The sequence below is a fragment of the Haemaphysalis longicornis genome, unplaced genomic scaffold (assembly GCF_048455015.1).
Source record: "Haemaphysalis longicornis isolate Haplotype H1 unplaced genomic scaffold, Haemaphysalis longicornis Haplotype H1 scaffold_3, whole genome shotgun sequence".
Classification (NCBI taxonomy): Eukaryota; Metazoa; Arthropoda; class Arachnida; order Ixodida; family Ixodidae; genus Haemaphysalis; species Haemaphysalis longicornis.
Genome location: NW_027526335.1, coordinates 46,744,299 through 46,816,387, shown reverse-complemented (window position 1 = coordinate 46,816,387; position 72,089 = coordinate 46,744,299). Strand labels below are relative to the sequence as shown.

General features: G+C 47.6%; 1 protein-coding gene across 1 annotated transcript; it reads right to left on the bottom strand.

The window, feature by feature from the left end:
* Nucleotides 1-19,442: 19,442 nt before the first annotated feature.
* Nucleotides 19,443-69,003, bottom strand: LOC144175207 (beta-galactosidase-like). Its single transcript, XM_077704310.1, has 15 exons — nucleotides 68,869-69,003; nucleotides 67,020-67,189; nucleotides 65,272-65,422; nucleotides 56,862-56,925; nucleotides 55,744-55,838; nucleotides 53,881-54,055; nucleotides 51,665-51,845; nucleotides 47,902-47,945; nucleotides 41,864-41,979; nucleotides 36,082-36,159; nucleotides 34,510-34,596; nucleotides 26,911-27,018; nucleotides 23,633-23,776; nucleotides 21,263-21,490; nucleotides 19,443-19,655 (listed from the first exon to the last, which is right to left on the bottom strand). The coding sequence occupies exons 1-15, from the start codon at nucleotides 68,986-68,988 to the stop codon at nucleotides 19,443-19,445; spliced, it is 1,974 nt and encodes a 657-aa protein (XP_077560436.1). The 5' UTR covers nucleotides 68,989-69,003.
* Between the last annotated feature and the right edge of the window lie 3,086 nt (nucleotides 69,004-72,089).

Sequence of the window (72,089 nt, the reverse complement as noted above, 5' to 3'; positions counted from 1 at the left end):
TATCTACAAGTGCCTCATTGACACTTTAGTGATAAAGGCAGTATTTCTCGAGTTAGATAATTAATTACAATTAATTAATTAAGTCTCATTAACGAAAAAATTACTCTCCGCTTCTTCACAGTACTGCAAACATTATGCACAAGGTTTTCTTCGAGTTACGCAATTTCTCTTTTTTTAAATCTTGGTGCATGATAGCTGGGACACCCTGTATATATTCCCTATAGAAACACCCCACCATAGCTACAGCGTCTTTTGCGTTTACTTCTTCAAGGGCTCCTAGCATGACGTTTTGGCCGGTGTTGTTCCGTACAGCTTGAAGGGCTTCCGTAGCAACGTTTCGTACGGCGTCTGTAACGTCTAAGCACGCGCACATCTCCCGTTGCTCCGTTATGTGGGTGTACGGGAGGGCGGCGACGTGCAAGCGCTCACCACTGACACCAGTTTCGCTGGAGGGAGATTACAGCGGGAACGTCTCGTGACCCGATGCGACCTGACTGCCGTCCTCCGAAGTCGAGTGGTTTGGATTGGTGAGGTACACGGACAGTGATATACCTACGAACCGGGAGGGAAAAGGACGTCCCCATGTTTGTCCCCTAGACTAACACTGTAGTCCTTCCAAGTTTCGTTCAGCTAATGATCTAGGAAGTGTGCTCAACCGCAAATTACAAACAAAGGCGTTTTGTTTCGTTCACTCCTTGCACAGCGCCCAGCTTCGCTGACCATCCTTCCTCACAGAGTAAAAGGGCACCGATTTTGTCTCGTCCTTCTTTATGCCATTGTAGCCGCCCGCGGAAATAAAGCATTTGGTTGTTAGTCCGCGCTTCGTTATGTCGTACTTCGCCGTTTTACAGCAGAGCTGTTAACGTCTACGTTTTTACTTATCGGGTCCGTCAGCAAAATTGCGTGTAATGGAAGTCTTTTTGTCTCTAGTGTGTCGCCTTCTTGAAGGGTTCTCGGAGAGTGATGTTTTGGACGGTGTTTTTATTACCCGTACGCTCCCTCGTTCTGAGAATTTGAGGCAAAATGTTGCCACCTATGCGTTTGTCCTTTTTGGGCAAGGTAGTTTCAACGGAGAACAATGCCCAAAAGTTCCACACAGCCCTGTCGCCTAGCTCGAGGCGCACCTGTGCTCGCATTTCGAAGTTTTTCCCCCCCAGACTTTCCTTCCACGCGTAAACTCCGGCCACTCGTCACCAGACAATATTTGTGCGAGTAATTTATTTCGTGGTGATTTAGCAAAGCCGGAATGTTCAGGCTGTGTTGCAAAACTAAGCGCTGAATTTAGAATAAGAATACGGCTCCTCGCTTGTGGATTTCGTGGATTAGTGAGATGATAAGTATATTTGCAAGCCGGGGGCACCTACACGGTTATATTTACTGGTACACGGCATGGAAATCACACTGCATTAGTCTATCGTTCAAGACCAGCAGTTGATGTCGAAATAAAGATTGTTTTAACTGTACCTTGTGCTAACGTTGCTAGCGTCGTCAAGGTCGTTGGCTGAGCAGGGATTGCTAAAGAAGGGGTCACAAGTTGGCTTTCGTGACGAGACTTTAAAATAAGTTTCAAGTCTCTACAGAACAGCTCACTTCAGATTTATTTCCCGTAGGGATAGCAATTCATATTCAATTCATTAATCAATCTGAAGGTATCGGCTAGTGTAGCTGATGTCAGCTAGAATGTGGCATGACATTTAGTAGTAATCGGTATGGCGAGAAATACTGCTGTCCATAAATGAGGTTTGACAGCAGTGAGTTCACAAAACAAAACGAATTGGGGTTATTAGCAGGAGTCATTTAATTTATAAGACGTACTCAAAGCCATGTATAAAATAATTCAGAAATGAGAACTAGCTTTCAGTGCAGCAAGAGCGTTATGATGACGATGAATAAACTTTAAAACTAAAAAAATGCTTGCAATCGTCAGAACAATACCAGCAAAAAATCTTGGTTATCTCTCTCTTTTCACCATGACTGTGCCGGCAATGGTTGTACACACGGCAGCATGTACTCTTCAGCATCGATTACGAACAAAAGATGCGCGCTGGCCATTGTGGTGTTAGCAATAGAGAAAAGAAAATACAATGTGGTGTTGAGGTATCACCTCGGTTTTCTTTGCAGAACCCATCGGTTCGAATCCTAACTGTTCGGGGCTCTTTTTTTTTTTTTTGCGAAGCTAGCTTTATAAAGTTATTCAATCAATTTAATATATTCATACGGATTATTATTTTTAGCTAGAGTGGGATTGAAAGATTTCGGTCGATATCGGCAGAGGGCACATAAAGCCCAGTCCTGCCCTTCTGGAATTCACTCTTTCAAGGCAATCACTCCATTCACTTACGCGCAGTATTTCGAGAGTTTGGGTTGTGGGAGTACCTTTTAAGTCGCTGCTGACACAGTGCGCAAAGAAGTCGTGCGTATGGCCATTCAGGTAGGATTGTACCACGTCGTGGGTATAGACGCAGCGATAATTTTCCGGTGTTTTAAGCGGGCGCATTAACCCTCCTCACGCCCTATTCCTGGCCAATCCCCCACGTGGGTATGTGCCAAATCACCAGGAACAACAACAGCGGTTCTCATTCAATAGCTGACGGGTGATTTGAACCCCCAGTTGCGTACACAACAGCTAATTAGCACACGAAGTTCCTTTTCACCATGTCACAACCGCTTACAGAATGCACGATCCGATGAGTAAAGTGCACAGTACTGGAACCATGCGTGCGTACCTTTGGTGCCCGGGGTCAACACGAAGACGCTGCTTAAAGCACAGGTCTGCGCCGAATTGCTGGAGCTTGGGAGTCCGGCACTCAGAAAATTCCCAGGAACTTGTAGCGTGGACGGTGCTACGGCGCTGAAACGCTCTGCGTTGCTGAAGCAGTAGCGCCGTGGTCTCGGAATGTGGTTATGCCACGTTCTTCTTTTTCTTCTTCTCCATTTGTAAGGGCACGAACCCACTGAGGGGGATTGGCAAAGGCTTGAGGTTTTTCTAATAATTTAAAAATCGTTCTTTAGAATTGGAATATAATCATAAAAAAACTACACTCCCTAAGGGCGGGGCCAGATTGGACGAATCCGCTAGCATTGTCAAAAAGTATAGCTGTGATGAATTCATGAAGGAGGAAGTAAATTTCTTAGCTTGCTTTGCCAAGGCAGCTAGAACCGAATTAAAGAACTGAAGTTTTTAGTTCGAGTCTAAGGCGTTCGAATGGGACAGTAAGGTTTTTCTTTGCACTGTGAAAGAGCGACATTAAAACAAATAGTGTTCTAATGATTCGGGTTGATAACAAAACAAGCGTGTGTCTGTTAATTCCAATGATACCTGCCCAAATATAGGTTTAATTTTAGCAGACGGCACCTCATGGCTGTGAGGGCCACTTCACACTGGCGGGAAACATAAAACGATGAACTCCATTTGAATTTACGTTGAGCATACTCTGGTCCATCGAGGATACCGTTGGGCCGCCCCCTGAGTAAGGAATATCTACGAAGACGTGCCACAGTTACAGCTGAGAGATGCGGGCAAACATTTAGTATCGGGCCACCTATGGCGAAACCCGCTAATGATTCCGCCCTCTCATTGAGCAGAATACCGTATGTCCAGGCACCCACACAACACGTACAGGTACGATGTGCTGTGGAAAAAAAGTGACGAAATGTTTTTAGACAAATAGAATGTTCAGATTTGACAAAAGAAGTGCAAAGGGATAGGGAGTCGATCAGTTATGAAAATTACATGCCATACAGAGCTAGGAATTGTTTGTATGACCAGAGACATGGCCAGTAGTTCTGCCTCAAGTACGGGAGTGTAATCAGCCAATATAAAAGAAAGACTTCAATTTAGATCAAAAGAACAAATTCCAACCGCTGATTTAGATTCATACTGCGTGCCATCAGTGGCAATAACCACATGATGTGGATAATGAGCAATGCGCTTTTCTAATTCGCCCTGTGAGATGCGCCGAGGAAGCAGCTTGGCATTCTTTGGGAATATGTTGTCGACATGAACCGGCACTAGCTTATCCCCGGCCGATAAGGGTTCAACGGCAGAGAGGTTAACGCCAAAATAGGAAAGAATTGAATTGACAAACACGAGCTGAGGGCGCCTAACCTACTCCATGTCGTCGTCAAGAATTTAAGGGGTTGTAAAAATATGGCCTGTTCTCTACCAATTGAGGAGCCTATCATCCTCAGGTATGTTTTTACTTACGACAGTCGGAAGCGCGTCTCTAATGATGGAAGTTGCGCCTCTAGGTATAGCACAGTGTCAGCAACAAATCCAGGAAACCCAAGAAGTAAGCGCAGGGCACGTTTTTCAAGCAAATAAAAAAACGGACGTAACTTATATGCAGCAGTAACACAATAGAGAGCACAGCCAAATTCCAGTATTGGACGAACGTACAATTTGTACAAAATTAACAACGTTTCTCGACGCATTCAAGATTTGCTGTGAGCAAGCCCTCTGACTCTACGAAGAGCCCGCTCTCCTTTTAAAAGTATAGATTCGATGTGGGAACACCGACTCAAAGAGGGATCATACATAACACCGACGTATTTCAGCGTATTCACTTGTTAATTGATCTGATTTTGGTGCGCAAGAGAAACTGACACGTCTTACTGTAAAAAAAATAACAGGCAACATTTCTTTACGTTTAAAGCTAAGTGAAGGGTTTGGAGCCATCTAGTCAAAGTATCGATACACTTTTGGAGCCGTTGGTAAAGGGACTGGAGGTCGTCATCACATGCATAGAATGCAATCTTATTCGCTCGTGCACGTCCGCGAGAATTGTTGTTGTTGTTGTTGTTGTGGTTGTTGTTCCTGGTGACTTGCCACATACCCACGTAGGGGACTGGCCAGGAATCAGGCGTGAGGAGGGCTAACGCGCCCGCTTAAAGAAGCCACGAAGACACAATACAAGTTTGTTTTATTCGAAAGATTAAGTTTTTCATAGCATCCCCAGCGCTTGCGCGGCAGCAAATGATGCCGTATTCACTGAGAAATTAATCAATTTAGGTTAAAATTTTTATTCTCCCGCCAAATCGTGTGTTTTGGTGACGTTTACAATGTAGTCATAACGGCGCGTATACAAACGAACTTCCACTGCGCCACTCGGCTCTGCAGCCTTGCTCGCCGTCAAACCTCCCAGGTGGCGCTAGCATACTCACCACTTCGCCGTTGTTTTGTTTTTGAGCGTATTTACACCTGGCTTGTTTTTGCTACGGTAGAAAGTAATCGCATCGTGAAACATGGGGTATGTTTGACAAAGAGGGTCACGTAATGCAACGTCGCTTACGCCAATCGGCCAGCGTCGTATAAGACAACTCCAAAGCGTAGGACTGCTGTGCAGCTAAAACAAGCATAGTGCGCCCAGTACCAACAGCATTGCGCATCGGTACTTCTATGTTTACGTGTATTTTCGTAACTTTTGTAGTTTACCGCATCATTCTTACTGCTGTAAAGGTTGCTTCCCCGCAAGAAGACCCTGTGTGCAGAAGTACACCCTTTACAGGCCGCTTGCTCCGTTGTACTGGTGTCATTTCCGTGACGGATATGACGACAGCGAAATCTTTGTGTATCCGGGAATAAAATACGTTCGTGTTAAAAATCTGCTCTATGGAGATTCAAAGATCCTCGTAACCGCCATTACTGTTAACAGCCGAAACCGAGACTCCAGGCATGGCATGCTGGCCTCCAAATACGAGATGTTATTGGCCACGCACCTTGGGAGGCCGAGGCACAATCTCAGTGCACGATGCTCCAACATAATGAGCTTACTGAGTTGGTAAGCTGGAAAGCCAGAAAAGAGGGCGCAGCCAAACTATACAATGGGACGCATGTACCCCCTCTAAATAAAAATTAATGTGTCCCTTCTCATTCCAGAGCCAATATCGCTGAATCTCCGCAACAGGCCAAGTGCGCGTTCCCCTTTGGTCGCGATATGGTTTATACGAGGGCGCCAATCCATTGCATTATCATATATTACACCCAAGTACTTCAAAAATGTCACCTGAGGGATGGTCGCCTCCCGATACGTCAGGCAGAGGGTAACCGGAGCGGATGTCGGAAACACAATGACAGCGCACTTATTGGCATAAATTTTCAAATTTATGTTTGTTAACCACCTTTCGATGGAAAACAAATAGGCCTGTAGCATTTGATAAGGAACATGAATGTACTGAGAATCAGAAAAAGTCTATGTCGTCCACGTAAACATAAGCGCAAACTTCCTGGTTTATCGAAATTTAACTCATTACTACATTAAATAAGATGGGAGAAAGCACCAAGCCGTGGGGACGCCCCTTGTCTTATATAAAGTCGATCATTTAAGACCATTTTTCGTGCAAAAGAACTTGCGTCCAATTAAAATCTGTTGGATACGCGAAAGGCTGTACTTGGATAACCCACATTCTTTAAGTTTGGCTAGCAGCAGGCTATATTCCACGCTGCCATACGCTTTAGCAACATCCAGTGTGACGAGTGCGCATGCCTGTTTATTTGTGCGGGCAAACTGAGTACGGCTCTCGAAGTCAACATGGGTACCAAAGGGAGCAACCCGGACGGAAGCCAATTTGATGCGAGCTCAGAATATTTTTACTAGACAAAAACTGGACTAAACAGCCGTACAAAAATTTCTCTATCAATTTGCCTAGGTTACTAGTTAGTGCCACTGGGCGAATATTGTCCGGAATAACATTGTCCGAATTGTCCGAATAGCTGGGGTTCTAAGGGGGTCAATTTTTGCGATTTCCCAATCTGCAGGAATCCATGATTTTTTCAATGAATTATTTATGATATTCAACAGATCGTCAAGAGATTCCTCAAACAAAAGTTTCATCGCGGGAGTATAAACCCCGTCTGGCGCCGGGGAGGCTAGTGGCAGCCGCGTAACAACATCCCCCATCTCCCCCGTCGTGACAGTGGAGAGGTCTAAAACTGGTACACTTTCTACGACCATGGGTGATAGAGGAGATGAGAACCTGATTTGTAAGTCCTGGGCTACCTTTTCGACCGAATTCATGATTTAATCAGACGTTTCCACGACTGAAACATCGTTGCTGCGGTTATCGAAACTCTTGCGGTTACGCGAGAAAGCAAAGCGCCGAGAAACAATGCGAATTATGCAGTTGCTTCGCCGTAGAGATAGTTCGGCAGAGTAGCGGAATAAGATTTAAAATTTGACCAGTTATCGGGACTCTGATTATGAATAAACTTCTTCCACACCGCCTTCCTACGCCGATAATCTCTAGAACAGTCCTGGTCCCACCAAGGGCTTTTACATACGTCTCTCTTGGATGAAGCTACAGTGAATTCAGGATTCTTTAGTGAGCTTTTCAATGCGGCTGTCACTTTCATAGCCCTATTTGGCTCAGACTCATCCGGGAGATATGATAGCCGAACGCAATTTCTGTTTCATAACTTCATAATTTACTAACGTCCGCAATACCCGTTCCGGTGTACTTGGGGAGACAGCTATGTGGAAAACTACCGGTATGTGGTTGCTCTTCGTTGGGCAATCTACTGCACTTCACGAAGAGACTGAAACTCCCCTTGCAAACGTTAAATCCAAGAGTGATATCGCATTCGGCTCCGGACAAATGTCGCGCTACCCGTGTTGTAACAAAGAAGATTATTGGTGAACGTCCAGTCTAACCTTCGCCAGCCACAGGTGTCTGTTTTAAAGCCCCAACTTACGTGATGTGAACTGAAGTCGCCGGCGATCACGAGGTTTTGCTTACTTGACGAAAGAGCAAGATCGACGGGACCTGTGGTAGTCACTCCGTTCGGGAAATATGCATTAACCGAAAAAAAAAGAAACGCATCCAGGGAGGCACGTATGTATCGCCAGGAGTTTACAGTGCAATAACAAGGACTCAAAACACAATTTGGCTTTGTGGCAAAGTTTGGATGATACCATAATCAATAATCCACCTCCTCTAGCTGGTCGCCTTATCTAACCTAAACACACGAAAACCCGGAAGAGTGAATGGCTTAACCTTAGTCAGGCAAGATTCTTGGAGGAGAATGATTTCAGGACATTGAATGTGAGCCGCAATTGTCGAACGACAATTCCATTGAAGAACCTGGAGGGACATTAAAGGGACTGAATAGCAGCCATGGCTGCCTCCAGAATGTTTCTTTAAGCTTAATTTCTATTTGGCCCTTTTTAGCTTTTTTGGATTTCGATTCTGGGGGGGAGGTGGCTTGTTGCGAAATCGAGAAGTTGCTCGTTTATTTTCAGGTCGCCTTGTCGACGCAGCCGGTAGCTCTAGTTCCATTTCAAACTCAAAAACCAGTGGCACTTGGGCCCAGTGCGAAACATCATACTGTATTTCTGGACCAGTGTGAGACACTAGAGTATCTAGAGAAACAAGCCTCACACTAGAAAGACTAGCCTCACTAGAAAGGCTTGCCTCCTTAGGCTTGATAAAATTGTAAGCTTTCAAGCAGACTAACGTCTGTGTGTCAAGTTAAATGTGTATCTCCTGGTTTCCACATTAATGAAAGCAGTTGGTCGATGAAAAAAAGAGCATTTTATTTTGCACTGAAGGCATGTGATTCTCTCCTGCACCTTCTGTAGCGTCCCAGAGCATCCTCTTTGGATTGCCTAGAAAAAAGAAAGACATAAAATTGAGGCCGTCACCACTCCATGTTACGGAGTTGCGACTGACTACCAAAAATGTACGCTCTGGCATGTAAATTTTCTAGCCAGCATGGTTGTCACTTCAAACCTGATACGCTGGAAGTTAGAACAGGGCCAATTGACAGACCTTGCATGTTCAAATCATCCTAACGCACATCTCGTCTCCTCCAGTCTTCGTTTAGAAAAAAGTCAGCGTCTGTATCGAACGAGTACGTTCATTTCATACACACAAGGCAAAGCTGTCTTCACTCTACTTCGAATGTCCTCTTCGGAAAAGAGACTACCTATGCATGCACCGCTAACTGCCCATGCTTCATGCTTTGGACAGCATACACGATGGTTCCCATCTGATCAAACTGCTGGGAGTTGTGCCCTGGAATGTGCACCTCACTTTAACCATTTTTAGTTTTTAAAGACGATAGTCTTTCTTGGGCTACTTAAACTCAGAAATTTTGGTCTGTCTGTCTGTCTGTCTGTCTGTCTGTGACTCGATTCAGCCACCAGGCGAAAGTGACACAGAAACTGCGCAATAGTCTTGTATACTCACGTCTTGATTGATTGATTGTAGGGTTTGACGCGCCGACGCCATGCAGGCGATGAGGTGCGCCGTAGTGGAGGGCTCCGGATTAATTTTGACCACCTGGGGATCTTTAACGAGCGCCGAAATCTCGCACACACGGGCGTTTTTGCTTTTCGCCTCCATCAGAAAAGCGGCCGCCGCGGCCGGGAATCGAGCCCGCGACCTCGTGCTCAGCAGCGCAACGCCTTAGCCACTGAGCCACCGCGGCGGGTAAATCTAAACGTCTAAGTCGGGTGTTAATGTTAATACTGGTCAACATTGCTGAACAAGAACAAGACATTACGCAAATATAAGGCAGGCAATCAATACATGAGTGATATTTGCAGTGTTCCTTAATAAAAATTTCATGGATGCTTGGTTTTTGCGATAGCAAATGAAATACTAAATGAACTGCAGGAAACCATTGCCTGCTGCTGCCCGCGCTACCTGGCTGCATTTAAGAAACCAAATGCCAAGACTAATGAAAGGTTCCACTAGATGGGTTTCACGTTCCGCTTGGAAGGCGCGTGGAGTAGTGCATCGTGACTCTATAAACGTTGGAGTAGGGTGCCTCGATTCAAGCGGGTCATACGGCAGAGCTGGCATCCAGGCACCTAGCTTGGAGCAGTGTAACGCGGTAAATTTCAATTGACTTGAGCAAACTTTTTGCGTGTTATCTTGGGAGGGACGAAACGGGAGAGGAACAGCATGAGAGCTGAGCGGGGAAGAGAAGTGAGGCATTTACTTGCCAGAAGCATCGTCTTTCGTCGACATTTGCAACGGAAGTAGGATATACGCGGCCATTTTTAAGGGCTTTTTGTTTTACTATCACAGCTCTTATTTCAACTGCAAACATGAGCCTCCAGCAAAAGAGGAAAGGAAAGAAGTGAGTCAGCAACCATTTTTGTTTTCAGTAGGAATAATTGCCTACCAAGTTGTTGTGTTGCGCTCTCATTCTGTATTGAAGGCTGCTTTCAGCCTAATTATTACAAAATTAAGTTCAGGAGGGAGGAGGGATATAGGGTAGGCAGGACACAGCGCAACAAACAGCTATTTATTTCTAATAGGATTCAGCTGACTTCATTCAGGTGCTAATGCAAACAATGAACAATCAAGGAAAGCACAAACAACACAAAATCTAGAAAGTTGAGGGTGAAGGTGGGTGATATGAAAAAGCGGCGGTAAAAAGGCGCTCGTGCATGGTGAAACCTAGTGATCGGATAACAACTTCAGTTCTTTTTGTGTCCACGATATGGAAGCAGTGCTAATGGATTTGTTATCGAAAGAAACTATATGGTGCGCCTCAATGGTTTCTCTAGTCAACTGATCACTGCGTCAAGCCACAATGGTGGTCTTACTGTCTGTAAAACCACCATTGTGCAGCTTACAGGCACAGTTCTGGAAACAAATGGAAAAACCCTGCAATGTGCAACGTGAAAAAAAAAAATATTTTTTTGTTGCAACGTGGAAAAAATGATTAATGTCAATTTGACACCTTTTGCAATGGATACCTGCAGACGTTCAAGACTTTTTTTTTTACACAGAAAAGGCAGTTCATGGACATTAGGGCATTTATTGAAGGTACTGTGCGTGTTAGCCACCTTTCAATAAGATCTCCGCAGTCGTTGGGCCCTGAGATCAGTCGACTGATGAAATCATCGAGACCCATCCAACAGTTTCTTTCAATGACAAATACACTAGCAGTGCTTTAGTTCATTAATAATTTACTGCAATTGTTATCTGATCACTACATTTCACCGAGCACGGGTCCCTTTTCCCAGCACGTTTTGTGTCATCAACTTTTGCCCTCAACTTTCTGGACGATATTTTTTGTGCTTTCACTTTCATTGGCTGCTTTCACTCTTGTATAACATCGACCAACGCTCAGTTAAAATAAACAGTTGTTAGTAGCGCAGGGTCCTGTTTACTCTGCGTGTCCCTCGTACCCCTGTGCTTAAATTTTGCTATGATTGATTACATTCTTTGAGAGACTACACTCTAAGAAATCGGGGGAGCAGTTGAAGAGTCCAACCGTCATTGTACTCTTGCAAGCGTTGGTGGACTCCCCTCGAAAGCTGCGTGGAGTTGGATGCAATGCTCGCTCCCCATGAGGAGGAGAGCAAAACTGACCGCGTACTCTTCTCGTGCGCGGCGGAGTGCAGCCCCAGTTCTGCTCCCGCACCAGTGAAGAGTAAACCTGCGCATCGTCTCCCATCTCCAGTACGAAGAGTAGAATTGCAATTTAATTCTTGTCCAGTGCGGGAGTAAGCATGGAGATGCACTCCTGCCATCTGCGCACACCAACTCATCAGCGATGTTTTATTTGCATACGAATATATTATATAAAGCGGTTGTGTAAAAAGCGCCCGATTACTTCTGCCGCGCATTCTACACGTGCAAGAATATGAATTCGTATAACGATTGCTCGCAGCGTTCAGTGGCGGCAGGCGGCAAACCGAAGGAACTAATCTACGGACCGCTGCAGACGGTCGCTTTGAAAGAGTTTGATAGACGTACGCTTGTCCCGCGCCTAGTCGAGCTAAAAAAAAAAAACGGATTGTAAATCTGAGATCGATTGAGAAAAATGGTGTTGCAAGAAGTGAAGTCCGCGCTCTTCTGTTAGCTCAATCTGCAAGCGCAACACAAACCCGACCCAACAACCGTGGCTAGGGTCGCCGAGATAGGCATGTACATACGATAGCTTTTATTAGGTTAAATAAAGGAAATACGTATACATAACTGGTATTAACAGCAATATGGGGGCCTATCTGCAAGATCGGAGTGTGAGGAACAGGCGATACCACTGCGAGGGCATCTCAAATACACCCTCTACGGTGAAAACTATCTCGTCGGCTGACGAGCGACGATAAAAGCGTACACACCGATCGGTTGCTGGAACTCAAGCGCCTTTGTTAAGCAAAGAGAAATTATGACCCCCCCCCCCTCCCCGCGGCGGCGCAGGCGTGGATCACGATACGTAACGCGTCATACATCCGGGGGATCAGGAAACGCGAACCGCCCGAGCAAGCGTGAGAAAGGCACCTTCAGCGAGCCACGAAGTGCGCGTGTTCTGCAAAAACCTCCACAGGCGGTGAACCCGCCAAGGCCGGACGGGCGACTTACAGGCCGCGCAAGACCGTGATGTCAATGTGCTACGAACGAAGTGGGCTTTCAAGCAGACGCTTCGTGCAACATGGGAAGTTGGACCTGCCCTTATCGTCATACTTGCTTCGACACGCGTGTTGGCTAACTGCTGGCCGCTTGTGCGTCCGCGCGACATCATGCATACGCGAGCAAGTCGTATATTCGTTCATTCGTGCGTGCGTGCGTGGTACTAGTTTTTCTTTCGGACGAACATCACAGCGGCGACAGTGCTGAGGCCGATTCCGGAACTATGCGCACTGTGTAGCGATGCGCGCGCTATGGCCGGATTGTATCCGCGGCCGTCGCAGTCGTCGCGCCTTGAGCTTGGGATCTTCCGCAGCTATTACGACCTTGGATTTATCTACCGGACGAAGAACCGCTGGCGGGAAGTAGAGGTAAGCCATTAGTTAACCTCGTATTCTTGTCTTGTGTATTTAACGAAGCAGAGTTACTCTCGGTACTTCGGTCCGCGGAAGCGGTTAGTCCTAACGTTTTCGTGACTAATTTTGACCGTTGCTTAGTTTTGAAGGGCGGATTTTGTACCCGTGTGCAAACAGCGTCGATTCTTGCACCGTTTCAATCCCTTTAATTAGTGAAGTGTTGGTATCCTCTCCCTGTTCTGTGGTATCCTTGCGGAATGTTTTCGCAGGTAGGAAGCATGGTCGCGCGAGTAGTCGCAGCGCTACGCTGTACTCTTAGCTCGGCGGCTAGGGTTAGAGTGGCGGCCGTGCAGTAGCTGTGGCTACCTGCGCGGCTCCAAAGAATTGCGTACAATAGGCTGAGTGATAGGAGCGCGTCTAGCGCGTGGTAGTCACTAAATTACAATAATTTTAGTGACCACCGCGCGTACAGCAGCAGACTAAATGCTGTTCAGACAAGTTTTTTTACGTTTTGCTTGAGGGCAGGATGGACGGAAATGGGACTTCTGGGGGCGTACTCACCGCACTGTTAAGGGGTAATTACATGCGTCTAAGGGGATGAGCGACGCGAGAAACCTCACTCAGTGTGTACGGCAAACAGGTATTGTGTGCGACACAGACAAGCGAAAATTTTTTACACAGGCCGCTGACGGCGGCGACAGCGGCAGGCGACGGGCCGTCGCCGTCGCGGGTTTATTCCCGGACAGAAGGAGCCCACAAGCGAGCGGCAGCAACGACGACGAAGGGCATTGGCAGCAATGCATTACTTTTTTTCGTTTGTCGCTGTCGCCCACACTGTTTGTTGTACCCATTACATTACTTTTTTCGCGTCGGTTGTCGCCGTCGCTCGAGCGTTCTGATCGTTCAATAACGAGCCTATTGGTTCTCATCAAATGTTGCGATCTGCAGCGGGCATGCAACGAAGCGTACTCGAGAATGAAGAAAACAGTAGCTATATGACCCATTAGCAACTTTTCCACGCTAGTCTTGTGAACGTATAATTGGCCCTACGTTGCAGTCGGCTGAGGACAAAATCCAATGCAAATTATTCAGGGATTATAACCTTACAAAAAGAGTTATGTTTCCTTAAATTTTGTGCAATGTTTTTATACCGGGAACGATAGCGGGGTAAACAGTTGAAGCTACGGACACGTAAGCACTAATGGGTTTGGGGCGCAGTGCGTAGGCAGACAGCTGTAGGGCGCGCTGTCTGACATGACATTGGCCAAGTGGTACAATGAGCGTGGTGGCATCCAAGGTCACCACATCGGCATCTAGACTGGTTACTGCGCCAAGCAGTATGGAATTCCAATACGGGTTCAGTGCGTGCTCTCGGCGCAAAAACTAATCTATCACCCAATAAACTTCATTTAACGTTGTCAAACTCGTTAATATTTTTTTCATTGTAGAACTTATCTTTGCTGTCCCCCTCGTTCTGTCTATGTAGGAACCACGGGAAGACGCTACTTGCCCGAAGATGTTTTTTTTTTGAGAGAGAGGGAGAGATCCCCGAGGCGTCAGCAGCAGTGGCCGTCGCATTCAAGACACTTCTCCTCACACCCTTGGACATCGTGGATGAGCTCCCATTGCTGCTGCGTGTTTTGGCCGTTCATTGTGTAATACGCTTCAAAGGCGAAGCGCACCTTCTTTCTTCTGTAGACGTTACTTCGGCTTAAGCACGGTGCCCTGGTCGATACTGTTCTGAAGGCCGCCACCAACATTATGAAGCAGTCAGCTCGAACGTGTTTGTTTTTAATACCAAGTTATGCCTTTTTAAATCTTACTAGCGCATCCTCATTTGAGAACCACCCGCCTAAAAAACCCAGTGGGTATTTTTCCTGCGGTTTCCTATTGTACCACCAAAATATATCTGTTGCAAAGTTGCCGTGTCAATGGCTTTGTATCTTTGTGTTGATTGCCCCTTGTAATGCGTTAATAGTGATCCACGCTGAATTGTTTTAGTCCCAGATTTTTCTTTCGCAAAATTTATTTGTGAAAATTTTTTATGTGTGCTAAATAAGAGCTGGCTTTTCCAGTCCATGTGAAGCACTCATTGATGTACTAAGGCCATTTTGTTTTATGTTAATACTGTTAACTATTCTCCCACTGCTGTATTTCTACTGACGCTTTTCGTGCTAATGCCAGTACCTTTTTATTTGTGGATGTTAATGTCATTTTTATCGTCATAATTGAATGTTTGTATTTCAGTGTTTTCAATTGCTTTGCTGCATTTTTATTTGTGAATTTTTCTTGGATGTATCCTAAAGAGGCGCTACGTCTCCTGTGTGCATGTGGAGTAGGAACCGTTTTGATGCCGTGATATTTTCATTCCCAATCAATTGCATTTTGTGTTAACTTGCAGAATGAACCAATTGTTGTGGTATTTTGAAAAATAAACTCTGAGCTTGTTTTTCTTCTTTTTCATGTTTCAAAATAGCTTGTCCTGTTTTGTTTGCTTGTAACTGCCTATAGTACCATCATGGGGAGGGGGGGGGGGGGTCTAGTAGCAGGCGGAGCGAAAGCACGCTGCCTCGCGGGGAATAGCAGAATGCTCTTGAGGCGTAACGAGATGCTTTCCAAGAGAGAGTAGTAGTACCCGTCTGCAGTATCCGGGAACGCCGCCAATAGAGCTTATTCACGCCTAAAGGGAGTGACGGAACGCTGCCTTGGAGATGGCATTGCAATTCCCACACAGGGTTCAAGTACTCCGCTTCGAAAGCAGCAAGTAAATCCCACGAGGAGTGTTTCGCCTCTCGTTTGGCCGCCACGCGCTACTCCTCGGAAGAGTCGCCCAATGCTTCCAAAGGGAGTGAAATATGGGACAAAAGTTTTTACTCCTAGACAGAGTGCCCAGCACTCCTCGAGTTCTTAGAGTGTACGCCTATGATTAATGCAGTTGCAGCCAGTGGTGTGAGCACAATTTCATTATGGGAAGGGAGAAGGAAAGACCTAAGAAAATAGGACAGGTTGGAAAAAGGTTTTAGAATCCACACAAAGAAAAAGCAACTTTAAACAACGAATGAATTGAAATTAAAAAAAAAAAGGTTGCTGTGGGCATACTGCACATCATGGCGTTCCAATTGGCTTGTTGATTCGTTTTCATTCCGTGGCATTGAGAATTGGCTGGCCATCACGGTGAAGGCAGACAGTAAAGGCGTAAGGTGAGTGTTAAGGCTCAACAACACGGATGCAAAATCATGCGTCGCGTGAATGCTGGCGTCGTACTGCGGCAATGCGCTGGCATGCAGGAAAGGGGAAGTAACCCCATGAGACCAGCGAAGTCACGTGTCAGCCGCTGCGTCGACGCGCGTTTCTGGACACAATTGTATGAACTCTGCCATCCTTTTAAAGTTTTTTCTGATCCTTTATGAGCAGTTATTTTCGATTGTTTAACTCCATTTATACGGGAACTTAGTCATTAAAGAACACTTGCCCGTCTTTATCTACTGCTAGGAATATTTGCAGGCCAATTATGAAATGCTGAGAAATGTATTTCAAGCCATCGCTATCAAATCTGAACAATAATGACAGCGTGATAAACAAAAATGCACGCAGAACAACTGCTTCCCTTGCTACTCGATTTACTACCTTGATGTTATGTGCCTTTTGCTTCATTAATTCAAAACGTAAACTGAAACAAAATTCAGCACTGCCTTGAGGTTAGAGGCGAAAGTCACTCGCAGATTACATTCCCAAGGATTACAAGGAACAGGCACATACCGTGGTAAAAGAAAAGCTTATGAGGCCCTTACCGAGAATACGAAAACAAACTAGAGGGAAGTTTTGCCAACATTAGAACCATTGATCTTCAAAACAGAAGCCACACATTTACCCCTTCGCCATTCCCGCGAGTAGTAGTAGCAGTAATAGAAAACTTCATTAGAAAGTCAGATTATTTAGCTCGCCGAGGGTGGTGCCCTTAGTCCAGGGACCCATTTTCTGCTGCGACCCGTCGGGCCCGGTAGATTCGTCCGCGCTGGTCGTCAAGGCTGAGCTTGAAAGAGCGGCTTCCCATCCGGAGGGGGAGGGGCTGGGTATAGGCAGTTGGGTCGGGGGTTTGGGGCATTCCCATGTGGAGTGATATAGGTAAGGGTGCCCTCCGCAGGATGGCCATAGCCTGTACGGCGGGCCAGAACTCGGTATACTAACCTGGGTCTCCAATGAATGTTCTCGGGTGTGTCTAGTTCTGGCAGTATATAAGAAATTACGGCTCTGAAAAAGCTAGTTTTTTGAGCACCGATCTCGCTAGTACTACAAGCATGCTCGTACTACAAGCGATGTACCCAAAGGTCCCTTATTTAACTTAAGAAAAGCTATTTGAGATCCCCGATATATACGCAACCCAAGCTAGGCACAAATCGAACGGAATGAGCTGCTAGAATACTCGCATTGATAACGCCACGCCCCGGTCTCATAGAGAAGCCATATTGTGCACTATAGCCCAGGCATTTTCATTTAACTCGTAAAAAGCTGTGGCAGGTCCCTGACCTCCTCGATAAAAGCCAAGTCAGCCACGAATGGCATGCGCACTTTCGAACGGAAATAGTTTGCAAGTTCGTCTCAAGACAGCCGACTGCCACAAGAGAAAGGAAATGCATTGTTTTCTGTTTAACAGAATCACCCGAAACCCCAGCATAGCAAGAAAACCTGGACGCTGCTTCCCGCTTTCAGATGCTTCCTGATGCAGCGTCGACATCGGCGTTGCACGCGCGTCATCTGATGTCTCCGTGCATTTGGGGCGACGCATGCCGACAGACGTCAACACGGGGCGACGTCGACACGTCAAAACATGGATTAGTTGCACTTCCTTTGAATTAGTTGCGCGAACGTTGTCTTTGGACTTTCGCAGTTTGGCCGTCAGTATTTGGACGACGACGATGGTCCAACAACGATGATGGGCGCTTAGCTTTCTTGTGAGGAATCCATTGGCAGTCGTCTGAGTTTGAACTCTGACTCTGAGGTGGTTTGCACTTTGATCGTTGACGCTTTGACTTTGCTTGCAGCGGATTTGACTTTGTCACTACGCCATTTGTTTTTCGCACGCGAGAAAGATTCATGTTTCAACCATCATCGTCGTTAGACGGAGGGGATTTCAATTTGTTCTCACCGCATTGTTTTCTTCTCTTTGTTACTAGGACTAAGAGGTTGCTACTCTGTTACTAGGACTGAGAGAAGCCGTTGGTTCAAACCTGCTTCCGAAATTCGTCGTGGGCAAGCGTGTAATTTGGCACCCCTACCTCGCCTCAAAACATTAAATTCCCCCTTTTTAAATCCAGCACGGTCTCGAACAAGGTGCACGTACGCGAAAAACAATGCGAGCGCGCGCAAATATGAAAACGCCGAGCATGCGCGTCGTCCGGTAAAAAAATGTGTGACGTGCTGCCGAGCAATGACTGCGCGTATCTTGGGTCAACAGGGGCCATGTCACATCTCTCTGTAGGTGGTTACCTGGTGAGCTCGTAGCACCCACAGCGGCACAAGGCGCGACAGAAAAAAAATAGCAGTGGCTTAGCTCGGTTATGCCAGGATATACGTAGCGTGCGCTAAGGTTCAGCTGGTTATTCTTAGCTTTCCTGGTTGTCTAGGATTAGCTTGATGATCATGCTTACTGCTGCTTCAATGACACACACACGGTATACGCCTTATGTGACACATGTATATTTATCAAGCGGCTTCGGCGCAGCGCCACCGATCGCCCCAGAGCTAAGCTGGTTCCACAGGCGCACTCCGGTGCTGCTGCGACGCACGAGCCATCGGTTCCACACCCGGCCACCCCTCGCATGATCACCAAGTGGAACGGGCCTCCACGTGCGGAACGGAGGTCGGCGAAGACGCTGGGCGCGTGGGGTGTGTGAGAGACTCCGGGCAGCGAGCAACATTTTGTGCGCCGTTTGAAGTCACTGCTCCACGCGCATGCGCAGCATGGTTCTCCAGTAGCCACGCGAAACTGCACAACCTCGGCCAGTGTAGCTCACGCTACAAAAACGAAGGCACAAGGCCTTGTAGAAGAGTTTGGTGCTTTCCCTGTTCGTACATACCCATCCTTGAGGACGCGTACACAAGGAGACAGTGGGACAACGCACACGCTGGTACTAGCAACAGCTTCATGAATGAAATAGAAAAGTGACGATATCGAAATGTGTCATAAGCATACCTCTATACTTTGTTTCGTACGACGCATGCCTGATGTTCGTTTTACTTCGCATCTTCACGCATTGAACTGTTTATAGTCCCAGCGTGCGTATTGTCCCGCTCCCTCCTTGCGCACGCTTTCACGAGGCTGGGTCTCGTGGTTTTATTGAAGGCCTCGTAATGAAAATGTTTTAGTGAAGGATACTTTGGCTAACTTACGCTTCCAAAACACGCAGCCCTTTCAGACGATGTTCCACCAACTATTCCGGCGCCAAGCTGTATTTGTGGGCGCTCCACGGATAGTTCTCCAGCGATTGCGCGCATGAAATCGCTGCCTTCAGAAGCCTATTTATTTAGGGCTCCTTTAAGGATAGCACGGAGCGCCCTTTAGCCCGGTCCAATGCGTGATTCCTCACAACCTCACTTCCCCGCTATGGCCGCCGCAAGGTATCCTTTTGATGCACGTTCTAATGGGCTGTTACCAAAACGTGTCGAAGGGTGGAGCCATTGGACTATCTGTAAAGAAAGCAGGGAACGGCCCAGCGGCCTTTATTGGTCGCTTTTGTGCGTGGATGCGTTGATGAACGGTTCAGCGACAAACTCGACTTTCGCCGGGCCGTGCTGACGCTTGTCCTCCAACTCCAGCACCACGAGCAGGTTTTCGTCCTTCCTGAAGAGGGGCGCAGGCACGTACAGAGTCCTCTGGGGCACCATGCGAGTCCAGTAGCGACCGAGGTTGAAGCCGTTCAGAAAGACCACACCCTGTGGCAGAGCAGCAGACAGGAGTATCTCAGCGCTATCTCTTCATAAGCTTCTTCACATTCATAAAAAAAGTCGCAGTGATGGTTTAAAAAATATTGCGGGACACTTTAATCTGGTTATATACCTCGAAGGCGAAGGCCTGGGCTAGTATTGTGAAGGGTACGCCCACCCGTGAACACAGCAGTCACGTTGTTTCGCGGTCCCTAATCTATTTTAGCCCATCCAAATTCACCGTAATGCATCTCAATTCATTTTAATCTATTTTAATGCAAATAATTCAACATAATTCACCGCAATGCACCGTATAACGCTTTACTAATCATTATTACCAATCACTAACCTACCATAAATTCATCTTAAATTCACTCTAATTTCACATTACTAACCATTAGTCACAATCACTAATCAATCAATAATTAACTGTGAAAATCATTAACCGTTTCTTAAACACGGCTGCCGTCCTTCCATGCAGTTCCGGCGGCTTAGGTGACGTGACCTTTAGCTCCCTTACTGCCTGTGTCACTGATACCATGCGTTCCTTTTCGCGTTTGATGAGACATGTAAAGCTTTAACATACACCCATTGAGTCTAGCACTACATAAGAACGAAGTGCTGTGCGATGCGTGGGCGTATGTCGCCGACTTCCGTTAGGACTGTCAGATGATGGCTGTATAATCAGCGTTCTCTGCATCTGACTCGCTCCCCTTTCGGGAAAAGGGCGTTGCGGAAGATGGGGTTCCGGCCACGCAATAAGGTTGCGTGAATAGTCGGATGGTGCGTTTGTAAAATTAGCGAAGGCGACACGGATCATGTCAGTTGCATGCCAGTTGTCAGTATAACCACAAAGATATGCGGGCTTGTGCGAGAACGTGCGAGCTTCCGCTGAGTATAAAGCTGATATGTTTATTTTAGCACGGATCTATTAGCATTTCACTCAATACTATGGCGCAAGAAAATGCCCAGGCAAAAAAAAAATGCCCAGGCAAAAAAAAAAAAGAAGGGACGGATACGCAAGAGCCGACGATTCTCATCAAGAAAAGCCTCCGTATGCGCATGAAACAATTATCCCTACTCGCCACTTGGCAGGCGTACCTGCTGCCGCTTTTCAAGTCGACAATGAAATTTCAATGGTTGGTTGGATGGTTGTTGTTGGATTTTGACCGCGGTCATTACGAGATGAACGTGAAGCGTTTCGTCGCCACAATTAGAACGGTCCCTATTAACGACGTCATAAGCGATGGGACCTACCCGGAGTTATCTACATCACCGCACACAAAGCAGGAGAAGGGGCAGTAGCGAAGACATGCTTGGCTAACTTCCGCAAACGGGCTGTTAACGTCGGCTTTAGCAGCCTATGAACACTGGAGCGGCAGCATTCTGACCCTATCGCTCGCCCTAGAGTACGGTCAACCTTACTTTGCTGATGCATATCAGGAATGGGCTGCGCAGGGAGGTGCAAAAAACAAGAAGGTGCAGTTTAGTTCTGCGCTAGTTTCACAGTCCAGGCGAATCAGTGTTAAGGACCCCATGGCGATATGCGCTCGAGGCCACCCGACTGGTCATGAAGAAGTGAGGCCAGGGTACAACGCATCACATTGGCGTCATACCTTTGTCCACGCGTCGAGCCTCAGAAAGCTGTCGTAGACCGGCTGGTCTTGTGGCAACTTGAAATTCGCCGCGTACACCGCCAGCCCACCGGCGTATTGGGCGGCCCCCGCACGCAGTTTCTCGATGCCCACGGCGTCTCTGATCCAGGAGGTGCCGGACAGGGTGATTGGCGTCATCTTCCAGCCCGTCAGACGTCGGCCGTCCAGAGTCACATTCGACACGATGCCCTGCCAATTCACGGGAAGATGCATTTACAGCACACGACAAAGTACTTCGCCGAAGGAATTTAGTCTACCATTGGCACGCGCCTACGTGTAGTACAAGGGCTGGTTATCCATTCAGGTTTTATGTGTGAGGCACATCATGTTCCGAATTCCGGAAAGTTTGTTGGCGTCGCCGTTTGGAGGTCAGTTTCACAGCTCAGTGGGTCTGTTCCACCGCAATTATGACACAACAAAGAGTGTCAACTACCCTTAGAGAAACCCTCTGCATGCTAGTATTATACTCGTCTACAACTTAAGAATGACATGGAAGTTCCCGTAGCGCCTCATCACCGCAGCCGGCTGTTCCTCCTACCGGAACAAAAAGTGCGTTTCTGCGAGTATTTTTAAAGTGATAGGAGCCGCTTTGATGGTTTTTAGGGCTTTATCGGCTTATAAAGAACTGCAGCGACGACAAACTAACCACGTCAGAAAGAGCAGGCAATGGTACGCATTAAACTCAATCTCCATTCGAATCGCGCGCGAGCGTTCTCCTCCGGGTCCATCCTTCGGCGGAGTGATACACCACATGAGCTATTGCCGTTCTTAACCTGCAACGAAGCGTAGCCATGGTTGCCCCGTTTATATATACAGGTGTTGCTCGGCGCAAGAGAAACCTTGGGCACTTTTAGGTAAACATGAGTACATAAATTAACCTAGCAGCGCTCTTTTAATTTGATGTACGCATTCAGTTCATTGTAACAAAAGGAGGCTTAAATGGAGTGCCCGAAAGAAACGAGCTTAACAAAAAAAATGCTGAACACGCCAGCTCAGCCCCCTGACGAGCGGCCCCGCCGACGTGGTGAATGTAGTCACGTGGTCTACGGCTCCACCACAGAAGCGATGCGCATGGCGGATTCGGTGGAGGGGTGGCGCGCAATGCTCCCCACTCTATCCCGTCCATAACCTCACTAGGAGGGAGCGCTGGGTAGCTCTGACCCGGGAGTTCAAGCCTAACTGGTGGACAGAGCTGCTACTGTCGCCGCCAGACTTGCGCCGGCGGCAACCCCGCTCTATGGTATGCTATGAGGTTTTAGGGGGGAGATGGATGAAAACGGCCTGAAACTGTCGGGAGTGGGACGCCGACTCCTTATCCGTTAAGGATTGGTTTGCAGGGCGGGAAAACAAAATTTACAAACCCCATACAGACATCTTACCGCTAGAGAAACGATACCTTTGCGCACTGCTTGCCACGAATGGGACTCCGTTTTCTAAATTGGTAATTACCAATTCGGTTTTGTTTCAGGAGGTATTACAAAAGGCGGAAGGAGCAACTGGTTCTGACAAATAGCGATTATAAAAGTTCCCTCAGCTTTCTCGCAATTCTCAAAATGACTAAACTAACTAGTTTTAATCGGCATAAATGGGAATCACTAAGCTCACATGCCGAATTGTTTCGGTGTCGGCGCTTGTGTCGCGCGGTGGTGTAGCCCCAAGCTAGCACATCAGGACGGCTAGGTTGCGCTGTCTCACCCTTCGAAGACGCTCCTCTCCGTTTTCTTTCTGCCGACGCACGGCCGGGCTACAGCGGCGGAGTCCGCCGCTTTAGCCCGGCTGTTGCCAACGCTGCTGCGTTCGGGACACCGCTCACGCGGATTCCACGGCTGCCAGAATCTCTGGTTTCACTGTTTGTAGAGCCACGTGTGTGAATTTAAGTGACGTCGCATGGGCAATTGTTATGAGTGTCGTTTAAAGCTTTGCTTTCCAATCACCTTCACAGCGTGGATTGGAGCCACTTTTTTTTTTCTTCGCATCTCTCGAGCAATGCTGGAAGAAATCTCTTACTTTTCTTAGCATATCATTCTCAATAGCAACGATTATTTGAGGAAGAAGGGTTGATATGTACGCCATCATGAGTTCCATAGGACCACAGAAGTTATCGCTGCTTTTACCGTTTTTCCAGGTTCAAACACGAGTTGCGAAAAGAGCTTTAGGAATAAAACACCTTTTACCGTTTAATTTTCTAACATGCATGAGGATCGGTATATGCTGCCATCTTTTCAGTCACACTATTTTTATGCTTATATTTTTCTTCTCGCGCAGAATTACAGAAATTTGTAGCTGCGAGCAGCTCTTTGGCCGCCTTTCGGACACGTAGTTCGCGCTGACCTTCGGGTCAAGCATGGCGTCCAGGAAGTTGATCCGCCCTTGGTTCTCCACAAGAATGGACAAAGACTTGGGGCTCTGCTCTTCCATCAGATTGACTTCGAACTTGTTGTCCGTGCGAGAAAGGATGCCGACGAAAAAGTGGAACTGCAGGAGAGAAAAACGCACCAACCACAATAACCGGGTGCGTTATAGACAAGAAGATGTGACGTCACATAGGAAGCAACTTTACCAGCAAATCGTGAGTGAGCGGAGGTTATGACATTTCGCGTTGAAACGTCATCACCGGTGCCGTCATCGACACAGACATCAATGCAGGAAACTGTAGGTTCGGAGCTGATGTACCTTTTGCCGCAATACGGTACCGAGCTCCAAAGAAACAAATGCGCCGGCAAAGGAAATAAAAAAAAAAAGATGAGCCGAATCATTCATATGGTAGAGAAATACCCGGTGTTTTCGTTGGATTGGGTTGCCACATTAGAGAGTTTTAGCTGACCGTTTTTGACGCTCCGCTATGCTCCCGACGGCCCGCTAAGCATAACCGCAGCGTTAGCGGGAGAAAGGTTTTTAGCTAAGCGATAACCGTATGTCCCTCGACGGGGAATGATTCGCGTCACTGGTCGTGGCCTGTGCGTGTGCAAACCAAAACGTCATAAATATACGAATTGGAATTTGGTCGCTCAAGTAATGTAAAGTTCCGTGTTTAGTGCCTTATTTCACCATTTTAATACAATGTAGTCGCTCATACGGTATAATGGTTCTAAATTATTTTAAAGAAGGCGATAAACCTTGTAATAGCCAAGACAAGGCTGTCTTTCGCGGCGCTGCATAGAAGCAGCCCCGGGCTTCGGTCGACGTTTTTCGCTTCCGTACTCAAGCTCGTTGAGGAGTGTCGCACCTTTGCCTATTCGGAATAGCTTTCGCGATTTCGTCGCTCGCGTTTCAACTAAAGAAACGGAGTTCGCGGGAGCGCACTCGCATAGCGGGGCAGCCATGTTGATATTCCGCACGGCACCGTAAGCTGCCGCGACGTTCCGCTAAGAGGCCCCGGTTAGCGGAGCGGTGCCCTTGCGCGCCACGCATGCGCAATGGCGCTCCCGCTATAGCTATCGGAGCTGAGAGGACCGTCAGAAATGGTCAGCTAAAACACTTTATTGACGAAGCGAAACACAACTGACCAGGGCGCAGTCCCAAGGAATGCACAAAAACTGCTGCGTCTTGCTACAGTGTACGTCTTGCCGAATAGTAGTGCCCACGTGATTGGTAGTGGGAGCGGCTATGCAGCGTTCGACGTCACACGATCTCCTCTTCTCCGGAATTTCCGCTGCTGCTGCGCCCCGTCCTTTCCCGCCCCCCCGCGGCTCTAAAGGCCCAACCACATGCACGCGTAAAACCGACGTACTCGCGCTACGACGTAAGCCGGCGTAAGCGCGTAAATAGCCAGGCAGGCATCGACGGGAACTTTCGGGCGTACGCTGTTGACGTAGACGTCTGGCGGTGATGTTATCTGGCGGCCAGGTCGCATAACAAGAAGGCTAATTGATAAATAAGCTAACTTAATTATGTGATAAAAAGAAGAGATTTGAAAATACGGAGAGCAAACAACGGCAGAAAACGCGCGAAGCAACGAGCAACTATGGAAGCAAGGGAATTTACCACTCTATGGAATTTACGCCAAAAGTAGCAAAGGAGTTTGTACCTTCGAAGTATGCATACTAATCCTTAACGTTTTTCAATGTCCCAAGAACTGTTTTAATTGTTCCTGTATTAAATATACGCACTTTTGTGACAGTAGGCATTATATGTTTTATTTCAGTTAAAATTTAGTTGATCTGGTCGCCACAAAGCCGAGTCCGGGACTCGGGGGTAGTCCAGCAACATTGCGGGGCGCATTGGCGTACGCTGGGTTTATGCGCGTGTTGCGGCGCCTGTGTGGTTATTCGCCCTCTCCGGCGTCGTCGGTAGGCGTAAAGGCAGCGGCGGATGTCGCCGCAGGCGTACGTCGTTGCGCGAGTACGTCGATTTTATGCGTTCATGTGGTTGGGCCTTAATGCAGCGCCCAGAGCCGACGCCACACCCTCTGTCGCACATCGGCTGCCGCCGCGCCCTCTGTTGCTTCCTAATTATCTGTACACGAACATTTCCTGGCTCGGGCTCGGCCGCTGGATGAGAGCGCGTCAGTGCACCTTTTATCCAGCGGCCGTGAACCTGGCGACGCAGGCCGAACGGCTAGAGATAAGCAGCTTTGCCGTAAAACTAAGGTGGATATCAGGGTTCCGTGCAGAACACCTGAGCTAACGGAAACGATGATGCAGTCATGGATGCGGGTGTATTAAGCTCGCCATACTCTCGCTAAAATGCAATTAAAAAGTTTACGCCTCCTTGATGTATTTTTGCAGGGGACGCGCAAGCTCTGCTAATGAAGAAACTAAAGACGTGGATACGAGGTGCAAACGACACTGATTGGTGATAATTTAAGCGTCTGCCTCTACAAGCCATCCAGTTGGCTGCGCTAAAATTAGGGGTGAATTACTCGTAATACTAACCTAATTTCAAAACACTTGGAAGTACGTCAAAGGATCCCTGTAGTTCGTTTTTTAACTTCTCTGGGTCACTTTTGAGATGACGCGACAAATTGCTTTCACTAGTCTCGGGTAGTGTCATTGCGGAGATTACAAGGCATCCTTCAAGATACCCGACTCGACATACCATTGAGAAATATACAGTAATACCTCGCTAACTCGAAGTAGTAAAAACCGGGAAATATTTCGAGATAAGCAAAGTTGCTCTATTTGCCATGGAATATCGAGTTATTTGCAAAAAAGGCGCTACTACTCGCTAGCTTTTGAACAGAAGCTTCCAGTCAATTGCTCTTCATAAAGGTTTGAAAGAGAAAAAAAAAAACAGAAGAGAAGATCACCGGTAGGGTTGCTTGAAAGTTGATATGCCTCTAGGCTCAGACTTGTGGTAGGCGCGGCTGAGCGAGCAAAAAATTAAGGGACTTTGGCGCGGCAGCATCGCGCGAATATTGTGAAGCGGTCCGCGGCGGCGAAATTTTCGTTCCACTCTCCGTCTAGATTTCGAGATATCCGCAGTTTGGCCCAAAAACACTTCGAAATAAAGGGCAACAAATACATGGGACATATAGGAAATGGTTCGGTGCTGCGGAAAATTTCGACTTGGCCAATTTTTCGAGATATGCGAGTTCGAGTTAACAAGGTATTATAGTACAAAGAACATGACACCAGACAAGCAGCAATGGTGCTCATGTTGAAACTCACGTCATTCAGGTAGACGTAGCCACGATCTCGAATGCCTTTTACTATCAGCTGTGCAGGCTCGCCTGGTTCTAAAGTGATTCTTGTCTCGTAGAGCACGAAGCCGTAGGCCTGCAAGAAATGAGAATGAAGCAGGCCCTCAGAATACTGACCTGCAATAAACTGAAGTAGTGTCGAGCTCAGCCGATGAAAGTTAATTTCGCTGCATCAATAAGGTAATCAAAATGGATGGGCCCATCAGGGGTGCGACAGGAGGTGAATTTTTGAGCGCAACAATGGTCCCAATTGACGTTCCACTGCGGATGTTGCGGACCCTGAACATGGGCTACGGTTCTCTATTCTTGGATGATTGGCCGTCTTTTGGAAGCCACGACTCAAAACAATGTATTTTTAGGTCAATTTTATTTCAGGAATTTACATCCATCTGGACAATAGGGCTACACATACTTGTGGCTGCAATGGAAGGGAGTTTTATTTTTGGTGCGACGGGTGGTGGTGATTTGGACTGCTATAAATGAACATCAGTGTTTTGAAGAAGAAGAGTTTCCGTCCAGATGCGTTGACGGAGCGGATAGGTTATTCTCACGTCGTCGGTTGAGGCTTTTTCGGTGGGTGTTACTGCACGTGCTGTTACGCCCAATAAAAATAAACAGCAAGGTAGGGAGGGAGGGAACAAGCAAGCAAGCAATCCCACAATTCATTCTGCTAACAGCGCTAAGACGACGGGGACAAAGAAAGAACAACCACAGACGCTGACTATCAACTAAAATTTATTCAAATGAAAACATTTATATACACCTACATCTGGCCACGTGCAATGACAGCGTGCAACGATAAAAGCAGCTCCAATATTTTAACACGAAAGTGTTTTATTCCGGGGTGGGTAAACCTCACCGACGTCGTATCTGTCACGGAAATGACATCACCAGAAAAATTTTAATTGACGCGGCGGCGCCAGGATTCGAGCCAACGTACACTACGGCCGCGATGGGAGGTGAGAAACGCTCTGCCAATTGGGCCATGAAGTCAAGCCCGGATACCTGTACAATGGTGGCTAGTACGAACGCGCCTGTGTCTTTCCCTCCTTCTCCATTCAGCTAGTGCTGCCGTCTAGGAGAGGTGAAGCGAACTAGGGCGTCATGATGCTAATGAGCGCCGATAGTTGGCGCCCCGATAGGGCAGTGTGTAGCAGCGTAAGCTGCTCTGTTAATCCGTCCGCCGCTTATGCTGCGGGGATGATGGCCCCGGGCACGGTGGAGGAATAACTTATTCCTCCCCCCTGGATTCCTCCACCGTGTCCCCGTGTAAGAAAACTGTTGCATTAAGGCAGGAAGGAAACCACGTCGACTGGCGACTGTCGCTCTCCTGACTGCTTTGGTGCGACTAGAGACACGCCAGCGATAAGCGGAACGCGTTCACGCATTCACAATCCAATTACGCTACGAACTCTGCCTGTCCCGTTCCCCACGCTGAACATGTCGCAACGCAAGCGTCTGCCATACACGGAGCACGAACGAAGTGGTCGCACGTTTGCCGAAGCGATCAGCCATCAGGACGTCGCTCGCCAAGCACACCCACAAGACTGCTGCCGACTCGCAAGTCATGCTCCTTTTGCTGTAGCGGAGCGTGACTTCACCAAACGATTTGCTGACAACCCGTTCGGTTTTGTTGGCACGGTTCGCGAGCGCCTGAGGTTTCAATCGAATTTACGCAATGCTCCGGCGCGTGTAATTCAGTGTCTAATGTTGATGCGTCTAATGGTGCCATACCGACGAATTATAAATAGCGATGTGCAAGTTCATATCAATGCGCAATAAACATTCAACCACTCATGTGAAGGCACATTTGACTTCCGTGTTTTAGCGATTCCTATGAAAGAGGGATCAGCCACATTTTTTTTTCGTTCTCCCTTTCCCCCTCACAACCCTGACACCAGCAAACCAACTTCCTTATCTGACAGGGATAAGGATGGCATAAATGGTCTGACATAAAGGATCTGTACTATTCGTTGCCCCAGGATAAGTTAATGAAGTACGAGGAAGAAACGGTTACTCGAGATAATGAAGTTGCCTTTAGGAATCGATGTGGGATGCCTGTGGAATCGTTTCTAGCACTACTCGTTTTTTTTACTTAAGCAGCACCTTTGTTTGCTTTAATGATGAGGTGTTTGTTCAAGAATACGGGGTTTCTGTAGGGTCGAAAATCGCCCCTGTGTTAAGTTCCATTTTCCTGGCTAAATTCGGCCAAAAGCTTGAAGTGGAATTAAAAGAAATGGTGGAAAGAATCTCCAGCTTCGTGGATGATTATTTGGTTATTGGCAGTTACGGAAAGGTAGGCGCCTTTAAAGATGTTGTCTTGTCATGCTTCAAGGAACACAGGGATGGTTCAAACTTCCCTTGCGAAGTACCCGCAGAAAACAAGCTGCAGTTTTTAGTTTCGACTATCTTTTGCCTCTGACCACACATGCCACACATATGCACCCCAGTCCGAGAAACCTCTTTTAAATTTTAGATCGCATTCAAAGCTTGTAAAAAATAGCATTGCTCTCTGCTGCTTTAAGTCTGCACTTTCAAGCTCCTGCTGTCACATGATGCGTCAGAGCCTTGAAGAACAGGTTGCTACTCCAAGCAAGTTTTCCGCCCATATCAGTTCTCGCTGCGTGCGAGAAAGCTTTTTAAAGATTTTAAATCACCTCTGCAATATGAGAAGGTTAGGCACACGAGGATGAAAATAATTGTAATACCGTGCGTTCATCGGTTGTCACATCGTATGAAGAAGATAGACAGAAAGTATAATGTAAACGTTTTTTCTGCAAAACGTAAACTGAGCCGAGTGTGTCCCAATGTTGAACGCATGTACGAAAAAAAAAAACGAAATAAAAGCTCTGGAAGTAAATTTTATACTATGAACCATACTCCCCGATTTCTATAATGAAATAAAAATGTGGTTGATTCCTCTGTCATAGGAATCGGTAAAACACGAAAGGGAAATGTGCAGCGAAATCAGCTGCAGCGAAATGTGCAGCTGAGCATGATTTGCGGGTCGGCGATTGTCTTGTGGGTGTGCATGGCGAGCGACATCCTGATGGCGAGACGTTTCGGCGAAGCTGTACTGGCGTCATTTCTGTGACGGACATGACGTCAGTGAAATCTTGGTGTTTCGCGGCATAAAACACTTTCGTGTTCAAATATAAAACCCGAAAACAAACAACCCTAACCATAGTACTCTTTAGTACAAATGGTTGCTTCCCCGCAAAAAGACCCTGTGTGCAGGGGTGCACCCTTTACAGGCCACTTGCTTCGTTGTACTGGCGTCATTTCCGTGACGAATATACGTCAGCGACATTTTGGTGTCATGATCATCATCATCATCATCATCATCACCACCACCACCATCATCATAATCATCATCAGCCTATCTACGCCCACTGCAGGGCAAAGGCCTCTCCCATTATTCTCCAATTACCTCGGTCCTGTGCCAACTGTGACCAATTTATCCCCGCAAACTTCTTGATCTCATCTGCCCATCTAACTTTCTGCCGCCCCCTGCAGCGCTTGCCTTCTCTAGGGATCCAATCTGTTACCCTTAATGACCAGCGGTTATCTTGCCTTCGCATTACATGCCCTGCCCACGTCCATTTCTTCTTCTTAATTTCTACTAATGTCTTTAACACCAGTTTGCTCCCTGACCCACTCCGCTCTCTTCTTGTCCCTTAATGTTACACCTATCATTTTACGCTCCATTGCCCGCTGAGTCGTTCTCAATTTAACTTGAACCCTCTTAGTGAGCCTCCAAGTTTCTGCCCCGTAGGTGAGTACCGGTAGGATGCAGCTGTCATACACTTTCTTCTTCAGCGACAATGGTAGGGTGCTATTCATTATCTGAGAATGTCTGCCGTATGCACTCCACCCCATTCTGATCCTTCTAATTATCTCTGTCTCATGGTTGGGATCTAGGGTCACAACTTGGCCTAAGTAGATATATTCGCTTACCACTTGCACTGCCTCGCCACCTATCTCAAACCGCTGTGCTGTCCCGAGGTTATTGATCATTATTTAGTTTTCTGCATATTAATTTCCAGGCCCACGGTTCTACTCTGTTCGTCCAGTGCGGAAAGCATGCTTTGCAATTCGTCCCCCGAGTTACTTAGCAAGGCAATGTCATCAGCAAATCTGTGGTTACTGAGGTATTCTCCATTAACCCTTACTCCCACCTGTTCCCAATCCAACGTTCTGAATACTTCTTGTAAACATGCTGTGAATAACATTGGAGAGATTGTGTCGCCTTGTGTGACACCCTTCCTTATAGGTATTTTACTGCTCTCCTTATGGAGGATTATGGTAGCTGTGGACCTATTGTAGATATCCTCTAGTATTCTTACATAATGCTCATCTACCCACTGGTTCCGTAATGCCTGAATGACTGCTAGGGTTTCGACTGAGTCAAATGCTTTCTCGTAATCTATGAAGGATATATATAGGGGTTCAGTATACTCAACGCACTTCTCTATCACCTGATTGATCGTGTGAATATGGTCCATTGTTGAATAACCTTTACGGAACCCTGCTTGTTCTTTAGGTTGACTGAAATCTAAGGTTGCAGAAATTCTGTTAGCGATTACCTTGGTAAGTACCTTGTAGACGACTGACAGTAAGCTGATCGGCCTGTAATTTTTCAAGTGCTTCATGTCGCCTTTGTTATGGATTAGGATGATGTTCGCGTTCTTCCAAGATTCCGATACCATTGCGGTCATTAGGCATTGTGTATACAGGTTTGCCAGTTTTTCAGGTACAATTTCTCCGCCATCCTTCAAGAGGTCTGCTGTTATCTGATCCTCACCAGGTGCTTTGCCCCCTTTCATTTCTTTCAAAGCCTTCCTTACTTCTTCGGTCGTTACTGGTGGGATGTCTATCTCCTCTGAGCTACTGCCTCGTTCGGCATTATCCTGAATGTCCCGGCTACTGTACAGATCCCTGTAGAGCTCCTCGGCCACTGTGACTATTTTATCCCTATTTGTGGTGACATTGCCTTGCTTATCTTTAAGTGCATACATCTGATTTTTCCCCACGCCAAGACGCCTCTTCACAGCTTTCAGGCTACCTCCGTTCTTTACAGCGTATTCGATCCTCTCCATATTATACTTCCGTATGTCAACTGTCTTACGCTTATTGATTAACTTCGAAAGCTCCGCTAGTTCTATTCTGTCAGCTGCGGTAGAGGTTGTCATGGTTTGCCGTTTCCTAATTAGATCTTTCGTCTCCTGTGAAGGTTTGCCAGTATCCTGTCTAGCCATAGTGCCCCGACTTCTACTGCACACTCCGTGATAATACGTGTAAGGTTGTCGCCGGCTTCCTGTGTCGTAAGCTCCGCTTCTTCATTAAGATCTGAATGTCGGTTCTGCAGCGCTATCCTGAATTCTTCTACTTTACGTCTTACTGTTAGCTCATTTATCGGCTTCTTTCGTACTAGCTTGTTGCGGTCCCTCCTCAAATCTAGCCTAATTCGAGATCTTACCATACGGTGGTCACTGCACCTTGACCTTCCGAGTACTTCCACATCCTGCACGACGCCAGGGTTATCGCATAATATGAAGTCTATTTCATTTTTATGCTCCCCATTCGGGCTCCTCCAGGTCCACTTCCGACTCTCCCGTTTACAGAGGAAGGTATTCATTATGCGTAGGTTATTCCGTTCTGCAAACTCAACTAGTAGGTCCCCCCCCCCCCCCCCCCCCCGCTATTTCTACAGCCCAGACCATAGTTCCCAACTGCCTTGTCTCCAGCCTGATTCTTGCCTGCTTTAGCATTGAGGTAGTCCCCCATAACTACGGTATACTTTGTTTTTACTTTCATCATCATCATCACCAGCCTATCTACGCCCAGTGCAGGGCAAAGGCCTCTCCCATTATTCTCCAATTACCTCGGTCCTGTGCCAACTGTGACCAATTTATCCCCGCAAACTTCTTGATCTCATCTGCCCATCTAACTTTCTGCCGCCCCCTGCAGCGCTTGCCTTCTCTAGGGATCCACTCTGTTACCCTTAATGACCAGCGGTTATCTTGCCTTCGCATTACATGCCCTGCCCACGTCCATTTCTTCTTCTTAATTTCTACTAATGTCTTTAACACCAGTTTGCTCCCTGACCCACTCCGCTCTCTTCTTGTCCCTTAATGTTACACCTATCATTTTACGCTGCATTGCCCGCTGAGTCGTTCTCAATTTAACTTGAACCCTCTTAGTGAGCCTCCAAGTTTCTGCCCCGTAGGTGAGTACCGGTAAGATGCAGCTGTAATGCACTTTCTTCTTCAGCGACAATGGTAGGCTGCTATTCATTATCTCAGAATGTCTGCCATATGCACCCCACCCCATTCTGATTCTCCTAATTATCTCTGCCTCATGGTTGGGATCTGGGGTCACAACTTGGCCTAAGTAGATATATTAGTTTACCACTTCCACTGTCTCGCCACCTATCTCAAGCCGCTGTGCTGTCCCGAGGTTATTGATCATTACTTTGGTTTTCTGCACATTAGTTTTCAGGCCCACGGTTCTACTCTGTTTAGCCATTGCCGATTCCACATCTTCATAGAGGCGTTCCACTGCTTGGTCGTCGTGGCTGGATGTGGGTGCGTAGCCCTGCACCACCTTGAGCTTGTACCTCTTATTGAGCCTAATGACAAGACCTGCTGCCTTTCGTTAATGCTATAGTATTATTCTGTGTTGCCAGCTATGCTTTTATTGACTAGAAGTCCCACTCCCAGTTCTATTCTGTCCTCTAGGCCATGGTAACATGAGAGGTGTCCATTTTTCAGCACCGTAAAGGATTCGCCTGCTCTCCTAGCCTCGCTAAGCCCTATTGCATCCCATTTAATGCCCTCTAATTCCTCGAACAACACCTCGACACTCGCTTCGCTAGATAAGGTTCGCGCGTTAAGCGTTGCCAGGTTCAGATTCCATTGGCGGCCTGTCCGGATCCAGGGAATCTTAGCACCCTCTACTGCGTCACAGGTCTGACCGCCGCCGTGGTCAGTTGCTTCGCAGCCGCTGGGGACTGAGGTCCGTGGGTTAATTGGCGTATTCATGGGAGGTTGTGGCCGTTACTACACCAGGGTGGCCAATCCTGCTCTGGTGAGGGAGTGTATTACCGGCAATGGTCGCCGGGGTCAGGCCGCACCCCAAGCCCCTTCGTGCAATTCCATCAATACGTGGATTTTTTTTTTAATCCGGTGGGAATTGTCCGGCACCGGGATTCGAACCACGGTCCTTCTGCACGCGAGGCGGATGCTCTACCTCTACGCCATCGCTGCAATTTGGTGTATCGCGGCATAAAACACTTTCGTGTTCAATTATAAAACCTGAAAACGAACAACCCTAAGTATAGTACTCTTTAGTAGTACAGGTTGCTTTCCCGCAAGAAGACCCTGTGTGCAAGGGTGCACCGTTTACAGGCCGCTTGCGTCTTTGTACTAACGTCACTTCCGTGACGGATATGACGTCAGCGAAATCTTCGTGTATCCGGGAATAAAACATTTTCGTGTTAAAAGGGGAAGAAGAAAGATGATGGATTATGGGCTGCACAGCACAGACAGCACTAGAAGCCTCTTACCTGGCCCAATTGTTCGAAGGTGAGCGGATAGGGAGACTCGACGGTGCGATTGGATGACAGCTTGCGCAGCTCCTTGAGGCCGAATACCTGCAACGAACGACCAGAGATACTTATGGAACAGTCGCTTGCCCTATTGAGAAGCAGGAGCACTTCCTAGGGAGCCGTAACTGGATGCTTTAAACTCGGAGCAGTCTCTAGGGACCGAGCAGCCCATAAAAATTCTGCCGAAATTCAGAGAATTATCTACTAATGCGTAGGATTCTTATGCCGCCTGTCTTCAGTGTGAGTTTTTTACAGCCAATTTTTTTGTTTTTTTCTAGATCCTGTCCGACCATTCCTCTCTAATTACCCTATTATAACGATTACAGGTGAAACTTTCGCGAAATCCGCATTATTGCGGAAATGCAGTGCTTACGACGGTTCGCCATTTTTCGTAGTTAGTTTATATTGTTATTTTTTAGCTTTTAAAAAGTTATGTCCATTCGCGCTATTATAACGATTACAGGTGGAACTTCCGCGGAATCTGCATTATTGTCGAAATGTCATGCGTAAACGTTTTGCCATTTTCTGTAGTTTTTTGTATTTTTCTTATTTTTTAGTTTTTCGAAATTTTCTCGGACCAATTTTCTCTGTTTACGTTATTAGAAGGATTATAGGTGAAACTTTCGCGAAATCTGCATTATTGTGGAAATGCATGGCATCCCACGGTTCGCCATTTTCCGTAATTATTTTATATTTTTCCTATTTTTATCACTTTTTCAAAACTTTTTTGCGACCAGTTATCTCTATTTACGCCATTATAGCGATTACAGCTACAACTTCCGTGATATCTCCATTTTTGTGGAAATGCAGGGCGTTACACGGTCCTGGCTACTCGACAAAGATTGCTGCGCATAAAAAGTCACCGATTGATTGATTGATTGATTGTAGGGTTTAACGCGCCGACGCAACGCAGGCGATGAGGCGCGCCGTGGTGGAGGGCTCCGGATTAATTTTGACCACCTGGGGATCTTTAACGTGCGCCGAAATCTCGTACACACAGGCATTTTTGCTTTTCGCCTCCATCAGTAAAGCGACCGCCGCGGCCGGGAATCGAACCCGCGACCTCGTGCTTAGCAGCACAACGCCTTAGCCACTGAGCCACCGCGGCGGGTCAAAAAGTCACCGATACCTCCATGCTAGGGAGCATTATATGTAGTACGCCGTTTCGAGAAAATGCAAGTTGTCGCTCCCTTTGTTCCCTGTTTTGTGTCAAGCCTCAGCGAATTGTGCAACCTCGTGCATGAATTGCAGGATTGGTAAGTGGCACTTTTAACAGCCACCAGGAGCGAAACGATTCGCGCACAGTCTCTCAACCAAAAAAGATTTTCCCCAGTCTTCAGCTAAAGGTACGAATCGGTCATTAGACACAATCGTAAATGCCCTCAGCATGCAAAGGTGTTAAATGTCCCCAGGAGGCTGAAATTAATCCGTAGGCCCCCACCACGACAGGCTTCATAGCTCAGGTGCGGCTTCGGCACGTAAAACTCGAGAAATTTGAATTGGGGAAATGTCGAGAAAACTTTTGCTTACGCGTTTCAAGGTTACATTTCCAAGGGCCATCTTCCTTTTCGGCGGGAAGATCACCCGCTTCGCTCTATCTGGAAAAAACTGAGACAGGTGACGACGAGTCAAGGTAAGTAAAAACTGTGGTTGACACCTCTGTCATCGGAATCGGTAAAACACTAAAGTGGAACGTGCAGCGAAATCTGCAGCTGAGCATAATTTGCGGGTCGGCAGCTGTCTTGTGGGTGCGCTTGGCGAGCGACGTCCTGCTGGCGGGTCGTTTCGGCAAAGGTGTACTGGCGTCATTTCCGTGAGGGATATGATGTCATTGAAATCTTGGTGTATCCCGGCATAAAACACTTTCGTGTCAAAATAATAAACCCGAAAACGAACAACCCTAAGTATAACGTACTGTTTAGTACTAAAGGTTGCTTCCCCGCAAGAAGGCCCTGGGTGCAGGGCCCTTTACAGGCCACTTGCTTAGTTGTAGTGGCGTCATTTCCGTAAAGGATCTCATGTCACTGAAATCTTCGTGTATCCCGGAATAAAACGCAAGTCGCTAAAAGTCGTTCGCCAAAACGCGGTCGCAGCCGGCGCCACGGCCGGTGGCGCCGACATGAAACACGAAGTTGTTTAGACAACCCGCGAGAGGTGGTCAGATTTTTTGTCGTCTTTCACTGGCATTCCTACATGCAGAGAGCTGTGGTGTTATAGAGACTAAAACATGGTTGCAACAGCCAGCGGATGCAAAGCCTGAAATGGGGAGGGGGGCAAAGTAAGCTGGTAGAAATGAATCTAAAATTGATCGCCATGGTCGACGTCGACACGGATGCCATCAAAAGTCACGTGACCTCAGCGGCGGGACCTGCACTGTGTGGAAGCGAGGCGAGCCGTTGCAGGGTTGTCTGTCGGCTGTTTCCAAGGTTAGTCTCGATTTCCGTCTCCGGGCGTTTAGCAACATTCATCATCATCATCATCACCAGCCTATCTACGCCCACTGCAGGGCAAAGGCCTCTCCCATTATTCTCCAATTACCTCGGTCCTGTGCCAACTGTGACCAATTTATCCCCGCAAACTTCTTGATCTCATCTGCCCATCTAACTTTCTGCCGCCCCCGGCAACGCTTGCCTTCTCCAGGGATCCACTCTGTTACCCTTAATGACCAGCGGTTATCTTGCTCTCGCATTTCATGCCCTGCCCACGCTATATCGCTTAAACTTCAAGCCGCGAATCACCGTTTTATGGCTTGGTTCTTTTGATATTTCTGAAGGTCAAGCTTATTCTTTTATGGTCACTTTCCGAGCTGTGCGCTCGTGTTTTGCATATTTACAATACTCTAAGCCTTTCATACAGTCCTTTCAATAGGGGGCCGTAGTCTATTTTAGACTGCTTTTCCCCTCCTTCCCAAGTAATTTGTCCCTCCTATTTATTATGTTTGTTTACCACAATAATACTATGATCTTCACAAATAACGAAAGTGAGTGTAACATCGCGACCACAGTCTCCGTCAAGGTACTAAATGCGGGCATTCACGTATCCCGCAAGGATCACCTCTACTGATTATCTTAACTCATAGTCTTAACCGATTATCCTAACCGCACGAGCAAATCGATTATCCTAACCACACGAGCAGTGTGTGGGGGCACACAACACTTCACTCCCTGATTTAACGCGTTGTTCTTTCCGTTTGCTATTGTAAAACACGGCCTTACGTATATTTTTAATTAAAAGAACGTTGCTTCGGTTGGTAGACATCTTGCCTTAAACATGCCCGAAGTTTCCTTAGCTCTTCAAAAAGTCAGCACGTGTGACTTATGCCAGTGCTTCTAGTAGTTTAAAACGTTCTTACATATAGCTACCGCTTGTCGAAGAGTTGTTTGGATGGCTATGTTCATTTCAAGTATAGACAGTAGACGGACGGACAGGCCTACAGGCCAAAATTATCGCGTTTGGGTCGCCTAACAGAGGCTGTCGTCTTCAGAAAACACTGAGAGGACTCCATCGAGGCTAAAATCTTTGTTGAAAAGCGGCGAGGTAAATAGAACAGAAAGAAAAAAAACTGATTGCTACGGACGGCATGACAATTCACCGTAAGAGAACATAGGCGCAAATTTTTATACCTAATTTCCTCCTTGATGATCTGCGCTTCTTATCACACCTAATCTATGTGCCGCCATAGAAGTGGCAAGCAAGGCGAACAGGCCTAGCTAGCGGTTAGGACACCGCCACGATACTTCGGTGACAAAGCGTGCGTTGGTGGTCATCCTAGTAACGCTAACGCGCGCATGCGCATCCGGGTGACGCAACACGATAGCGGTAACAAGCGTATACTACAACTAACCTGAATGCTCGATCACTTCCTGTCCATCTTCCTGTACAGATATTCCCTGTGCAGATAACACTCCCTGTGCAGATATTTGATCTCCGCTTTCAGAATCCCCTCGCATGGCAATTCCTTGCACAAATTTTCTCCACACTCACATCCACTTTTGTGCACGTGGAACTTTTTTCGCGATGAGATTGACATTGAAGAGTGGTGACAAGCCGCTGCTGCCGCAACCTGCGCCGGTTCGAGCCACTTCGTGGACCGTGCGGGCAGGCACTGCCGACGTGTGTGCGGAGCGTTTCCGCGTGCAGAAAACGCTTCACGATTTCCTGCTTTATCAATTTCCTGCGACCGACGCGCGAAATACAGAAATTTGACTGGGGGATCGTCGCAGCGCACAATGTTGATCGGGAAAGTGAGCCGCAGCCGTCTCTTACACCGCGTTCGGTAGCATACGTCCGGCTTACACCACAGATTGTATATCTACAGTAGATACGGTCATAAAGTCCCCAAGTGGTCAAATGACGGTTCGAAAACTGAGAATAAACTTTAACGCCGAGGATCAACACGAAGATACATTTATAAAGCACGCATTGAATGAAGTATCACTCGCTGCAAACCAACCTCGCAGCAAGGTAGGAACGAGGATCCTATGAGTGACGTCATAACGATCGCGGCACCAGCCTCTCCACTGGTGGCCCTCACAGCACTCCTTGTAATGTTGTGATTGCAAAAGCAGTAGTGTACTGTTGCCCAACGCGCCCTCGCATTATTTTCATTATTATTTCCCTTTCGCGCCTTTTTCTCCTCTCGCTTACTATGGCTAAGCACATAATCGCATAATTGCATCGCTAAGCAATCGTTTGCCACTGCCCTAATTGCCACTTCTGTAATCAGCATTCTCAAATTACTCTTGTATGCGTCAGTACACGTCTCGAACGCACGTTCAAAAGTCGAAGGCCACAACGCATTCACTAGGTAAAACCTTCCGAATGGAAAATGCTGTATATATATATATATATATATATATATATATATATATATATATATATATATACACACACACACACACACACACACACACACACACACACACACACACACACACACACACACACACACACACACACACACACACACACACACATGTATATATATATATATATATATATATATATATATATATATATATATATATATATATATATATATATATATAGCAGGTAAGAAGTTCCGGACTACCGTAGTAATATGTAAAAACTTGGGTGCACACACTGGGAAAACACTGAACAAGGGTTTTATTGTTCCCAACAGTTGCGAAAGAGCTAACGGTAATAGTCTAACCATTCCCCTATGCCTTCTTTGGCGTTGTGGACTGCCGGCATTTCTTTCTGTATTTCCTAACGAGCCCCTCATTTCCAAACCCTATATATATATAATATAAAGAAATAATGGTTGGGAGTCAAGAAAACCTCGGAAAGCAAAGGGGATAATGTGGTAGGTCATAGAAACTGATAAAGAATTCGGAAAGACAGAAAGAAAGGGGAGAAAAAATGCCCGCCGGGTGGGATCCGAACCCACGACCTCCAGAATACCGGTCTGGTGCGATGACCACTACGCTACCTGCGGGGCTATTTTCCCCTCTACTTTCTGGGGTACTTATGTTACGGTATTTTTGTTCGCTGTGCTTGGGGGTGGTAGCCAGCGCCACTCGGACTACTCGGGGTGAAGGGGACCTTTCGAAATTCTTTAATGTTTCTATGACCTACCGCATTCTCCCCTGTGCTTTCCGAGGTTTTCTTGACTGCCAACCCTTATTCCTGTCTTAATTCAATATATATATATATATATATATATTATGTGTGTGTGTGTAATTTCTTGCGAAATGAATTTAGACGGGAGTCGCGAGTCATGTTCACGCATTAAGAAGTGTAGCGTGCTGCCACTTGACCACTGAATGTCCCTGTGACGTGTTCCACGGTGAAGCGGCCAGTAAATCGTCCCAGGCTCCTAGTGTCCACCGGTTCTTTGGTGAAGCTGCGGGCATGTCTACCCGGTTGACCGTCCCATATTTGCCTATAAGCCACCATCAAGCTTTGTTCAAGGATGCCTGGGACTAAGTCAAGGCTTATAGCAAAAAATACTTAGTAGGCATATCACACAGACCTTTTTTATCTACCGAGTCCATTGATTTCTCACGGCGAGTAGCTTTACAGTGGGCATGACAGCAAAATATATGTTTGGTCTATTTAGAAGACGGCTTCGTCCCGATAACAATGATACCAATTTTATCGCAAACTTTAAGCGAATAACGGAGATACTGCGGAAAATAGACGAAGCAGTTGTGTACTCTCCAGCTCATTTTCAGCGGCGGCTCTGAAGTCGCAGAGCTTTTTTTGTGCGATGTGCGGCCGCCGACCAAAGTAAGCCTAAAACCACTAAAATAAGCTACGCTTAAGAGTAACGATACTGGCGCGCGGCGGCAGCCATGTTGGTGCCACACGCCAGAGTGACCGGCTTTATGCGCACTGTTGCGGACGACATAGACGGGCGGAATTGCGCCGGGCGCCGCTTGGTAACCAAGACACCTGTGTTTACTTTTCGAGGATTTCGAGCCTGCACGCCGGTGGGACAAGGTCACTCTGGGTTACGCTAGCGTATAGCTTATTTAATGGATCTAGTTTACGCCACAGTTGCTCTTTCGCAGCGGGAAGCGAAGCAGGGGCTTTCCACCGTCCGGCCGGTTGAAATAGCCCGGTACAGAGCAGCACGGCATCGCTACTCTGCCTGGGGCTTAAAAAAGCACTCTCAACGGGTCATACAGCCACACTGCGCTCCGAAAATTGCGATTTATCGAATAACGCGCGCACGCAGCCACGCAGAGGCACCAAAATCTCAGCGCCCATGGGTCTTTCGGGGTAAACAAAGGTCACGTGATGCGGCTCGACCAATGGCCGCTGTCGGCGGCATACAATAATGAGAGAAAAGAGTGCCGATACTCTGAAACCTGGTTTAGTGGTTCCACCTCAGCCAAGAAACATGACCGGGCAATTGAAACGGGGTCTACAGTAAGGTTTGATCGTATTGCTTCAGTTCTACCGAGTGTAGTAAAGTGCTGGCCAATATTACGTAATTGTAGCGCGAAATTTAAAATATCTTTTAATATTTGAAATGGGGCTAGGTGAGTTACTAGAGGCTAGTTCTTTCGAATTGAACAAAGTTGGGCGTTGTCTTCATGCCCCATTTAAGCAAAAGATTAATTATGGTTTGCATCGACTAAGAAATCCTCAGGAGAGTCTCTTAGCTTTCTTTTAATGTGAAATATGAAATGTGTCGAACTATTTGCCCTGCGGTTAGCATCAATCACGCGTGTTGTTCACAATGTTGACATGAATTAGTTGCCCCTTCACATCTAAGGGGTTCGCTTCTGCTCATTTTGCATTCAACGCTCTGGTACCGGCCCATTGCCGGTATTGGACTAACCTCGCCGATGACGTCACGAATGACCTTAAGCTTCTCGGTAGCGTCGCCCGCCTCGTTTATTGGAGCGTCGTAATCGTAGCTGGTGATCTGCGGGTGGAAATCCTTGACCCAGTTGGCTGGAAGCGTACGAGGATCCACAATTAGAGCGCATCGCGGAAAATGAAAATTACTAGAGCAGCCAGTACACTATACACCAGTCATCTTAGAGCGAAATCTCTACTACACTAAATTTTTCAAGGTCATTCATTTGAAGGTCGCAATGACCTTAAGCCGCTAGCGCGCAATCTGCGCCTTTCTTGTCGTTTCACTTGCTAGCAGCTTCGCTGCTCGGCTACCACGTGACTAGGCGCGGGCGAAAGGGCTGGTTCGCAGGCTCCTTACCGCCCATCGGGGGCTCTCCACTCCGGAGCCCTCCACTACGGCGCGCCTCATCGCCTTCGTTCCGTCAGCGCGTTAAACCCCGCAATCAATCAATCAATCAATCAATCAATCAATCAATCAATCAATCAATCAATCAATCAATCAATCAATCAATCAATCAATCAATCAATCAATCAATTAATCAATCAATCAATCAATCAATCAATCAATCAATCAATCAATCAATCAATCAATCAATCAATCAATCAATCAATCAATCAATCGTCGCACCAGATACGCCTTCCTTTTCTGCTTTGTTTTTGTGGCTCTTTTTAAGTTGCTATAGAAAGCGGCCATGGCTCCAACTGAAGGAGAACCCGGCAACAGCCGCTACATGGCATTAGTGACGTAATTCGAGCCGTCGAAGAATGTAAAGACCGAGAAAGAGAAAAATCTTTTGAGTGAGTTTACAAGTTACCTGATGGGCATAGAGCCGTAATTCTTGGCTAAGGTACTTTGAAACCCCCTAATCTAAGCACTAGGTGTATTGGGTGACTACGTTCTGCAAGCATTTAAGATCTAAAAAAAATTGAAGAAAGTGTTGCAGGGTCCCTTTAACGTCCCCGCTTTCACAGATTCCCCTCCCCTCTTCCTTTCTCACGACTACCCGACACAGACAGACGGTCTTGTCCTCTCATGGGTACAATGCCGTCTTTTCTAGTTTGCTCTCAGTGCAAATGAGAAACAAAAAAAGTAAAAAAAAATCATTACAAAATTTCAGAGACGCAGCGGGGCGAGACGTCTATGCGACCTCGCACAGCGTTTACATGCGAACAATATTGCACGATCGTCATGGTACGATCGTCATGGCTCTTCAGATACGTTTTACTTTGAAGACGAGTGAAATAAAATCGGTTGTATCTGCACGGCTATACGGGTGCCGTTAATGTTAAAGTGATGGTCCGCCCAGGAGCCATGAAATCCACACGCGTATGCAAGCCGCAGATGCTCAGGCACATTTTACTACGTGGCTTAAATAGGATTGATTTAGGGTTGATTTTTTAAACTGCTCAACTGAATATTGCAAATAACTGAAGCTTCCTCACCTCATAAAATGTCAGCAGCCTTCATGTATGCTTTAAAAATTTGCCGTGTACAGGTTGGCGTTGTGCGTTATCGAAGTGCTATGACGGGTGACTCACACCTGTGCTACGCGGCCGTTTCAAAGGCCTTCCGAAGACCGTTGAACCAATTCAACCGAAACCTCAACATCAGCATCGCCACGACGTTGAGGTCGGCTTAATAAAGCCCACCTCAGAAACCTCAGCTCAACCTCACCGCATCATTAAACTCGCCCAAAACGAAGCCGGGCCTTCAAATAAAGGACACAAGTGCGATTTCGTGACGTCAAGTTAATGCTAAGCTATTTAAAGCAAAGCTTTCTAGAAAAAGGTTCATGGTTTGGGCCTGTTGGTGATGCATAATGGGAACTGAAAGCGCAAATTATCCACAGACAAAGAAAGGAGACAACAGGACGAGCGTTAACTACCAAGAAAATATATTTGAAAAAAAAACCCAATTTATACATGTCACGCTTTCCATTTGCATGCCACCACACATGCGCAGAGACACTTAGAATCGTCTGAGGACATCTTCAACATCTCCGTATGTTGAAGATGTCCTATCCTTAGAGCCGAAGTTTGCTGTGGAACCGAGGCGCTCGGCCCCTGAGTTACCGTAATTACCCGATTCTAACGCGCACCTTTTTTCCGGAAAAATAGGCCGAAAAATCGCATGCGCGTTAGAATCGGATACGAAACCGAAACTGCCGAAACAGCGGAAATTTCGTCCCACCCATCGCCATCGCCATCTCAAGATGGCGCGAAAGCCTTTAGCAACAATTTTTCGAACGCAGGAAGCATAGGCGCCTAGGCTTTTCTATCGGCGTTCACACAAATCGTCAAATCGTTCCACTTGCGCGCTTGATAACAGCAATGGCAGCAGCGGCTCTCACGCGTTCAAAACGAGCGGTCGGCTGAAGCGTGCGCCTCTGGAGAAGCTCGCGGGGTGGGCGTGCGAGGCGTGGGCCACGATCCCATCGACCATGGTTGAAGGTTCGTTCAGATGTGTGGTATCGCGAACACTCTTGATGACACTGAGGACGAGATAATCTGGTCAGCGGAAAGCGACAAGGAGTGAGATGAGTGAGGTTACTTCGGGAAATAAATCGCCCATTTCTCTCGCATTCGTTTGTCTGGGTCACAAAGTTCCGTGCGCGTTACAATCGGAGGTGCAAGTTTTTTCGTTTTTTTATATGAAAATCGGGTGCGCGTTAGAATCGGGTAAGTACGGTACTTTCTTTGGTGCATCACGTGTCGCGGCATGCTGCTGACAATGAGCGTGACCGATACATCTCTGAAAGCGTTGACGAGTTGTCTCGCTGCAGGCCGGCTTCCGCCAAGTTACCCGTAAAACGTGCTGCTACATTTTTTAAAGACCACCGCATCTCGGTTGTTCCCGCCGACAAAGAAGGGGGGGTTTGCTGTTTTATCTCACGACCTGTTTTGCACAAAGGCGGATGCGGCAGTTTCCTCTGTTTTTTGGGGTTCACGATAATGTTGTCATTTCTAGAGTGAAAAGTGAAGCCAAGAAACTGTGTAAAAAGCTAAATCTAGGCATAGTTGTCAACGGCATCGCAAATTCAAAGACAGATTTTCTTGATGTGTTTTTCAGTGCCAAGACGCACAAATCTGATAGACCACTCCTAGTTATAGTTTCCGAAACGGGCACGTGGCAGAAATCAAGTTTACAAGAGAAGTTGAGCATTTTAACCTTTGACGATGTCTTTCTTGTAAGGAACTCGGAAGAAATTTTAGACTTCCTGCATTCTTGTTCCAAACATGCGCTCTATGCCTTTTCTCTAGTCTAGACATTAAACACCTTTATTACTCTTTGCCACATGACAAATTGCTTAATTTTATGGAAGGCTACATTGACGACTTCAGTAGTGTCTCTTTTCAAAATGCCGCAGGGGTGTCTGTTAGTGGTTTTTTAGAACTTTTATTGTTTTATCTACGTTCCACTTTTATTCAGTATGATGGTAAGCCGTGCCTGCAACGCCAAGGAATATGCATTGGCTCATGCATTGCCCCGATTCTTAGTGACTTGTTTTTATCCAAACTAGATAACATTGTGGCCGGCCGCCTTGACAGCATGATTGTTGTTCGTGTGTTTCGCTTTGTGGACGATTCTTCTTGGATTGCAATTCTGATGCCCTTGAATGCCACGCCCATGATGTGTTATCTATTGTTAAAGAAAATTTTAGGCTCCTCGAGTGTACTTTTGAACTCCCGATTAACAACTCAATACAGTTTCTCGACATAAACTTGACATTTCAACCAGATAACACTTGTTGGGCATACCAACCAAGGAGCAGCAAACCACTCCTCCCTTTTCATTCCGCGCGCTCTAAATTGGTGAAGACGGGAATCATAAACATGTGTTTTAAGAATGCTATCAATAAATCGTGCGACCATTCAATGGCTACCTCAACAATCGCAAAGATTGTCCAACTCGGGGTACCCGGTTGATTTGCAAATCTCTGTTGCTGAGTCCTTACTAAAAAAGTTGCGAGCCCAAACGCAGGGAGAGCAGCCGGCCTCACTCGAAAACCGCCCAAAGTACGCGGTTATACCTTACCTCCACAATATTTCCCACAACTTGAAGAAAATTGCAGGACGTGCCAATATTAGAGTGGTGTTTTCTGCCCCAGAAAAACTGGGCAAGTTATGCATAATGAGCAATCTCTGTGACCAACGCTCTCGCCGTTGCGGTATAAAACATAAATGTAAGCGCACAACATGCACAGAAAACGTGGTATATGAAATTCCCCTTTCTTGCGGCAAACGTTGCATTGGGCAGACTGGTCGCTGTATTGATGACCGGCTTCGCCAGAACTCTGGCAATGTCAAAAATGGGAGTGGTGGATGGTTAGAGCATCACTGTTCCACGTGTGACCACAAACCGCACTGCGAACCGCTCTTCGACAAATGCATCATAATCGGCAAGAATAAAGATAGATTAACCAGAGAAATTATGGAAGCTGAAAAAATAGGTAGGTTGCAGTCTCAATGCGTGAGCACACCATCTGTATCCCTTTCTCAAAAAGAACTGTTATCTCAGACGATTATAAGTGTCTCTGCGCATGTGTGGCGGTATGCAAGTGGAAAGCGTCACATGTATAAATTGTGGGTTTTTTCCAAATATATTTTGTTGGTAGTTAGCGCTCGTCCGGTTGTTTCCTTACTTTGTGTCTAATTTGCGCTTTCAGTTCCCATTATGCTTTCTAGCTCTACCAGTCAACGGTTCTTTCGTGGCGTGAGGTACAACAAACTCAAAGCGTCGGAGGCGGCGGCGGGGGGAGGGAAAGGGGGCGGAGGGTTTCACTCACGGAGCACACTAGAGATGGCGCCGCGAGTTTCCCAGCATTCCTCGCGCGGGAGGGCCTGCTCGCCGGCGGCGGCGTCGGCGGTACGGCTCTGTCGGCTGCTTCAGCGGCGGTTGTTTTGGCCCGTTTCGGTGCAGCTTCACGTCCACTGCGCGGTGCCTTCGCACGGTTTGATCAACTTGTTCGACAGGACCTCGTCGGTAAACCAGACCGGACGGAATTAAGTGGTCGTACGGCAAACATACGTTAAGAATTGGTTTGCAGGGCAGGAAAAGAAAATGTACACACCCCAAACAGACACCTCACCGCTAGAGAAACGATAACTTTTGCGCACTGCTTGCCACGAATGGGACTCCGTTTTCTAAATTGGTGATGACCAACTCGGCTGTGTGTTAAGAGGTATTACAAAAGGCGAAAGTAGCAACAAGTTCCCTCACCTTTCTCGCCATTCTCAAACTTAATATAGGCTGACTAGTTTAAATCGGTATAAATGGGAATCACTAAGCTCACATGCCGCATTGCTTCGGCGTCTGCGCTTGTGTCGCGTGGTGGTGTAGCCCCAATCCAGCACATCAGGATGGCTAGGTTCCGCTTCTCACCCTTCGAAAGACGCTCCTCTCCGTTTTCTCTCTCAAGACTCACGGCCGGGCTACAGCGGCGGCGCCCGCCGCTCTAGCCCGGCCGTGGACGACGCTGCTGCTGCGTTCGGGACGCCGCCCCCGCTAATTCCAGGTAACGGATGGCAGCATCTCAGGTTTCCTTCGTTGTAGAGCTACGTGTCTAAATTCAAGTGACCTCGCATGGGCAATTGTTGTGGGTGTCGCTTGAAGCTTTGCTTTTCAACCACCTTAACAGCGTGGATTGGAGCCAATTTTTTCCGAAGACCTAATGCACGTCATGCATACACAACCGGCGCCGTGCCTACTCCGCACTAGGTAATATAACTTACGCTGGAAATTAGCGCTAAAAACGCATAACCGGGCTGCTTTTGGCAGTTTGTTCGGTGCCTGTTACTCAGCATTCGTGAGATTGGCTGTATACAGTCTTGCTCATCGAGGCAAAATATTCCATAAACAGAAACCGACGAATACGTCGTTTAAATGCTAATTACATTTACGCACTGGCTCAGTTTGTTTGGTTGGCTTGCAATAATTAAGGGTCCGTCAATGCGCTGGAACGGAGCTAATTAAGTGCGACGCTTGTTGTATGCGACGTAAAGGCTCTTACTTACCGCCTGACTTGAATCCAAAATTGGTGCCACCGTGAAACATGTACCTGCAAAGGAATGAGTATGTTACGCTTCGAGCAAAAAAAAAAAAAAAGGCCACGTATCTGCTCCTTTCGTTACAAATGTCGACACAAGACGATAGTGGACTGGTGCCCCTGGCAAGTAAATGCATCCCTTCTCTTTTCCGCTCACCTCTCACGCTGTTCCTTTCCCGTCTCGTTCCTTCCAAGATACCACGCTAGAGGTTTGCTCAAAAAATATAAATTTACCGCGCTCCACTGCTCCAACACGGGTGCCTCGATGCCAGCGCTGCCGGGCGGCGGAGGCGCGCGTGAATCGAGGCGCCCTACTACAACGTTTATAGAACTACGTTGCCCTGCTCCACGAGCGTTCCAAGCGGAACGGGGAACCTATCTAGTGCAACCTTTCGTTGGTGTTGCCGTTTGATTTTTTTGAATTCCGCCATGCAGAGCGGGCAACAACAGGCGGCGGTTTTCTGCAGTTCTAGTATTTTATTTGCTATCCAAGCATCCGTAATTTTTTAAATAAAGGAACACTGCAAATCTCACTTCTGTATTAATCTGTTGTCTTATAGTTGCGTAATGTCTTGTTCTTGTTCAGCAATGTTGACAAGTATGAACATTAACACCGGACGTAAACGTTTAGATTTGGCTGTGAGTATATAAGACTATCGCGCAGCATCTGTTTTACTTTGGCCGGCTGGCTGAATCGACTGACAGACAGGTATACAGACAGACAGACCAAAATTTTCCCGTTCAAGTAGCCGAAGAACGACTATCGTCTTTAATAAATGCGGTCACATTGAAAATGAGAACCGTGTGCATTCGCCACGATCACGCTTGATTAAGAAAGCACTTAAGGCTTTTGGAATTCGCTCTGTTTTTGTCTGAAGCATATCTCCCCCGTTTCACCCCACGTTTCATGCTCATCCTCAATGGGTATTTTCTGTTCCTTAACATAGCACTCCAAGCAGGGCAGATTTGGGGGTGCGCCCCAGTGTTGGCGGTGCGGAGTTTTTTTTTCTTCAGTTATGATGACGATGCGGATGACATTACACCTAACGATAATAATAATAATAATATTTGTCATTCTAGTAACACAGTAGACTCCTGTTAAGACGAACCCGAAGGGGCCTTAAAAATTTGTTCGTACTATCAGAAGCGGAGGTTTTTTGGTCTTAAGTTTTGATCTTTCGGAGGCCTTAAGCGTAGGTTTTTTTGCTTTTTGTACGTTACAAGAGAGCAAAAATGTGGTTCGTCCTAACCATAGTGTTCGTCTTAAGCGAGTTCGTTTTAATTGGAGTCCACTGCATGAAGAATTCAAGTAACAGCAACAATAACCAATCAAGGTTATTTAAATAGCCAATCACCTCTATGGCCATTTCTTTTTTTTTTTTTACAACATACTACGGTTTTGAAAAGACCAAGCACGAGAGGCACAAAAATTCAGTCGCGAACACACGTAATCGTGATGGATGATAATGACAACAGGCGTACAGAAAATACGATAAATAAATCATACAGAGATGTAATAAGAACGCAGAATGGGTCTAAGTCCCCATTACACATTCGCAATATACGATAAAAAATAAAGGCATAACAAAAAATAAGAAACTAAAGTACAGACAATATGGCATGTTCAAAATGGCAAAAGGACAGATGTTAAGAACGGTTTAGGTAGTGAATTCCACTCCAATACTGAAACTGGAAAAAAAACTCAAAAAATAATTCTTGAACATGTTCGTGTCCGAAAAATGGTAATTTGTTTCGTCATTTTAGGTCGCCTAGGAGGGGGTCCCCTTCAAAGGCGCCATTGACTCCACGAAGAGGAAGCATCGCTAGACCTTGCGAAGTATCTCTGGAACCTTTTCGAAAGTTTCCCTTAAGTACAATAAAAAAACTTGCAATAACTTTGCAAGACCCCACGGGAAGCGACAATGGCAAGAATTAATTTGCACCGTGATGGTTTCCGCTTATAAACAAGCCTCCGGGAAAACTGAACGAGGTGCTGCCGATCTCAGCCCACCGAGAAGTGCCATTAGCAGGAAGTAAAAAAAAAATGGCCGGCCGTCAGCGTGCTTCGCTGGAAAGGACGTCACATAGCGGTAGTTCTCGGCGTCGCCGTCAGTGTCGTCAGGTTACGCTTTCCCAATTGGCCTCTCCCGTATGTGTTCCTCTCCGCATTCCCAACGAATCCTCCTCCACATACTTCTCCCGGTCAGCCTCTTCCCCCTCCCGCCCCATTTCCTTCTCTACCATTACTTCATACTCTTCCCCTTTTCGTTGCACCCACCCCTCCTTTATACCCCCTCTACCATTCCATCATCATCGGCCCCATCATATCTACAATAGCATATCGGCGTTTACTGCAGGACGAAAGCTTCTCCCTGGGAACAACCCCTCCTATCGCGAGTTTTCCCCAGTACAATCGACTCTCGATAATTCGAAGTCGCTTAATCGGAACTTTCGGTTCATTAGAAGTGATGTGATGGTCCCAGCAACGCTTGCAAGACATATATCGCCGTTCGCACCGCTTTAAATTGGCGTAGCATCCCCTCGAGGTAACCACCAGGAGCTGTAAAATGTGAAGAAAAAAAAACTGCGGTTTATTTATTTATTTAAAAATACCTTACAGGCTCTATTACGGAGCATAGAGTAAGGGGGGTACACAGGAAAGAATGCTAGTGGGTGACACTTCTTCCACAATACAAGTCAATACATTGGAACTAATAACAGTGGTTGCGCAAATGACAAGGAGGGGTTTCAAGCAACAACAAGAATTTCGCAGTCGCAAAAAAAAAAAAAAAAACAAAGAACAAAAACAGAATTGAAGGGGGTTATACAATGCTATTGAGATAGATGTATCATTAATTGCTCGCGAAAAATTTCATGATTAGTTAAATTGACAATGACGTCAGGTAGGTCATTCCAGAGTTGATTCCTCTGTCATAGGAATCGGTAAAGCACGAAAGTGAAATGTGCAGCGAAATCTGCAGCTGAGCATGATTTGCGGGTCGGTGGCTGTCTTGTGGGCGGGCTTGGTGAGCGACGTCCTGCTGGCTTGTCACTTCGACAGAGGTGCACTGGCGTCATTTCCGTGATGGAAATCTTGGGGTATCGTGGCATAAAACACTTTTGTGTTACAATATATACAAACAACTCTAAGTATAAAGTATACTCTTTAGTACTAAAGCTTGCTTCTCCTCAAGAAGACCCTGTGTGCAAGGGTGCACTCTTTACAGGCGGCTTGCTTCGTTGTGTTGGCGTCACTTCCGTGTCCGTGTCGGATATGACGTCAATGAAATATTGGTGTTTCGGGAATAAAGCCCTTTCGTGTTAAAAAATCAGGCGTATACGTTTCGCGCCATTCCCCTGATTCTATCGATTACTAAGAGATAGCTCGCCCGAAAGGCAACGATTCAGGAGGACAAATTTGGGTGACCCTGCGTCGGGAAGATGAAGCGTATATGCTATGTAAAAGGACATCCGCGTCAAATATACAACGCCAACAACTACACTCCATGCCACAGTTTAGCGTGGTATGGCGTCTTCGGGGACCAAAGTCCTCTTACGCCAGGCTGTGTACATTGCTACAGCTTCCCACAAACTGGCTGCAGGAATTGATTTCAATCCGACTAGGAGAAAAATAAACTGAGTACCATGCATTCTCAGTGCACTCGGTTTGGCGCTAGAAACTGTGTGTAGGCAGAAACAGCGTGGTGTGTAAAAGAGATTCTTCTTCTTACAGGTTGAAAGAAGCCCCCATCTTGAGTATTGTTCGGATGCTGTTGGCGAGAGTCTTGGCGTTCACCGTGTGGTGCGGCTTGTTCCAGCTGTCAAACCATCCGGTGTACAATTCAGTGTTCAAAAGCGGACCCGACGTTCCATTGTCAAGATTTTTACCAAACCCATGTTTGGGGTCTACACCTGCGAGAGAGAGAGAGGGAGAGAGAGAGAGAGAGAGCTTTAATGAACACTGAAAAGGTTATCCACACAAACGGCGGGGCTTGCTACTTAGACAGAGTGAACATAATGAGGCGAAAAACGAAAAGAAATGGGGAAGAAGTACGTAGGAACAATGATAAGAGGGAGAAGAAAATTATATCAGTTTGGAACGTAGCAAAAAGTTTCAGCATTAGGGGAAATAATTTGAGGATATCAAGGTTAAAGAACGTCGATTTATCCCGAGTCAGGCAAAAAAGTCAAAAGAGTCTTTGTCCCTTGCGCCGCGTCATCGTGATTTTGCCACGGACCAAAAAGGTTATGCAGTTCGAAAGAGCTCCTGCGTAGCAGTCGCACAATAGTGCTTTTCGCTATTTCACGTTGAGCTGCATGCTGCGGGCAGTAAAAGAAGACATGCCGTATGTCTTCTCTCACAGAGCATACAGAGCACAATGGCGAGTCCGCTCAGCCTGTCTTAATCAGAAAACTGAGAGTGAAGGCAACGTTCCGGCGTAGTCGGTGAAGGACACCCTCTGTTTTCCTTTGGTAGGCCCGCAGAAACTGGAAATTGCACTGAGATTCAATCGCATGCAGAGGCGAGGGTATCCTGAGTGGGTCCTACGAGTCTGACAGCCGCAGGGTTCGCGCACAAACATGGGACAGAGTTCGTCTTTAGCGATCATTGCACCGACGTGCGAACGCCGACTATTCAAGGCACCCTGCAGCACTTTTCAACTTTTTTTGAAATCTTAAATGCTTGCAGAAAGTGGTCACCCAACAGACCCAGTACCTAGATTAGGGAGTCACAGAGTACCTCAGCCATAAATTACTGCTCTATGCTCATCAGATAACTTGGAAACTCGCTCAAAAGATTTTTCTCTCTTTCCCGATCTTGACGTACTTCTATGGCCCGAATTACGTCACTGAGGCCATGTAGCGGCTGTTGGCCGGTTTTCCTTAAGTTGCAGCAATGACCACTTTTCGATAGCAATTTAAAAAAAAAAGCCACAAGAACAAAGCAAATGGAAGGCGTATCTGGTGCGACGAACAAATCACGCAGCGCCGCGCCGTGCTGGTGATAACTGTAGCTTTTCGTTTATCGAAAGTGTTGCAGGGTCCCTTTAAAGCGGAGCTAGCGTTCTTAGTCTCACTGATGTAGGTGTCGTAAGCAAAAGGCAGTGTAGGAAAGCCAACTCACCCAATCGGGGCCACATAATGATGATGATAATGATAGTGAAACCAGATAAGAACTCTTCCTGTGGTCGGAGTCGAACCTGGTCCCTCGCGTATGAAGGCGGCGACGTCTATCCTATGGCGACATTCCGACACGGTCGAAGCAGCTTGTATTTTTAAAGCGAACGCATGCACAGTTCACCATGCACTACACCTTTAGCCCATTGTCCCTTCAAACGAAGTTCAAATACCCTCCGTCTAACGTAACGATGACGATAGGACAAGGGGGGAGGGTGCTCAGATTTCTTGTGAGGGATTAGTTTGCTTTCGTCTCAGTTTTGACTTTGACTAGCCGGCAGTTTGCACTTTGATCGTTGACGCTCTGACCCGGCACTTCACCATTTTATTTTCGCACACCTGAAAGCTTCCCGTTTCAATCATCGTCGTAGTTAGGCGGAGTGGTTTCAACTTTCATTCGCTTAACATCTTTTTTTTTTTCGCGCAGACTGGTGCTAACTCACCCAAGCTCTGTTAAGGGGAAAGCGTTAAAGCGAGAGCCCACAGGTCGATAAGTGACTGCGTGCAGTTTGCGTGAACACGTACGTTATCATAATGGCCGACGCAGTGCCATCGCCGATACCAGTATGCTGCGAAGAATTCTCGAATACAAGTTAAAAGAACTGTTTTGAGATGTACAGGTAAGCTATCGCTGCCGGCAGGCGCGCATGCGTGTTCTTATCCTTTCGTTTGCCGACTGTGCAGCTATACACGACGCTCCTATGCGGTTCGGCCGCAGCTCCCGTGCTCCATTTACTTCTGACGGCACCTGTACATTAAACGTACACACCTGTGCCGAAGCCGACAGTGGCGAGCGTTCCGGGGACGTGGCCGCACTTAGCGGCGCGGTCAGGATCCATGGTGAAGAGCACCACGTCCTGCCCCAGTTCCTCCCATGCCAGGTCCCGCAGGCTCCGCATGTACTTCGAGTCGCACGCGCCGAATTGAGAGTACTCGTTCTCCACCTGGAGCACGCCGGAGCAGTGCCGCGGTGACGGCGCCAAACAACGCTTAGTGCAAGTACCCCCTTCGGCTTTACCAGTGTCACTAGATAAGGTTACAGAGTATCGGCACTCTTTTCTCCTGGTGTTCCATGCCGTCGCCCTGATAGTTGGTCAGTTCGCATCACGTGACGTTTGTTTACACTGCGATGGTTCATGGGCACTGCCATTTTTTTCCTTTACGCGTTTTCTGTCGGTCAACTGTGGTACTCTCAGCTTGTCCTCCATGCTCTGCGGCTGCGCGCGACTGGCGTCGTTCCGAACGCGAATAAAAGAGAACGCACTTCGCAGCAGTTGAGCTGCAGAAGTGTGTGCCCGAAGATGCCGTGTTTCTGCGTCTTCGGCAGTGTTGTTTACAACCGACCTCGTCAAAGTTAGGGGTGAGGCCGCATACGCGGTGACTAGCTGGCAACATTGATAAACACCAAAATGGCCGCCGTTGTTCACTTGCGTGCCTCAGTGACGGTACTCCGTATCCTATCCAGTGACACAAGTGCAAATTCGGGACCGAATACTGACATTTACTTCCTTCGTTTGTTAGATTTGCCGGAAATTTGGTTTTTGAGGGCCACTTAAAATAACTGAAGAGGAGCACTGAAAGCAGAAATGCGTGACAATAATGAGGAAGCCGATAAAATATTTCAAGCGTTGCAGCACGGCAGCTCACAGACTGCGAGTACCTCTCGCAAAGCTGAGACAAAGGCTGATTCAGTAACAATAGGCAACACCGTCGACCGATAGTGCCGGTGAGCCACCCAAAGCTCTTACGTTGACATCGAATAAGTGCCGACTTTCACCGTCATTTCGACGGACTGTTGCCGTTGCGAAGTGTGACGAGCAAACATCTTTCTTGCATCGAGCCCAGCTACGCCGTACTGCAGCTGCACACCCGCTGAAGCTCAGACGGCGTCGCCATCCTGGAGCACCTCAAGGCGGCGGGCTATCGCAACACCTGTTCAAATGGCGGCTCCTTTGGACTCTGAAAACCAAATTGGCTCCTGCGACACCAGCGGAGAGATGGCGTCGCCAGGCAGGAGCACATAGGGTGCCTTGGTGCACGCGTCCGTCGTACAGGGTGGAGACACGTATACGCTGGCGCCGCCATTTTGGGTCACTCGCTCGCCGCCGCAGCAAGTCAGTGCATCGAAACCGCGCTGAAATTATCGCCGCAACGCGGTTTACTGGTGAAGTTTGAGTCATCTGTTTCGCGATGGTGGGTCTTGTAGGAGACGAAAAGAACAACGCGTTTAGCAATTTGACCCAATAGCGGCCGCATGGGACCGTTAAAAGGGTGTCTCCACCCTGTACGGCGGCGATGGCATTGAGGCATCCTAGGAGCGCATAGAATTCCTCTATATAGATGAACTCTAGAAGTACCCGCTAAACGCGCCGTTCGTAGCGAGGAGTCGTCGTTTTCTAAACAGGGCCGAAGAAGAACGCGACGTGGATTGCACAAGGGAATCGTACCACGTAACTGTGAGAAGCGCGACGGGAACTGTGTCCCGGTCGCGACTGTGTCCTGGACTCCAGCGAGCAGTTTCGCAGTGCCGGGTCCAAATTAAGTCTCCCGTAGGAGGTCACATGAGGAGCAGGAACTTTTTTCGGTCCCTTTCTTATACAGAATTTTGGAAAACGGAATGTGCCGCACTTACTTGAACCATAATGATCGGCCCACCGTTGCTGATTAGGAGTGGTTTCACTTTCTGGTACACTTTGGTGAGGAACCTCTTGGCGAACGGCAGGTAGTCTGGGCAGCAGACAAACACAAAAGATCATACCAGCGGCCTCCATCTGAGGAGGTACGTGTACTTTAAATGACACGTAATTATAATTAGTCATTTTATTACGTGTCTTTATAATCATAACGTGAACAAAGGACGATTCTTACATAAGTAGGAACTTCGGAAATTTAATGTTTATGTGCGAGTTAGCCGCGCTAAGTGCAGACGCAGGATGAGCACGTAAGGCCACCCATATAACAACTTAAGTTTAACGATCGCTGTGCATAAAATGGCGCAAGAAGTGATTGTTGTGCCAGCGAAATCGGCCTTTTTTATTTTGTCTATGCATTGCTGTGCTACGCCTTCATCAAGAAAAAAAATAGTGACCCATCTACAGCTCTTTTGCTCTAGAGGCCGAACGTTCAGGAATCTAGTAAAACCCTCGCAGAAAAGTGCAATTTCTTATAAAGCAGGGAGCTGGCTTCGGTATGAATACTGTAAACGTTTTTTTGTAGAACTGTAAATAGTTTTTGTGCAGTTATCTTTCAAAAGTTACTGCCTCTACATTTGAAACTGTTATTCTCCATGTCTCGTGGTATAGCTGTAAGTAGTCTTTCTGGGATTCTTTTTGAAACATTACTGCCCATACATTTAAAGCTGATAGCTTCCATGTCACTGGAACCAGGTAGGTCAACGGGCTAAACATGAAACTGTGCCCAAAGTAAGATTTCGTCTCGAAATATTAGCTGTGCGCGAATGCTTTGCATTACACTAGGTAACTCCAGATAAATCACTTCTGAAAAAATTGCAATGAGTCGGTAAGCTGCAGAAGTAAACATTGTGCTCTAGTCTATTAAGCAAGTTTCACGTAGCACAATCGTGATTAGCGGTCGTGCCGCTACTGCGGCGCTCAAAGAGAAATGCGTTATTTTTATTTGTCTTGATTAATGTGCAACTGTGTATTTTGAGAGTTTCAGCGCGAAAGCACGAGCACATGCCTATTGATTATAAGTGCGTCCGGATATGGAGCGTTTGGTGGAAGTACTCACTTTCATCCGAAGACCGCAGCCGAATGGACGATCCGTTCCGCAACAGCCAATACGGAAGCCCTCCCTGCAAGAACAAACAAGCCCTGGTTGCAGATTACGGGTTGCTCACTGTGCCGCATGTTACAGTAGTTGCCCAGTGTTTCCTGTTAACGCGGCCTCACAGCCATCACGTTTAAATGACGAGTTGAAAGTCCATGAGCTGGGACCGAGATGGTGGTTCGGAGGTTGAAGCCCCTCGCATCTTGTGCCTCACCCGCCGCGGTGGCTAAGTGGCTAAGGCGTTGCGCTGCTGAGCACGCGGTCGCGGGTTTGATTCCCGGCTGCGGCAGCCGCTAGCAAAAACGCCCGTGTGTACGAGATTTAGGCGCCCGTTAAAGATCCCCAGGTGGTCCAAATTAATCCGGAACCCTCCACTACGGCGCGCCTCATCGCCTACGTTGGGTCGGCGCGTTAAACCGATCGATCAATCAATCAATCAATCAATCAATCAATCAATCAATCAATCAATCAATCAATCAATCAATCAATCAATCAATCAACCAATCAATCAATCAATCAATCAATCGATCGATCGATCGATCGATCAATCAATCTTGTGTCTCACCTCCTCAAGGCCGCTAGTATTAGTAATGTAAATCCAGGTATGATAAGGAAAGTGTGAAAAAGGCTGTCATAAGTGCAAAGGAAGTTTTTCTTACGCCACGTATTCGTCACCCAATCGTCGATTCTTCTGAAGGTTAATATGAGCTTATGATAAAATAACGGCCCCTGACATGTTACCATGCCTCACCATGAACCATCCATTGAAAGTGGTGAGCTTCTGTCACTGAGGTTTTTGGCCAATGAGCTTTCAGCCCTTGTGCATCTCTCCCATTCTCCCGCGCGACACCCTTTACCGTCAAGAGCGTGCACCTCTAACTCCTCCTTTTCCATAAAAAAAAGACTCCCGCCGACTGCATATCTCATTTTATCCTTCCATGTTTGTAACCTTGGAATATGAGGCTCCATGAGTGACACGTGAAGCTTTTCTTATTTTTGCTACTTCATGAAAAAATCCGCAGAACAATCGTCACCATTCCCTCGCTACTACAACTAAACACCGGAATTTTCGAACATTTTGAGAGCCAACTTATTTGATAGTGCCATTGGGATAGCAAGTAGTTTCACGGCCGCGCTTTTCCACCAGTGTCGATATTTTTTATTTGTATCCACCACGACACGCGATAGAGGACGCCGACGCATGCATGTGACAATTTATTTGCGGACGGCGAAGCGCTTTTTATCATTTCCGAGAAGAAAGGAATGTGACAGAAAAATAATTTTTCCTGGGTAGCCGGAAGAACAGCGGTCATGTTGTTCCGCTCGTTCTTTTCGTACTTGTTATACTGGGCTGTAAATGTTTGCCATGTACAAACAACAAACCCAACTGGTTCTTCGGGAGGGAGGTACCCACGAACTTTCCCAGCGGGGGCGTCTCCCTCCCGGGGGGAGCACCGCTGCCCCCACGCAGTTGGCGCATATGCTGTCGGAAATATGTAAAACCGTTGTTTGGTCATGCCGACACCCTGACGCCGGTTTTTCGCGAAAGTTAGCATTTCAAGGAGTACTGACACAAAATTTAAAAGGCGAAATAACTTGAACGATAGGTTGATGTGAACACAGATGCATCATCTGCAAATTATCAGCGGATACAGCCTATAGAACATATCTAAAGTAAATTTTTAAGTCCGCGTAACGCAACCGAGCAGCCAGCGGAAATCCTGACAAGATCGGCATCTACTTGGACGTGTAGTAATTAATACTACTTGAATGTAGTAGTAATTTGTGTTGGCCGCTTCCGCACTGCCGGCGTTTCTCGTCGGATCGCCGCTCCATTCGAAGGTCGGTGCCTTTCCTCTCGAGTTGCGCCGGGATTTCGTTGGCTCATCGTGCAGCTGGCCGCGACCTAAGTTCTACAGCGATTCCAGGCACTCTATTTTATTGCTTTTCAAGCAACGTTTTCTACCTCTGACCGCCAATGGTTTCATCCTGGCGTGCGCCACAAGAAACTCTCAATGCGACTAGGGAGGAGGAGGGCGCTTTTCACTCACGGATCACAGTGTAGGTGGCGCGGCGATTGGGCGCGATTAACCAGCGTTCCCCGCGCGCCAGAGCCTTCTCACCCCGGCGGGCGCATCGGCGGACCCCTTTCGTCGGCTTTGTCGTCTTTTAGCGACGGTCGTCTTGGGCCTGTTTTGGCGCAGCTTCGCGTCCTAGGGCGCTTCCTTCACACGGCTTGATTAGCTTGTTCGACAGCACTTTCTGGGTAACCCGGACCCGACCGAATCAAGTGATGCAAAGATACGTTAAGGATTGATTTGCAGGGCGGGAAAACAAAATGTAGCAACCACATAGAGACATCTGGCCGCTAGAGAAACGCTACCTTTTGCGCCCTGCTTGCCATAAATGGGACTCCGTTTTGTAAATTGGTGAATAATAGTTCGATTGTGCTTGAACAGGTATTACAAAAGGCGAAAGGAGCAACTGGCTCTGATAAAAAGCGATTACAAAAGTTCCCTCAGCTTTCTCGCAATTCTCAAACTTACTAAACTAACTAGTTTAAGTAGGTATAAATTGGAATCATTGAGCTCACATGACGATATGATTCGGTGTCTGCGCTTGTGTCACGCAGTGGTGTAGCCTTGAGCTAGCACAGCAGGTTCCGCTGCCTCACCCATCGAAAGACGCTCCTCTCCGTTTTCTTTCCGCTGACGCAAGGCCGGGCTACAGCGGCGGCGTCCGCTGCTGCTGCGTTGGGGACGCCGCCCCCGCGAACCCCAGGGGTCTATTCGATTCAGCCTGCACCTCTTGAACCAGTTCACAGCGGTGCAAAGCGGGTTCCGCCATCGGCGGAACCAGACCTGCACATTTTTCGTCTGCTTCTGCACCTCCTCGGCAGGGAGTGCAGGCAAAGCCATGAACCCGTCCTGCACCCGTCGGAACCACCGGTGAATCGAACGGCGCTGTTCAGGTGCCGCGAGCTGCACCGCTGAAACGAACGGCGAAGTGCGGCACCGCCTGAACTGGTTCACGCGGTGCAGGTGAAACGAATAGACCCCAGGTAACGGCTGGCAGAATCTCTGGTTTCACTCTTTGTAGAGCCACGTGTGTGAATTCAAGTGACGTTGAATGGCCAATTGCTGTGGGTGTCGTTTACAGCTTTGCTTTCCAACCACCTTCGTAGCCAATTTTTGTTTATCACACTGGACGCGAGAACGCGCTGGGCACACTACAGGCGCACTGCGTATACCATCAGCACGGTGGCTGTGCGGGTGGCGGCCGCGGCCGCGAAGTGGCGCATTCAGGCGGGCGCGGGTAGCTCGAGCGCTCGAGTGATAGCTTGTTACCGCTCCACTAAATGGCACTCATGACGCTAACAAAGCTAGAGATACAAGGAAGGAGGTAAAGATGTGATAGCGAATCGCATTGAAAATCGTCATCTGCACCGCTTACGAGAGCGGCGATCGAACATCCGCCGCAGCGTTAAGCCTAACACATGTGTAGGCGGTCCTGTAGGCAGACTGGCCAGCTGTTCCCAGCGCGCGTCTCACCAGCCACTGCCTCGAACGTCGCGCGCCCTTCTCAAGCTCCGGGAGCAATTAGCACTCGTAGTGCCTGCATCATGTCCACGGTAGCTTTTTAATTAAGCGGCTGACGAGATCAGTACGTAGGGGCATTAGCAGAAACTGCCACCGACGCGGATTCGACAGTGCTGTGGCAGCTCTGCTCTGTGATATCCATCCGACGGTCACATGGGCAGCCTTGTTTATACCAAATCCAACGTTTCGCGGAACCCGCTGAAACCGAAACTGTGACTGGCCGCTTCAAAACGTCTCTAATTAAACAACCGTTGCGCGCTGAAGCAAATGAGGTTCCTACACGGGATAAATAGGTCATTATCTACTTATAGCAACAACATTAACTAAAAAACGGGGTGCAATTTTTTTTCTGTTAGTGCCCCTTCGATGTTATTCGCATTAAAGCCAGCTGGGTATTTATCGATCCGTAAAGACACGTAATTTCAGCCCTATCCAGATTCACTGTACACTATTGTGACCACACGTAACTTACCCCAAGTAAATACCCGAAATCCCGAAAATGTACCCCAATTCAGATTCTCCCATCGAAGGTTGGTTAGGCCAGAAAGCCGAAAACACTTCTAGAGATTTGTATGTCAGCACAAAGAGGTTCGGTATCTCAACGGCATGAGAAACTGCTACAAATGTGCGAACACAATTTTTCCCCTTTTATTTTCTCATGGGTGTAATTTCCAGATGCCCGGCCACGGCCCATACAAAAATATTGTATGTTTGGCTATAGAATATTTTTTTCTGGTTGGCTTTAGCTAATTGAACTAATTAGCTATGGCTGATTTTATGACTGCCTTTAACCCTTCTTGTAACACCCCGATGGGTACCTTTAGCTTCTTCTATGGTCGTGTCAGTGGGGCAAAATAGGAATCTATCGCTTTTTTATAGTTGGACATTTTTACGGAATGTCCTTTAGCCTTCTTTCGACAACCGGCCATGGCACTGATGTTAGAATCATATGTATCTCTAGAACTCCTGTGGCCGTTCTTAGTTTAACAATTGAATGTATAGTGTTTTTAAGACTATACCCTCGTTTACTGTCAGTCGTCTACAAGGTATTTACCAAGGTAATCGCTAACCGAACTTCTGCAACCTTAGATTTCAGTCAACCTAAAGAACAAGCAGGGTTCCGTAAAGGTTATTCAACAATGGACCATATTCACACGATCAATCAGGTGATAGAGAAGTGCGCTGAGTATACTGAACCCCTATATATCGCCTTCATAGATTATGAGAAAGCATTTGACTCGGTCGAAACCCTAGCCGTCATTCAGGCATTACGGAACCAGGGGGTAGATGAGCATCATGTAAGAATACTAGAGGATATCTACAATGGGTCTACAGCTACCATCATCCTCCATAGGGAGAGCAGTAAAATACCTATAAGGAAGGGTGTCAGACAAGGAGACACAATCTCTCCAATGTTATTCACAGCACGCTTACAAGAAGTATTCAGAACGTTGGATTGGGAACAGGTGGGAGTAAGGGTTAAGGAGAATACCTCAGTAACCTCAGATTTGCTGATGACATTGCCTTGCTAAGTAACTCGGGGGACGAATTGCGAAGCATGCTTTCCGCACTGGGCGAACAGAGTAGAACCGTGGGCCTGAAAATTAATATGCAGAAAACTAAAGTAATGATCAATAACTTTGGGACAGCACAGCAGTTTGAGATAGGTGGCGAGGCAGTGGAAGTGGTAAGCGAATATATCTACTTAGGCCAAGTTGTGACCCCAGATCCCAACCATGAGGCAGAGATAATTACAAGGATCAGAATGGGGTGGGGTGCATATGGCAGACATTCTCAGATAATGAATAGCAGCCTACCATTGTCGCTGAAGAAGAAAGTGTATGACAGCTGCATCTTACCGGTACTCACCTACGGGGCAGAAACTTGGAGGCTCACTAAGAGGGTTCAACTTAAATTGAGAACGACACAGCGGGAAATGGAGCGGAAAATGATAGGTGTAACATTAAGGGACAAGAAGAGAGCGGAGTGGTCAGGGAGCAAACTGGTGTTAAAGACATATTAGTAGAAATTAAGAAGAAGAAATGGACGTGGGCAGGGCATGTAATGCGAAGGCAAGATAATCGCTGGTCATTAAGGGTAACAGAGTGGATCCCTGGAGAAGGCAAGCGTTGCAGGGGGCGGCAGAAAGCTAGATGGGCAGATGAGATCAAGAAGTTTGCGGGGATAAATTGGTCACAGTTGGCACAGGACCGAAGTAATTGGAGAATAATGGGAGAGGCCTTTGCCCTGCAGTGGGCGTAGATAGGCTGGTGATACCCTCGTTTATAGTTTACCAATGCAGCCGACGTTCAGGGGAGCGTTATTTGGCCTCTGACTTCACTAATATTATTTTATATGCTACAGGTTTCCTAACTGTCTTTTGTTTAGCGTTGTCAGGTGTGGGTGTACATCCCTATGTACTGTGTCCACATTGTGTACTGCTATCAGTACCTTCAAAAGAGAGAACCAATTCTTGTGAGCTATTGACGTTCATAGTTTACAAGTTAATGAGAGAGAGAGAGAGAGAGAGAGAGAGAGAGAGAGAGAGAGAGAGAGAGAGAGAGAGAGAGAGAGAGAGAGAGAGAGAGAGAGAACAGTCTTTAATGAGACTGGCGATGTCAGCCGAGCTAAGCCGCCTGCCTTGCTACGCCAGGTGAATTCGGTGACGATGATGATTATAATGGCAAAGAAAAACACATATGATTTCGTCTATTTACAAAGTCTGATCAAGAATTGTGTCTTTTTATAGGTACGCCAATAAGGCTTTTGTAGCAGAAGAGCCACGTTTGGAAGAATTCCAAAGACCTAATACGTCCCTCAGTTGCAGTTTTACGAGAGCGGCCGGCCCAGAGACACTGCGAGAGACACTCTTTGTGTATACTAAATCGCGTAGAATCACAAATGAGGTGTTGCAGATCTTCACGTACATCACACTGTGGGCGCAGTGGCGAGGTGGATTGGTGGATCTTGTAACAGAAGTATCGCGTGTAGGCGACATTCAACCGGATACGGTGGAGTACCGCTTCATCATGCTTGGATTTTCCAGGTTAATTGCGATAACGCGTCGAATGATTTATAAACGTGGGCTTTGCTGTCAGACTAATAGCTAGGCGATGACTTTTTCTTGTTTACGGCGTCAGCGCCAACGATAGCCGGTCACTTTGCCATCAACTATGGCGATAGGGGACACAAATGTAGAGGTGGTGTGAATAAGCGCGGCGGTAGTGATGATAAGGATGTGGCTAGGGAATAAAATGGCCGCGTATCATGCTCCTTTCGTGGCAAATGTCGCTGAAATACGATAGTCGACTTGCGCCCCTGCCAAGTAAAGGCCTCCCTTTTCTTTCCCGCTCACCTCTTATGCTGTTCCTTCCCCGTCTCGTTTCTCCCAAACGCTAGAGGTTTGCTCAAGTCAATTTAAATTTACCGCCTTCCACTGCTCCAAGCCTGGTGTCTCAATGCTAGCGCTGCCGTACTGCGGAGACGCGCGTGAATTGAGGCACCCTACTACAACGCTTATAGAACCACGATGCCATACTGCACAAGCGTTCCAAGAGGAACATGGATCCTATTTAGTGGAACCTTTCGTTGCTGCTGCCGTTTGATTTCTTAAATGCCGCCAAGAAATAGCGCGGGCAACAGCAGGCGACGGTTTTCTGCCGTTGATGTAGTATTTTATTTGGTATCGCAAAAAGCAAGCATCCGTGAATTTTTTAATAAAGCAAGATTGAAATTTCACTCATGTATTGATTTTCTGCCTTATATTTGCGTAATGTCTTGTTTTTGTTCAACAATGTTGACAAGTATGAACATTGTCACCGGACATAGACGTTAAGATTTGGACTATTGCGCAGTTTCCGTTCCTCTTTGGCGGGGTGACGGAATTGAGTCACAGACAGACAGGCCAAAATTTCTGCGTTTAAGTAGCCCAAGAAAGACTATCATTTTAAAGGAGTACTGACACGAAATTTAAAAGCTGTGATAACTATGTAAAACGCTTCCTTTTTACCAGGAGATATCTCCCAGCAAGTTTCAACCGCAACAGTTCAGCGAAGCATATTTAAAATCCATTTTAATCTTCGCCCGCACGAGAAAGCCCAGAGGGGGCCGACATGACATCATGTGCTACTTGCCCCAAACTGCCGGCGTCGGGGCTCCCGTGACAAAGCCGACGCGCTGGCTGTGGTTGGCGCGCGCTGCTCGGGCGTGTGTACACGTCATGGTTTTGGGACTTACGCCATGCTGCCCGGGCCTGTGGGGACGGCGAAGACCTCGGCCGATCTGGGCGCGCGCGTGCGCTCGCTCGCGCGCGCTTCCAGAGAGGCAGCGAAGCGGCAAGAATGGTGACGTCATGTGATACATCCTGTTATGGCGGCCGCTCGGCGTTTTTCAGTCGAAACCGAAACTGGCACGAATAAACGACGCCATAAATGAATGTTTACGCTGCGCTCGACCGTCTAATCTGTCATTCTATGATTAGTGGGCTGGTAGGCACGCATAGCAGCGAAAAAAACGTAACACGAAAATTTCGTGTCAGTACTCCTTTAAAAGGTTCACCAACAGTGATGTGAATGTTTCACTTCATGCGAATGCATGCAGTCCACAGAAGAAACTCTACGCCGATGCTACATATGCGTTAAGCTCGCGAAGAGTGGGAACGACACAAGGTCCACTTGAAACGCAAGCTTTGGCTACTGCGAAGAAATTGAGTTCGAGAGCTATTCCTTTCGGTAACTAAGGTGGTCCGCCGGAGAGGTTTTCGAGGGACTTACGAAATCTCGTTCAGCGCAGATGTAAGGCCCCGGTCGTAGGATGACCATGAAGCCCATACTGTGTGCGAGCTGGAGGAAGCCGACCAAGTTCTGTTGGCCTTCGAAGTCGAACTCTCCCTCTTCGGGCTCGTGGCTGCTCCACTCCACGTAGCTGCGTAGATAGAATTCCCGCTCATGTCGCTCTTCAAAGGACAGTTTCCCCCGTTCGACTAACGTGAATGTCGTAGCGAACCGTCAGTGTCATTTTTTTATTTTTTTTTATTTCTTAATTTTTTATTTTTAATGAGTGAAATTCAAGTTTGGAGAGCTTTCTTCGCTCCCATCAACTCGGCGTTATTAAAGGTAAAGCCGTATATGTTTCATCAAACGCGAGAAGTGATCGCCGTCGTCATCGGTGCCGACACAAATGGTACCAAAATACACGTGACTTCAATGGCGGGAACTGCGCGGCCGAGGTGCGCGGTGATGCTCCGCCACCCATTCTCGGCTTTCGCCGTCGTGAACGTAATACTCTTAATTGTCTCTGCGCAATTTTTTCGTCGCAGACGAAACGTGGATGCGAGTGACGTGGATGCATTGGCAACTAAACGGTGCCGGTACGTTGCATGGGGGCGATCGAGACAGAGTGTGCGCTCGATGACAGTGGTGGTGCGAGAAGCGTTTTATATCAGCGCCCAAATAAACCGACCGACGATATTTCAGTTAAAAGCTACTTTGAGTTTCATTTTTTTTTGCTGTCACAGCATACGTTTCAAATAACACCTAACCGTTTCGTGACGTAAGCTACACTGTCCGAGGTTGAGCAGTTTCGCGGGGACCTTAAAGGGCCGTGCTGCGCAAGTGCGAGGAGCATTGGATTGGATTGGATTAAATTAGATTGGATTGGATTGGATCGGATTGGAAATCCAATCTAATTGGAGTACGGCCGGGTGTGTAGAGAATTTGGTCTGCACATTCACCGGTCTGCGCATTCCAGAGGAGTGACGTCATAGCCATGGCAGACGCACTGGCGCCGGCACGTGCCCAGCTGTGCGCCTGCGTTGCGCAGTAGCCAAGTCTGACGCTGCGCCGGAGCCGCTTGATAGCCGTTTCGCGTGGCTCCTGGAGAGCCGTGCTGCGCATGCGCGAGGAGCAGTAACTGGACTGTACTGGACTGGATTGGATTGGATTGCAAATAGTTTTAGCAGCAATAAGCATGATAATCAGCTAATCCTAGACTACCAGGAAACCTAAGAATAACCAGCTGAACCTTGGCTCACGCTACGTATATCCTGGCATAGCCGAGCCAAGCCACTGCTAATTTTTCTGATGGAAGCAAAGAGGAAAAACGCCCACGCGTCGGGGTTTCGGCGCACGTTAACAATCCCCAGGTGGTCAAAATCAATCGGGAGCCCTACACTACGGCATGCCTCATAGCCCAGGCGTAGCTTCGGCGCTTGAAACCACACGACCAATCAAATCAACCATAAGCGAATGCAGTACGAACGACCTGAGCACTGCTCTGAGGCGCGCCCCTCTCTAGATGCCAATCGTTTCTGCGGACGTAGCAGAGCATCATCACTGCTTTCATCGAAGGCCTGACATGAAAACATCTGTTGTTTTTAGAGAACACAGCAGCCGGTCTCCTTCAGGACCACTTATACCAGCGAAGTTCGAGGCATCGTCCGCGTACCCGTGATGTTGCAATCACGTTATGGGCCGATCCATTTGTTCTTATACGCTGAGCCTTTTGACGCGGCGTGACTTACGTCTCAATGGCGTTGAGACCGGCGGATCGCATGGTGGTGAGGCGATCCTCCCAGAGCTCGGGCAGGACCCGGAAGTAGTGGATGGCGCCGGAGAGGATCTGCACGGGCTTGCCGTGCAGGAGGAAGCGGCGCTCCGTAGAGTTTGCGGTGAATGCCGGAAATTTTGCCCCCTAGACATGAGGGCGGAAGAAAAAGCTAATTAACGATGCATGTGGATATCGGGCAGTTTGTCTTCTGACAAAGGCCTCAACGAGTAAATGCCCAGAGTATGATAGGCCGCGGCTGGGCCTGGTTCATGTTGACGCGACAGACGATGTCATCGTGGAGATTGCTCGTGCAATGGTGTTGCAATAGTCACCTGACCGGGCCACTTGGGATCTTTCGTTTCTTCCGCGTCGTCCCAAAAACGTTTGCATCCGTTCAGTGACTGCGGTCTGTGGCATGCAATTGTCGCCAGATGCAGCCTTGCATTTTGTAAAGAATTTCGCTTCGTCGACCCATTCTGCGGTTAGGAACTGGTTACCCGTGAATGAGATATCTTGGATGGATTCCCTGGTAGGTCGGCCCGGATGTTGTCCGTAGTGCGCAACACAAACCGTGCATGCGAAAAGAATGCACTCGCGTAGGCTTGTGCCGAGGAACACTGAAAACTGACCTAGGCGGACTGGATTCATATTCAGAACGCAAGTGTTTTCTTCTTTTTATCAAGTGTCTATTTCATGATAACGCAGCGTCTTATATTCGATCCCTCCTTCCTAAAGCAAGTGCGGAGCACACGACGATGAAATTTGCTTTTATTTAATCATCCTGAGTGACCTCTGCAGTGTTGCCGCGTGGCCCTTCGACTGTTGTGCTGATATGTTTCTTAGCCCAATTAGTGCACTGTCTTTGCGCAATGTTGTGCAATGTGCCTGTCTATACGAGACGCGCCAAATACGAGTTTCGTTTGATCGAACCTCGTAGTTCGAAATACCACAGCATGATGTAGACATGTTAAGGTACAGTAACCAAGTAGTTACCCACGCCCGCACGCACGTTCGCACGCTCACGCACGCGAAATTCGTCTCAACAAAGTGGTTCTTTTTTGCATCGAGCACATTACGAGAGTGCAACAGTTTTTCCCGGACTTGTTCGCTAATTCCTCTTAATCGAGTTTGTCTTAACAGGAGTCGACTTATGTAATGGGGGAGTTGTATTACGCTAACGCATATCTGCAAAAATAATGTGGTTGGTTCCTCTGTCATAGGAATCGGCAAAACACGAAAGGGAAATGTGCAGCGAAATCTGTAGCTGAGCATGATTTGCGGGTCGGCGGCTGCCTTGTGGGTGTGCTTGGCGAGCGACGTCCTGCTGGCGGGTCGCTTCGGCGAAGGTGTACTGGCGTCATTTCCGTGACGGATATGACGTCGTCAGTGAAATCTTGGGGTATCGCGGCATAGAACACCTTCGTGTTAGAATATAAAACCCGAAAACGAACAACCCATAGTATAACGTACTCTTTGGTACTAAAGGTTGCTTCCACGCAAGAAGGCCCTGTGTGCAGGGGTGCACTCTTTACAGGCGGCTTGCTTCGTTGTACTGGCGTCACTTCCGTGACGGATATGACGTCAGCAAAATATTGGTGAATCCCGGAATAAAACACTTTCGTGTTTAACAAAAAAATCGTTTTTCTGGAACCAGGCACGCGCGGCCATTGTAAAGTCACCAACCGGGATAACGAAACGGGTTATGTGATTGGTGTGCTCGTTTGCGGACGTTTGGGAGCTCGCAAGGTTATCGCACTGAACAAAATTTTCTCTTGTGCATTTGTCACGGGAAAATCTCCGCGGAAAAAAAATTGTCTGCTCACCTGTGGAAACCAAATTAGGTAAATGATGTAAGCGGCCGCTGAAGCGAAGATGGCGGCCCACTTGCAGGATCTGGGGGATTGGCGCTTAAAATTTCGGAGTGCCAGTGATGTCGGGGCCATTCTTCACCCTGTGGTTGCGATCGGGAAAAGCTCGGTCATCAGGCGCAATTTGCGAGTCATGTGCGTTGCATGACCACTCGTGACAATTGCAGTACACTTCTTTCTGCATTACCCTCAAGGCAGTGATCCATGTTCTCAGCGTGGGACAATCGTCTGTGGTGGAACACGTGCACAGCTCCGGGCATGCACTTTAAGTGCAATAAAGCTCCACTTCCCAGCCACTCGCGCTATCTACCGGACGCTATGCACGATGCGTCTGGTGTGTATTCCTTTTAAAGGGGCCCTGAAACACTTCGACTATTTTCTATATCGTAAAGGCTTTCACAACGCAGTCAACAAACACACTCAATACTTAGAATAAGGGATTACAAAGTACCTCAGCCAAAAATTATTGCTATATGCCCATCAGATAACTTAGAAACTTGCTTAAAGGGACCCTGCAACACTTGTGACCTACACTGACCGAGACTGAGCAGTTTCGCGTAGGTCCTGGAGAGCCGTACTGCGCATGCGCGGCACGTGGCCGCTCGGTTCACTTGATGATCATGCGAGGGGTGGCCGGATGTGGAACTGATGGCTCGTGCGTCGCAGCAACACCGACGTGCACCTGTGGAACCAGCTTAGCTCTGGGGCGATTGGTGACGCTGCGCCGGAGCCACTTGATAAATATACATGTGTCACATATATATGCGTATACTGTGTGTGTGCGTGTCATTGAAACAGCAGTAAGCATGATCATCAAGCTAATCCTAGACAACCAGGAAAGCTAAGAATAACCAGCTGAACCTAGCTCACGCTACGTATATCCTGGCATAGCCGAGGCGTGCCCCCTTGCATCTCTCTCACAAGCGCACTTCCCTGGGTGAGCGTATTGTTGCGGAAAAGGACTAAGACGGCATGCCAAGGGGGGCATTATCATCACTAGCTAGTAGAGAAGGCATGGCAGGGAACAGGCCTTGGGTCCTGTTCCTCAACACCCATGTCACAGCTGCCGCTGATGTAGACGTTTCGGCGTCCACGGCAGCACACACAACGCCGACAGCAGAAACATGTATTCCCGGGCCAGGGTTCTTTCCCGTATGAGTAATCTCTCCTTTGCTATTCAACATCTCCCTCTTAGGCCTTCCGGCACAAAGTACACAGATACCTGACATACATCACGCTCTATATGCTGCTGATCTCACGCTGTGGACTAACACAGGCTCCCCAGGTTACCAGCAGGACAATTTACAGCAAACAGTCGACGCCATCTCGCATTATCCCCGTCAGTGTTGCCTCTCATGTGCCCCATCTAAATCTGCCCTTCTCATTCCCCGAAACAGGACCCAAGGACGACCACTGAACCCGACACCCGACCCCACACTATACAACGGCAGCCAACTGATCCCCACTGTCAAGACCCTGCGTATTCTGGGGGTTCACTACCACCACGACGGCTCGGGAGCTGCATATCTCCCCAGACTACAAACTATTGTGTCACAACTAACGCACCTTCGAGAAGAAACGGTCTCAGAAAAGCCGAAACCTGCCTCATTCTCCAAGCAATGCTAACCAGTCGGATCACATACGGAGCTCTATACCTCGCCCTCAAACCGCGAGAACAGGCCAAAATTGACATTCTAATTCGGAAATCCTACAATACAGCTTGGCTTGCCCGTGTACACCTCGACCGAACGGCTAATGCAACTCGGTCTCCATAACACTCTCACCGAATTGATGGACGCCCACATAAACCAGTTGCAACGATTGCAGCTCACCCCGACGGGCCGACACCTGCTGCATAAGCTCGGTCGACATGTAGAGCAGACTCCCAATACCCCCCAACGAATACCCACCGCTCAACGCGCGAACATACGGGTGCTTCCCATCCCATGCACCCCCCGTACAACATTGGACGACGACAGCATCGGACCCGCCTCCTTTTTCGAAAGTACGGCAGTGATTCAACTGCCCTTTACACCGACGCCACTCCCTACCCCCGACAACGAGCACACGTAGCTGCCGTAGTGCGCTCCGACGCCACCACCCTCGTTGCTTCCAGCCTGCAAACAGCATCAACGAGCACGGTAGAAGAAGCTGCTATAGCCCTCGCCATCACTCACGCTACGACTCCAACTGTTACGGTGCTCACGGACTGTCGAACCGCCTGCCGCCGCTACGCTCAAAGCACATTTTCCGTTCTGGCACTCCACATCCTGTCCCAGCGCCGCACTCTACCCTTAACCCGCGTCGTGTGGACACCGAGCCACGCATCCCTCCCTGGGAACGAAATGGCTCACGCCGCGGCCCACGATCTTCTTATCCGGGCCCTCCCAGACGAGGCCTGCCGCCCCGACCTAGACCACGGTCCCCCTGCCCTGATCCCCCTCCGACAAACCTACTCCGACATCCTGTACCACTGCAGGGTCTCCCGACGCAATTATTCCCCTCCTCACCCTTCGCTCTCCGTTTCCGGCGCCCGCATCTGGCGAAGACTACAAACTCACACATACCACAACCACGTCGCCCTCCGCCGCATGTCCCCCACCTGCTATGCACCCAACTGCTCACGCTGCGACACTCCCAACACGACCCTACACCTTGTCTGGATGTGCCCACTGAACCGCCAACCACCCGATCCCCCTTCTGTAGAGTGATGGGAGAGCGCGTTGAGCAGTTGCCAGCTCGAGGACCAGGAAGCCGTGATCTCTCGGGCGAAGGCGGCGGCGACCCTGCGCGGCCCACCGGAATAGGATGGCCACCCACCGCTCCTAACTCCTTCTCTCCCCTCCCCTCTCCCTTTTTCTGAATAAACGTTTTCCAATCACATAATGCGCATGCCTTGTGTGTGTCATTGAAGCAGCAGTAAGCCTGATAATCAAGCTAATTCTAGACAACCAGGAAAGCTAAGAATAACCAGCTGAACCTTAACTCACGCTACGTATATCCTGGCATAGCCGAGCTAAGCCACTGCTAATTTTTTTAAAACTCCTTCTCAACATCCTAAATTCTTGCCGAACGTAGTCAACCAACACAACCAGCACTTCGATTAGTGGGTCGAAAGTACACTTAGCCAAAAATTACTGCTCTATGCGTAGCAGAGTAAAAACATGTTCAAAAAA

What these genes read in the sequence shown, in the direction of transcription:
- LOC144175207 (XM_077704310.1), bottom strand. Translation starts at nt 68,988, where the DNA reads ATGGCCCCGACATCACTGGCACTCCGAAATTTTAAGCGCCAATCCCCC. An exon ending in CCTTCGAACAATTGGGCCAG is followed by an intron (nt 27,019 to 34,509) that starts GTAAGAGGCTTC and finishes CATTTCTTGCAG; the next exon opens with GCCTACGGCTTCGTGCTCTA. An exon ending in ACGCCATGCTTGACCCGAAG is followed by an intron (nt 21,491 to 23,632) that starts GTCAGCGCGAAC and finishes GTGAATTGGCAG; the next exon opens with GGCATCGTGTCGAATGTGAC.